General features: G+C 43.3%; 1 protein-coding gene across 1 annotated transcript; it reads right to left on the reverse strand.

The window, feature by feature from the left end:
* Positions 1–34758: 34758 nt before the first annotated feature.
* On the reverse strand, positions 34759–38709 carry LOC123401843 (probable ATP synthase 24 kDa subunit, mitochondrial). The gene is made up of 7 exons (XM_045095698.1): positions 38553–38709; positions 37668–37755; positions 36967–37111; positions 36334–36444; positions 36080–36226; positions 35401–35523; positions 34759–35153 (listed from the first exon to the last, which is right to left on the reverse strand). The coding sequence occupies exons 1-7, from the start codon at positions 38589–38591 to the stop codon at positions 35090–35092; spliced, it is 717 nt and encodes a 238-aa protein (XP_044951633.1). The 5' UTR covers positions 38592–38709; the 3' UTR covers positions 34759–35089.
* Positions 38710–72089: the final 33380 nt, after the last annotated feature.

Raw genomic sequence — 72089 nt, forward strand, 5'->3', positions numbered from 1 at the left:
GCACGAAACTACCCCAGAATTTACCCTGTCATCTCAGTGGAGAAGCAGTGTGGCTTCCATGGAGTTCGTTCAGCCTGACTTCACGGCTCCTAGCGACCCCGTGGATACTATCACAGAGTCTCAACCTTGCGAGCTTTTGACGAAATGCCGGAACCTCACTTTCAAGGCTGCTATTGTTGCACCTCCTCAATCCAACGGAACTTTTCACTGCCTTCCGATTCCACATGGCTTTGTTGTTGTGATGGTGGATGAAGTAAATGAGGGATTTGAGCAGCTCGAGCTTGACCACCCTACTGGTGAAGATGAGAATAAGCTGGTTAATGCTTTGAGGAGTACATGTCTATGGCCGAAGTAGTACATCAAGCTTCCAAACAGGACGCCTCCTCCTCCTCCTCCGGCGAGTGATCAGGGCACTCATCATCCTCCTTCGACGACTGATCAGGGCACTCCTCACCCTCCTCCAGCGAATGATCAGGGCACTCCGGCTCCTCCGATGCGTGAGGGCACTCCGTCTTCTTCTTTAGCTCCTCCTCCTGTGCGTGAGGGCTCTCTACCTCCTTCTTCGACTCCTCCTCCGGCGCGTCGGAGCAGTCCGCCTCCTTCTTCGGCTCCTCCTCCGGCGCGCGAGGGCACTCCGCCTCCTTCTTAGACTCCTCCTCCGGTGGTCGAAGCAGTCTGCCTCCTTCTTTGGCTCGTCCTCCGGCGCGTCGGAGCACTCCGCCTCCTTCTTCGTCTCCTCCTCCAGTGCGTCAGAGCAGTCCTCCTCCTTCGGCTCCTCCTCACGCGCATCATAGCAGTCCTCCTCCTTCGGCTCCTCCTCAGGCGCGTCGGAGCAATCCTCCTCCTTCGGCTCCTCCTTAGGCGCGTCGGAGCAGTCCGCCTCCTCCGCAACGGCGGAAGACAGACGTCATCGCCGCTCCGCCTAAAATTACACAAGTAAGAAAGATGCCACCTACTCCTCCTTCTCTCAAGCGGAAGACAGACTCCGCCGCCGCTCTGGCAGCTAACAGTGATGCAATGTTAGAAAAACGAAGAAGTGGGAAAACAATTCCCCAGCTCGACCAACAGAAGAAGCAATTGTGCCCCCCGCTCAAGGTGTCTAGCGATATCGTCGTCGCTAGTGATTCAGGGTTGCTTCCCGATACCAATCCTGATGATTACGTGAACGATTCAGTAATTTTTGAGCTAGCTGAGGTAATAAATAAAGAAACATATCAATACGTGCTCGGGAAGCCTCTCGTCAAACCTGGTCATCCTCCTCTAACATCGAGGATGCACCAATTGCATGAGTGGTACATGAACATCTTCAGGGAGACTAGGAAAGACTATCTATATGAGAGTGAAAAAAGATCACGATTTTATCGGAGCTTCAATGTTGTTTGTTGAATTTGAGGAGTTATTTCAGTTATACAATCAACTGGCCCTCGACAAACAACTCCTGACTTCCTACTATTTGTAAGTATTACTTCTATAGTTAAGTCTCTAGCTCAGGTCGTTCATTGCATGTATCTATAATTATCCTCACTATATATATTATGCAGATTGAAGATCGTCGAATTAAAAAAGCAGGAATCTTCGACGTTGGGTTCAATAGCCCAAATTCGGTAAATGTATTGTCGGTACAAAATGAAACCAAAGAGATCGAGGTTAAGTTGCTAATGTCGTTGCTTGCAAATCAAAACAAAAGGGAAATACTCTTTCCTTACAAAAGGGAAATACTCTTTCCTTACAACTTTCCTTAATTTCCTGATATCAAGTAATCATTTTCTTTGCCTGGCAGGGTTTGGAAGAAGTTCATCAAGCTTGCTCCCGGTCTAAAGAAAGAGTTGCAATTTACGCACCCCCTAGAAAGTAGTACTAGCTAGTTCCGCGCATCTCTAATTAATTCAAATTTTCATTAATATATCATTACCATGCTTGCTTATCAGTTTGATTGAACTCTATTCTCGTAAAGTGCTTGTACGAGGCAGTTGGGACTGAAAAAATGTGCATACTACGTATGCGAGTTCATTCGCCTCTCGACCTCTGGGCGGGACATCTCTGGTGAACAATTTGAAGCACGTAAATAATATTCACAATTTTATTTTATATATTACAATCAATTGTGTTGAGTTTTATTCATATATATGCATGTATTGACCCCCTTCTTTAAATTAGATCTGGAAGAAGCGGGATGAACCCCTATCAGATGATGGCATACGAGCAATTCAAGAGGAATTGGCGGGATTCTTTCTTGGTCATGTCATACCTAAAGACGGAGAATACCATGTGAGCTATTTGTGATTGGATCTTAGGTAGATGAAGTTAGGCATTGTAAAAGATGTTATATTGTAAAAGATGTTAAGGATTGTAAATGGTTTCCTTCATTTTATTATTAGCTAGCATCATGTTCTCTCTATGTGTATAGTAGCTCGCGTCGACCAAGCACGGAGAAAGAGAGGACACTTCTCTCTATTAGCTAGCTAACACAATATGAAACCACTAAATTAACCCATCAACCCCCCCCCCCCGGTTCAAAAAACAAAAAACCCAGCTCCGGGATGCTGATGCGTGGATGCCATGTTGTCCCGGTTGGTGTGACCAATCGGGACTAAAGGCCCTCCTGCCCGGGTTCCCCGTAGCGGCCATGTGGATACCATTCGTTCCCGGTTTGTAAGCGAACCGGGACTAAAGGTTTTGGGCTTTAGTCCCGGTTCAAGAACCGGGGCTAATGGGCCTCTAGAACCGGGACAAATGGGCCATTTTCTACTAGTGCGTGCAAGTTTATTGCTACTATTTTCTACATGTCAAAGTATGTGTTCCTATGACCATGACATCATGCAACTCTCGGACACCGGAGGAATACCTTATGTGTATCAAACGTCACAATGCAACTGGGTGGCTATAAAGGTGCTCTACAGGTATCTCCGAAGGTGTGTGATGGGTTGGTGTGGATCAAGACTGGGATTTGTTAGTCCGTGTGACGGAGAGGTATCTCGGGGCCGACTTGGCGATACAACATCACAACAAGCCTTGTAGGCAATGTGACTGAGGAGTTAGTTACGGGATCTTGTATTATGGAATGAGTAAAGAGACTTGCCGGTAACGAGATTGAACTAGGTATGGAGATACCGACAATCGAATCTCGAGCAAGTAACATACCGAAGGACAAAGGGAACATCATACGAGATTAACTGAATCCTTGACATAGAGGTTCGACCGATAAAGATATTCGTAGAATATAAAGGAGCCAATATGGGTATCCAGGTCCCGCTATTGGTTATTGACCGGAGGGTGTCTCAGGTCATGTCTACATAGTTCTCGAACCCGCAGGGTCTGCACGCCTAAGGTTCAGTGACGTTTCGGTATAGTTGAGTTATGTATGTTAGTGACTGAAGCTTGTTAGGGTTCCTGGATGAGACCACGAACATCACGGGGAGCTCTGGAATGGTCCGTAGGTAAATATTTATATATAGGAAAGTGGGTTTTGAACTCTGAAAAAGTTTCGGGCATTTCCGGAGTGTACCGGGACTGACGAATGGGTTCCGGGGGTCCAGCAGGTGGGCCCACCCACCCCAAAGGATCTCATGGGCTGTGCGAGGACATGGACCAGCCCTTAGTGGGCTGGCCGAAACCCCCACTAAAGCCTAATGTGGCTAGGAGGTGGGAAGGAAATAAACCAAAGTGGGGAAGGGAGGGATGCTACTAGGAGTAGGATTGGAGGTGGACTCTTCCACCTCCTCCACTTCGGCCGAAACCTTTGGAAAAAAATTGGATGCCTCCTCCCCTCCCTCCCTCCTATATATATACTAGAGGATTTGAGGGCACCCTAACCCTAATAAGCCACGTGATGCCCTCTCTCTCTAGGTCATTTTCTCCTCTAGATTAGTTCAGTAGAGCTTGGTGAAGCCCTGGTGGTTTTGTTCACGACCACCACCACCACGCTGTCGTGTTGAAGAACTCATCTACCTCTCCGCCCCTCGTGCTGGATCAAGAAGGCGTAGATCGTCATCGAGTTGTACGTGTGCTGAACGCAGAGGTGTCGTCCATTCGGCACTAGATCAGGAAGGATCGTGATAAGATCGCGTGACGGATCGTGACACTACTGCTAACCGAGTTATCAATAGCATGCTTGAACTATCAGTAGTGCCGCTACAACCAACTGTTTGCCCAAGGCTACTGCTAAAGTTTAGCAGTAGCGCCCCTTAGACAGCACTACTGCTAACCGAGTTATCAGTAGCATGCTTTTCTAACCCACGCCACTAGTAAACGCACATTTTTATATATATGTTGTATTTACATACGGTTACACATATTAATATACAACATCAATAATTATTGTGCTAGCAACTACATTTAGATTAAAGTGGATGGATGGAAGTGATCATGTTGAATTAGAAGAAATATGATGTTCCCAATATCAACATAATATTTTCCTCTAATTCAACTTGGTCACTTGCATCCATCCACTTTAATCACAACATCATCATCTTACTCATTTAATAACTCATCATCATCTTAATCAGAATTGAACATCATCATCTTACTCAATTAATACCCTCCTGAAATCCATATGCCTTGCAAAGATCTTTCCTATCTGGGCACCCTATTTCTGTGTTAAAAGTTGAATTCATTACTTTGATCAGAAATGTGTGACCATGTATAGTCCTTAGGTTAGCTCTCCTCGTCTCCATACTCTCGTGGTCTTCAAAACTGAGCCTCTCCAACACATATCTTCTTGCATGGGAAGGGAGGAACTAGTCGAATTGTATAAAACATAAATTACACGTTGAAGCAAGGAAACAGAAGTCATGCTTAATTACGAAAAAACACTTGTCATCATTGCGTACCACAGAAACTTCGAAGGTCTCGTCAAGCTTGATGCTGAAGAACCTGTCGTCTCGCAGGTGAGGCCTGTCGCACACACCCCGATAGTCGCCGCAATATTCACACTCCCAATAATCATCGTCAGACAATTCCTATTTGTTGTGGTAATTTAACTTATAATTCGTGGACCATGTTTGTAAATGCGTAACAACAACCGTGACACCGTGTCTAAAGAATTGAACATCTATATACAAACAGAATTTCATAACATCTATAAACAGAATTGAACATCTATGATATTCGCATTCCATAGAAAATATCCAACCAAGTACATATCACAAAATTCATCAATCTCAGTAGCCATCACATCAAACAAGTTCCTCAAATCCATATCACAAAATTGCATCAAACTGCTTGCTAACATATCACATCAAACAAGTTCCTCAAACTACCGAGTCGTTTAGATCGAGGAGGGAAGGAGAGGTCGGTGGAGCTCACCGTGGGATCAAGGAGGGCCGGGGCATAGAGTGGAGAGGAGAGAGTGAGGAGGGGGAAAGTTAGGGAATGAGGGGTGGGGCGATGGCGCAGAGTGTAGAGGGAGAGAGTGACGAGGGGGAGAGGGAGGGAGTGAGAGGCGGGGCGGCGGCGCAGAGTGGAGAGGGAGGAAGTGAGGGGCGGTGGCGGCGGCGCAATGTGTGGAGAGGGAGAGAGTGATAGAGTGAGAGAGAGGGGTGTGTGGGGGCGACGAAGACGATAAGTGCATGCCCCACTTAGCAGTAGCGCGTGTCGAAAACACGCGCTACTACTATTCTGTTAGCAGTAGCGCCAGTATCTGTGGCGCGCTACTACTAAATCTAGCATGTCGGAAACGATGGGGCAATATTAGCAGTAGCATGTTTCTTAAAACAGCGTTACTCCTAAGCATTTAGCACTAGCGACTCTAGTAGACGTGCACTACTGATATGTAGCAGTAGAGCCCTCTTTTATCCAGCGGTACTGCTAATGTTCTATGTATAAGGTTTTCCCTAGTAGTGTGATGAGATCGTGGGATGGATCGTGATTGGATCGCGAAGACGTACGACAACATCAACCGCGTTATATACACTTCCGCTTAGCGAGCTACAAGGGTATGTAGATGCACTCTCCCCTCTCGTAGATGGTAATTGCCATGGATAGATCTTGTGTGTGCGTAGAATTTTTTTTGTTTCCCATGCGACGTTCCCCAACAGTGGCATCGTGAGCTAGGTTCATGCGTAGATGATATCTCGAGTAGAACACAAAAGAACTTGTGGGCGTTGATGTTCGATTTGCTGCCCTCCTTAGTCTTTTCTTCATTCAGCGGTATTGTTGAATTGAAGCGGCCCGAACCAACATTACTCGTATGCTTACGAGAGACCGGTTTCATCGACAGACATGCAACTTGTTGCATAAAGGTGACTGGCGGGTGTCTGTTTCTTCAAGTTTAGTTGAATTGGATTTCATCGAGGCGGTCCTTGGAAAAGGTTAAATAGCAACTTGCATATCACCGTTGTGGTTTTGCGCAAGTAAGATGTGATCATACTAGATAACCATAGCAGCCACGTAGAACATGCAACAACAGATTAGAGGACGTCTAACTTGTTTTTGCAGGGTATGTTGTGATGTGATATGGCCAAAGACATGATATGATATATTTGATGTATGATATGATCATGTTGTAATAGTTAAATATCGACTTGCACGTCGATGCTACGGCAACCTGCAGGAGCCATATGGTTGTCTTGTATTATTTTTGCGCCCGGTGATGCTTTATTTTATCGCTAGTTTAGTAGCTTTCGTAGTAACAGCATAGGTGGCGTGGCAACCTCGATGGCAGCACAATGATGGAGATCGCGGTGTGGCGCCGATGACGATGGAGATCATGTTGGTGCTTTGATGATGGAGATCAAGAAGCACAAGTTCATGGCCATATCATGTCACTTATGATTTGCATGTGATGTTAATCCTTTTATGCACCTTATTTTGCTTAGGATGATGGTAGCATTATAAGGTGATCCTTCACTAAAATTTCAAGATAAACATGTGTTCTCCCCGAGTGTGCACCGCTGCGACAGTTCATGGTTTCAAGACACCACGTGATGATCGGGTGTGATAGACTCTACGTTCACATACAACGGGTGCAAAATAGTTGCACATGCAGAACACTCGGGTTAATTTTAATGAGCCTAGCATGGATAGACATGGCCTCGGAACACAAGATACTGAAAGTTCGAACATGAGTCATATAGTGGATATGATCAACATAACGGTGTTCACCATTGAAGCCAACTTAACTCACGTGATGATCGGACTTGAGTTGGTGAATTTGGATCATGTATCACTCGAATGACTCACTAGTATAAAAAGGCCCATTTGTCCCGGTTCCAGAGGCTCATTAGCCCTGGTTCCGGAACTGGGACTAAAGTGTGGGGACTAAAGCCCAAAACCTTTAGTCCCGGTCCACTTACCAACCGGGACCGAAGGGTCTCCACGTGGCCGTTGCGGGGCCGACGGAGGTGGATACCAAAACCATCGCACTATATAATAACAAACAATAATAGAAGTAATAAAATTACACAAGTATCTATCAAAATCATACAAGTAAGAAATTGTTTCTTTTATAAAGAAGATAAGAAGAAGAGACTAACCACGGTGGTGCCGATGCCGAGATGGGCACGGGCGATCGACGGCGGTGAGTACAGGGACGGGACACGGACGGACCGCAAAAGCTACACAAAACTAGAGGAAAATGGAGCTTGGACAAGGAGCTTCGAGAGGAGAAAGCTTAAGTGTGACTTGAGCATTTCATCGAACACCTCATGTGCATAGGAGGTGAGCTAGAGCACCACAAAGCTCTCCCACGACCGGCCAAAAAATAGAGCAGTGCACTACTGTGCTCGCGGGCAGGGGGTGTATATAGGCCAAGCATTGGTCCCAGTTTGTGGACGGAACCGAGACTAAAGTTCAACATAGGGTCCCAGTTCTAGCCAAAAACCGGGACTAATGGTGGTGGGCCAGGACCAAGGCACATTCGTCCCGTTCGTGTCTGGAACCAGGACCAAAGGGGCCAGACAAACCGGGACCAATGGCCCACGAGGCCCGGCCGGCACCCTGGCCTCACGAGCCGGGACCGATGCCCCCGTGGGTCCTGGTTCGTAAGTGAACTGGGACTAATGGGATTTATGCAAGTGGACCAAAGCCCTCTTTTCTACTAGTGACTGGAGGGATGTCAATTTGAGTGGGAGTTCTTAAGTAATATGATTAATTGAACTTATTATCCTGAACATAGTCAATATGTCTTTTTAAATTATGTTGTAGCTTGCGTTGTAGCTCCACTGTTTTTGATATGTTCCTAGAGAAAACTTAGTTGAAAGATGATAATAGCGATTATGCGGGCTGGATCCGTAAACTAAGGATTTTCCTCATTGCTACACATAAGGCTTATGTCCTTAATGCACCGCTCGGTGTGCTACCCCCGAGCGTCGTTTGTCGATGTTGCGAACATCTAACATACACGTTTTGATGACTGCGTGATAGTTCAGTACGTAATGCTTAACAACTTAGAATTGAGGCGACCAAGACGTTTTTGAACATCACGGAACATATAAGATGTTCCAAGAGCTGAGATTTGGATTTCAGGCTCATGCCCGTTTTGAAAGGTATGAGAGCTCCGACAAGATTATTTGTCTACAAAGTAAGGGAGAAAAGCTCAATCATTGAGAATGTGCTCAGATTGTCTGAGTACTACAATTGCTTGAATTGAGTGGGAGTTGATCTTCCAGATAAGATAGTGATTGACATAGTTCTCCAAAGTCACAGCCACCAAGCTATTGGAGCTTTGTGATGAACTATAGCATATCAGGGATACACAAGATGATCCGTGAGTTATTCGCGATATTTGACACCGTGAAAGTAGAAATCAAGTAGGAGCATCAATTGTTGATGGTTAGTAAAACCACTAGTTTCAAGAAGGGCAAGGGGAAGAAGGGATACTTCATGAATGGCAAACATGTTGCCGTTCTAGTAAAGAAACCCGAGGTTGAACCCAAACCCGAGACTAAGTGCTTCTGTGATGAGGGGAACGGTCACTGAAGCGGAACTACCCAAGCTACTTGGTAGATAAGAAATGCTGGCAAAGTCAACGAAAGTATATTGGATATACATGATATTTATGTGTACCTTGCTAGTACTCCTAGTAGCACCGGGGTATTAGATACCAGTTTAGTTACTAAGCGTTAGTAACTAGAAATTATAGCTACAGAATAAACGGATACTAGCAAAGGTCAGGTGGTGATGTGTGTTGGAAGTAATTCCAAGGTTGATGTGATCAAACTTTGCATGCTCCTTCTACCATCGGGATTAGTGTTGAACCTAAATAACTTTTATTTGGTGTCTGCGTTCAGCATAGACATGATTAGATTGTGTTTATTGCAATACGGTTATTCATTTAAAGAGAATAATGGTTACTGTGTTAACTTGAATAATACCTTCAATGATCTTGCACCTAATATGAATGGTTTATTGAATCTCGACCGTAGTGACACACATGTTCATACCAAAAGATACAAAGTAGTAATGATAGTACCACTTACTTGTGGCACTGCTGCTTAAGTCATATTGGTACAAAACGCATGAAGAACCTCCATGCTGATGGATCTTTGAACTCACTCGTTTTTGAATCGTTTGAGACACGCAGACCATGCCTATTGGTGTAAGTGCATGAAGAAACTCCACAGATCGATTGTTTGGACTCACTTGATTTTGAATCACTTGATACATGCAAATCATGCCACATGGGCAAGATGACTAAAGACCTCGTTTTTCCAGTGAGATGGAACGAGCAAGTGACTTGTTCGAAATAATACATTTTGATGTATGGAGTCCAATGAGTGCTAAGGCACGCGATGGATATCGTTATCTTCTTACTTCATGGATGATTTAAGTAGATTCAAGTGTATTTGCTTGATGAATCACAAGTCTGAAATATTGAAAAAGGTTCAAGCAATTTCAGACTGAAGTTGAAGATCGTCGTGACAAGAGGATAATAGGTCTACAATGTGATCGTGGAGGTAAATATATATCTGAGTTGCGAGTTTGGCATACATTTAAGACAATGTGAAAAATTGTTTCATAACTCATGCCAACTGGAATACCATAGTGTGATGGTATGTCCCAAACGTATCCATAATTTCTGCTTGTTCCATGATCTTTTGGGTGACATTGTTACATGTTTTGCTACACTTTTATATCATTTTACACATATTTGGACTAACCTACTAACTTAGTGCACCCAGTGCCAGTTTTTCTCTGCTGATGTCTTTTTTGCACGGGCTTTTACCCAATTTTCGGAAGCCTGACAAAAGCTAGAAAATATATAAAAAATCAGCAAAACAGAAGCTTCGGGATCACCGAAGGAAGGCCAGAGGGGGTCCAGGGGCCTCCCAAGCGGCCTGCTGGCGCGGCCAGTACCCAGGTCGCGCCCTGGCCGCGCCAGGAGGTCGCCTGGGTGGGCCCCACATCCTACGGTGCCCTCCTTTGGCCTATATTTAGTGTTCCGTGAGGAAACCCTCGCAGACTTTCTAGAATCACGAATTTCTCCATCGTTTTGCCGCCGCAGCATTTCCGAGATCGGGAGCATCACGAGACCTCTTCCCGGCACCTTGCCGGAGGGAGGATTGACCTCCGTGAGCTTATCCACCACCATGGACGCTTCCCGGATGTGTCCTGAGTAGTTTTCCTTGGACCATGAGTCCATGACCAGTAGCTATGTGATGTCTTCTATCCAATCTTGTGCTTCAATGGTTAGTCCTTGTGAGCTGCCCTACATGATCAAGGCATCTATGTAATTCTCTTGCTTTTGCTATGCTCGGTTTGTTGGGATCCGATGGATTATGAGATTATGTTCAGATTGTTATAAGTTATATATTTGATTATCCTTTTATATTATGTTCCTTAGTGATTCATGCATGTTCTCCATTGCTATTTATAGCTTTGGCCAAGTAGTAGATTGTAACTCCAAGAGGGAGCGTTATGCATGATTGTGGGTTCATGCCCCTCGATGTCTAGCTTGAGTGACAGAAACATGAGACTAGGGGATGTGCTTGTTGCCACCAGGGAGAAAACAACAATGCTTTTGACCACGGTTGCAAGGATTGTTTACCTTACACATAGTTCGTTAATGTCGTTGTCCGTTGCTTTGAGTTTACACTTTGGGTGGGGCTCGAACTTAATACCGGCGAGATTTTCTAGATAGATATCTCAAGGTGGATGATTAGTAAGTAGATGCTAATGAATAACCGGTCTACTTGTCTTGGCGTATTGCCCATTATTATTGAACATCATACTATCAAGGAGCGTAATTAGCATTGCGGTGCGATCATAATTCTGTCAATTGCCCAAGTGTGATTTGTTTACCCTAGCATAATTGTTTATCGTCTTTTGGGAGAGAGAAATCACTAGTGAACATCATGTGACTCCGGTCCATACCACCATCATTGCTTACACCTCCACTATTTACCGCTTTATTTACTTTTTCGTTGCAATCACTATTACCTTCCTGCTTGTGTTTTGATCCTTTGCAAACTATAAGGCCGGAGAGATTGACAACCTCTATGTACTCGTTGGGAGCAAAGTTATTTGTTGTGTGTGCAGGTCCACGTCCTCTGCTAGCGCCAGGGTGGAAGAAACCTGCTTCTTGAGCCTAGGAGTCCTCCTGGTTCGATAAACCTTATAGTCTCCGTGTAAGGGAAATTTGCTGCTGACTACATCTCCACCTTCCACTTGGGGTCCAACGAGGGGTGAGAAGTATATACATCAACTCGTCATCAAGCGAATTTCTGGGGCCGTTGCCGAGGACTCCACTCTTCAAGATAGGGGAGTTGCACACTATGTTTTACCTTTGCTTTTTAGTCTTGTTAGTTTTCTTTCTAGTTTTTGCTTTAGAGTCCTATACCAAAAACCACAAAAAAAATTAGTTACTTTGCTTTTAGTTGTCAAGCATGTTAAGGCTTGATGCTTGGAAGGAATATGAGGTTCTAGATTTCCATCAAAGGAATGGAGAAAGTATGAAGGAAGCATGGGATAGAATTTCTGAAGCACACAAAAGAATTATGCCTTGGATACTTATTAAAATTTTGCTTAGAAATTTTTATCATGGTCTCTTTATATGGTGCAAACACTCTCTTGATATCATAGCTAAAGGAGATTTCTTAGAGTGTGATGAGGCTAGAGCTCTTGATATTATACATGGTCTATCTAATAATCTTGTTTATAATCATGGTTATGGCACTATTATAGATAGACTTGCTACTATTGAAGGGAAAATAGATGCTCTAGAGCTAAGAGAAAGAGAGAAACCCATGGTTGATAAGGAGCAGATTTTGAAAATAGACGATGACTAGGAACCTTTTGTTAGAATTAGCATCTCTAACCAAGACTTCCTTGCTTATTGTGATATTGGATCCATGGTTTCTACTATGCCAAAAGTTGTTTATGATTCTCTCTAGTTAAACATGGAAAAAAATTCACCTTATCATGAACACGCTAATGGTGATATTTCTGAAATCCAGGGAAAGGTAAAAGATATCCAGGTTATATTCTCTAAAACGAATGCAACGGTTGATTTCTTCATCATGTAGCCCAACAAAGGAAATATAGTGCTTGGAAGGAACTTCCTCCGAGCCATGAGAGGCTTCATTGATGTAGGTAAAGGGCACATACGCTTACGTGGGAAAGCGAAAGGTATGTACCCGTTCCCTAGGAAAAATAAGGATGAACTTGTTGAGGATCCGTTTGAAGCTCTTTATAATTCCGATAACTTTGAAGAACTTCGATCCTCCTTCTTGCATTATGCCTAGCTCAAAGGCATAAAAGAAAGCGCTTGTTGGGAGGCAACCCAATATGTTTTTTACTTTCTGTTTTAGTGGCCTTGATGTGTGTTACTACTGTAGCAACATCATTGTATCTTTATTTTTAAGCTTTGTGTCAAGTTATAGCCTCCGATTGCAAGAAAGTTCAAAAACGGTGACATGCTGTCCAGAAACAGATCATGTGTGCTTGACGGAAATATTCGCCCAAAATCAAAAGATCATCTTTTTTATCTGAATTTGTTTGACAGCATGCTCTATATAATTGTCTTTCTGGAATCTATTCTGAGTTTTTTGATTTGAGTTGCAGAAGTGCCTCGAATAATTATTTACTACCTGTTGTTCTGTTTTTCACAGATTCTGCCATGTTTTGTGTTTTCATTGTTTTGCGAATCCTAAGCTTGCTTTTTATTTGCAAAAAACCTTTGGCATTCATGAGAAGCAGTAGCTTTTCATGATAATCTTTATTTCCAATAGGTATTGAATTATTTTATTAAGGGAACTAACTACTCTAATCAGCTTATGATGAGTTTTGTCCGAAGGGAGTTTTCAAGTATTGCGATGGGAGAGATGATGAAAGAAGATAAAGGTGTGTCAAACGCTCAAGCTTGGGTATGCCCCCATGAATCCCAAGAAATATCCAAGGAGACTCAAGCGTCTAAGCTTGGGGATGCCCCCGTTCATCCCCTTCTCTATCAACAATCATCAGGTCGTCCATCCCCATACTATATTTTTATCACTTCATATGGTATGTGCTATGCTTCGAGCGTCCCGCTATTTGTTTTTTAGTTTGTTTTAGTTTTTTTTGCTTGTCATAACAAGTCGTAACCTAGCCTACCTTGTTTGGGAGAGAGACACGCTCCATTCCACTGTAGAACACAACATAGCTTTTCATGCTTATCTTTTTTGTGTGTTCTTCATCTTTTCGTAGCTACTATCATGCTTAGATCTTAGTTTTCATGCTTATATTTTTAAGAGCTTTTAATTAGGTTGATTTTGGAAATCTCTTGAGTTATCATTCTTATCTTGTTTAGAGAGTTGGCTTGTTGCACTGAGTTGTGTGTCTTGCATAAATAGGTAACTGAGGTTGCTATTTAAGTATAGTAGTAACTTGCAATAGTTTTTAGGTATTGATTTGAGTAATGTTTGGACTATTGGTGCCAAGAACTTGAGCCTATTAGTGATAAGTGTCGTATTTTGGGAAATCTGTGTGTTTTTCAAAAAACTAAAAATTAGTTGAGAACTCTAGCTACTAAATTGATCGCTAACCTCTCGAGGGGTTGGAATATATAGAGTACCCTCACGTTGCCATGAATCGAGGATGCGCAAGGATAACCAAACCCCCAAACATTCCTCCTTGGGGTACTTGTATTTTTTTGAATTTCCTAACTAGAAAGAGAGTTACTGATAATAAGTGTATGAGTTCTTCGGACTAATCTGAGTATTTGATTGTTGGCACTTCCACCATCCATATTTTGCTAGCCTCTTCGGTACCGTGCATTGCCCTTTCTCAAATTGAGAGTTGGCGCAAACTCCGCCGATGCATCCAAACCCATGGCATGATACGCTTTGTCATACATAAGCCTAATTATATCTTTCCTCAAAACAGCCACCATACCTACCTATTAAGGAATTTCCATAGCCTTTCCGAGATACATTGTCATGTAACATCCATCATCTCATGACTCGATCTTCATGTCATACATGCTTTTGCTTGATCATAGAGCCGCATGCTAGTTGGGGCCCTCATTACTGCTACATGACGCGCTAGTATCATTGCATATCATGTTACACTGGCAGAGGCATACATTTGCATACATCATGGTAGTTTTCACTTGTCTTTATGTTGAGTACTTCTTATAAAGTGTGATGATTTTTCTTTCTATTCATGTAAAACATATAGTGTTGCCCTTAAGTGAGGAAAAGATCCCAAAGAGGACAAAACAAAAGATCCCAAAGAGGACAAATGAGAGATAAAAAGAATGAGCCAAAGAGGCCACACAAAAATAAAAAAGGGACAAAAAGAAAAAGAAAAAGAAATAAAGAAATAAAAAGAGAGAAGGGGGCAACACTACTATTCCTTTTGAAAGATCCACACTCGTACTCCACTACTATATTGGTACTACATAGAGATTATCATTCATGCATAACTATGTGGGGATCCTTACAGTATAGAACTTGGTTTGCATATTCCAATGATGAGCCTCCTCAAATGAGCTCTAGGTCTTCATGAGAAAACAAGTTGGATGCACCCCCACTAGTTCCATTAGAGAGCTTACCTTAGCTCATATGTGCATCCGTTACATGGCAATCCCTACTCCTCACATCATATCTATCATTTGGCTTTCTCTCGCCTATGATTGTCCTCATTGATGTGAGCCTTTCACATCTTTTTGTCTTCCTTACCCATCATTATTCTATTTGCCATCCTAAGTGCCAACATATCTTGCTTACGCTCATTCATTGCATGAGTGCTCAAAATCGAAAGGGAGATGATCATTATGACTTATGCCTGACAAGTGGTCTGGGGATGAGTCAAAATAAGATTCCAATTGATACTAAGTGTAAGGTTTAGTAGATTGAGTTCTCAATTAAAAAAAAATTATCTCTGAACCCATCTCCCAGTTCTTGCACGCAAACACCATTTGGACACATTCGAGTCACGGACAGCGAGAGCTCTTGCACCTTTATGTTCTTACTTTGCTAAATTCAATACTAGATATAGACTCTTGCTTGTTATCATCTTGACTAGAATTGTGTATCTCACTTGCTTTACTTTGAAGTTCTTATATGTGTGTTAGCATGTCACCACAGAAATTATTGTGTTATCATTTATCTACTCGGGGACGAGCAGAAATTAAGCTTGGGGATGTTGATGTTGGAATTATGCCCTAGAGGCAATAATAAATATAGTTATTATTATAATTCCTGTATCAAGATAATCGTTTATTATCCATGCTATAATTGTATTGAATGAAGACTCATTTACATGTGTGGATACATAGACAAAACACCGTCCCTAGCAAGCCTCTAGTTGGCTAGCCAGTTGATCAAAGATAGTCAGTGTCTTCTGATTATGAACAAGATGTTGTTGCTTGATAACTGGATCACGTCATTAGGAGAATCACGTGATGGACTAGACCCAAACTAATAGACGTAGCATGTTGATCGTGTCATTTTGTTGCTACTGTTTTCTGCGTGTCAAGTATTTATTCCTATGACCATGAGATCATATAACTCACTGACACCGGAGGAATACTTTGTGTGTATCAAACGTCACAACGTAACTGGGTGACTATAAAGATGCTCTACAGGTATCTCCGAAGGTGTTAGTTGAGTTAGTATGGATCAAGACTGGGATTTGTCACTCCGTGTGACGGAGAGGTATCTCGGGGCCCACTCGGTATTACAACATCACACACAAGCCTTGCAAGCAATGTAACTTAGTGTAAGTTGCGGGATCTTGTATTACGGAACGAGTAAAGAGACTTGCCGGTAAACGAGATTGAAATAGGTATGCGGATACTGACGATCGAATCTCGGGCAAGTAACATACCGAAGGACAAAGGGAATGACATACAGGATTATATGAATCCTTGGCACTGAGGTTCAAACGATAAGATCTTCGTAGAGTATGTAGGATCCAATATGGGCATCCAGGTCCCGCTGTTGGATATTGACCGAGGAGTCTCTCGGGTCATGTCTGCATAGTTCTCGAACCCGCAGGGTCTGCACACTTAAGGTTCGACGTTGTTTTATGCGTATTTGAGTTATATGGTTGGTTAATGAATGTTGTTCGGAGTCCCGGATGAGATCACGGACGTCACGAGGGTTTCCGGAATAGTCCGGAAATGAAGATTGATATATAGGATGACCTCATTTGATTACCGGAAGGTTTTTCGGAGTTACCGGGAATGTACCGGGAATGACGAATGGGTTCCGGGAGTTCACCGGGGGGGTGGCAACCCACCCGGGGGAAGCCCACAGGCCTTGAGGGAGGCACACCAGACCTTAGTGGGCTGGTGGGACAGCCCAAAAGAGCCCTATGCGCCATAGAGATAAAAATCAAATAGAAAGAAAAAAAAGGAGGAGGTGGGAAGGAAGGGGGACTCCCTCCCACCAAACCAAGTCCAACTCGGTTTGGGGGGGGGAGTCCTCGCCCCTTGGACTCGGCCGACCCCCTTGGGGCTCCTTGAGCCCCAAGGCAAGGTCCCCTCCCTCCCACCTATATATACGGAGGTTTTAGGGCTGATTTGAGACGACTTTTCCACGGCAGCCCGACCACATACCTCCACGGTTTTTCCTCTAGATCGCGTTTCTGCGGAGCTCGGGCAGAGCCCTGCTGAGACAAGGTCATCACCAACCTCCGGAGCGCCGTAACGCTGCCGGAGAACTCTTCTACCTCTCCGTCTCTCTTGCTGGATCAAGAAGGCCGAGATCATCGTCGAGCTGTACGTGTGCTGAACGCGGAGGTGCCGTCCGTTCGGTACTAGATCGTGGGACTGATCGCGGGATTGTTCGCGGGGCGGATCGAGGGACGTGAGGACGTTCCACTACATCAACCGCGTTCACTAACGCTTCTGCTGTACGATCTACAAGGGTACGTAGATCACTCATCCCCTCTCGTAGATGGACATCACCATGATAGGTCTTCGTGCGCGTAGGAAATTTTTTGTTTCCCATGCGACGTTCCCAACAGTTGATACGTCCCAAACGTATCTATAATTTCTGCTTGTTCCATGATCTTTTGGGTGACATTATTACATGTTTTGCTACACTTTCATATCATTTTACACATATTTGGACTAACCTACTAACTCAGTGCACCTAGTGCCAGTTTCTGTCTGTTGGTGTATTTTTTGCAGGGGCTTTAACCCAATTTTCAGAAGCCCAAAAAAATCCAGAAAAATATTAAGAAAATCAGCGAAAAAAAAGCTTCGGGATCATCGAAGGAGGGCTAGAGGGGGGCCAGGGGCTTCCTAGGCGGCCTGCTGGCGCTACCATGGCCCAGGCCGCACCAGGAGCTCGCCTGGGTAGGCCCCACCTCCTCCGGTGCCCTCCTTTGGCCTATATTTAGTGTTTCATGAGGAAACCCTTGCAGACTTTCTGGAATCGTGAATTTCTCCATCGTTCCGCCGCCGCAGCGCTTCCGAGATCGGGAGCGTCAGGAGACCTCTTCCCGGCACCCTGCCGGAGGGAGGATTGACCTGTGGGAGCTTCTCCACCGCCATGGACGCTTCCCGGATGTGTCGTGAGTAGTTTTCCTTGGACCATAAGTCCATGACCAGTAGCTATGTGATGTCTTCTATCCATTCTTGGGCTTCAATGGTTAGTCCTTGTGAGTTGCCCTTCATGATCAAGGCATCAATGTAATTCTCTTGCTTTTGCTATGCTCGATTTGTTGGGATCCGATGGATTATGAGATTATGTTCAGATTGTTATGAGTTATATATTTGATTATCCTTTTGTATTATGTTCCTTAGTGATTCATGCATGTTCTCCATTGCTATTTATTTCTTTGGCCAAGTAGTAGATTGTAACTCCAAGAGGGAGCGTTATGCATGATTGTGGGTTCATGCCCCTCGATGTCTAGCTTGAGTGACAGAAACATGAGACTAGGGGATGTGCTTGTTGCCACGAGGGAGAAAACAACGGTTCTTGTGACCACGGTTGCAAGGATTATTTACCTTACGCATACTTCTTTAATGCAGTTGTCCGTTGCTTTGAGTTTACACTTTGGGTGGGGCTCGCAACTTAATACCGGCGAGATGTTCTCGATAGATATCTCAAGGTGGATGATTAGTAAGTAGATGCTGATGAATAAATGGTCTACTTGTCTTGGCGTATTGCCCATTACTATTGAACCTCATACTATCAAGGAGCATAATTAGTATTGCGGTGCGATCATAATTCTGTCAATTGCCCAACTGTGATTTGTTTACCCTAGCATAGTTGTTTATCGTCTTTTGGGAGAGAGGCATCACTAGTGAACATCATGTGACTCCGGTCCATACCACCATCATTGCTTACACCTCCACTATTTACCGCTTTATTTTACTTTTCCGTTGCAATCACTATTACCTTCCCTCTTGTGTTTTGATCCTTTGCAAACTACAAGGCCGGAGAGATTGACAACCTCTCTATACTTGTTGGAGCAAAGTTATTTGTTGTGTGTGCAGGTCCACGTCCTCTGCTAGCGCCAGGGTGGAAGACACCTACATGTTGAGCCTAGGAGCCCTCCTGGTTCGATAAACCTTACAGTCTCCATGTAAGGGAAATTTGCTGCTAACTACATCTCCACCTTCCACTTGGGGTCCAACGAGGGGTGAGAAGCATAGACATCAACTCATCATCAAGCGAATTTATGGCGCCGTTGCCGGGGACTCCACTCTTCAAGATAGGGGAGTTGCACACTATCTTTTACCTTTGCTTTTTAGTCTTGTTAGTTTGCTTTCTAGTTTTTGCTTTAGAGTCCTATACCAAAAACCACAAAAAGTAATAGTTACTTTGCTTTTAGTTGTCAAGCATGTTAAGGCTTGATGCTTGGAAGGAATCTGAGGTTCTAGATTTCCATCAAAGGAATGGAGAAAATATGAAGGAAGCATGGGATAGAATTTCTGAAGCACACAAAAGAATTATGCCTTGGATACCTATTAAAATTGTGCTAAGAAATTTTATCATGGTCTCTTTATATGGTGCAAACAACCTCTTGATATTATAGCTAAGGCTGCGCTTGGATTGGGTGTATAATAATACGGAGGTATTTTTTCTACACGTGTAACTTACCGGCCAATGTGCAATTTGCGGCTGGAAATGAAACGATAGATCGAGGTGTGTATATTTTACGGAGGTATGTCAAGCTGAAACGTTGATCCAAACAAGTCATAAAGGAGATTTCTTAGAGTGTGATGAGGCTGGAGCTCTTGATGTTATACATGGTCTATCTAATAATCTTGTTTATAATCATGGTTATGACACTATTATAGATAGACTTGCTACTATTGAAGGGAAAATAGATGCTCTAGACCTAAGAGAAAGAGAGAAACCCATGGTTGATAAGGAGCAGATTTTGAAAATAGACGATGACTGGGAACCTTTTGTTAGAATTAGCATCTCTAACCAAGACTTCCTTGCTTACTGTGATATTGGATCCATGGTTTATACTATGCCAAAAGTTGTTTATGATTATCTCTGGTTAGATAGATATCCAGGTGAACACTTGCTATATCTTTCACAACTATGCTCCTTATTTAAGCTTGCAGGTATATCGATGGATTTTGTTATGAGAAAGCTATTCTCTCTATCATTAAAAGATAAGGCTTTGGATTGGTATAGGCTTCTTGATAACTCTCATTTGCTAAATTGGCAAGATCTTATGCCTCTCTTTTAAGCAAAGTTTTATCCTCTTCATGAAATACATCGAGACACGAACTATATTTATAACTTTTGGTCTCGTGATGGAGAAAGCATCGCTCAAGCTTGGGGGAGATTGAAGTCCCTAATTCTCAAATGTCCCAATTATGAGCTCCCCAAGGAAATTATTCTTACAAATTTTTATGCAAGGCTTTCTCGTCAAGATAAAGAGATGCTTGATGCATCCTCTAGTGGGGCATTCTCCAACAAAAGCACTGAAGCTAGGTGGAATCTTATTGAAAGGATCCAGAGGAACACTGAAGATTGGGAGATTGATAACAGTATTGAACCCGTTGTAAATTATGAGCATGGTTACATTGAGAGCTATGTGAAAACTAATTATTTCAATACCTTTTGTGCTAAGATTGGTCTTGATTCCTAGCTTCTAATTGATTTTTGCAAAGACTTTGCCTCTCATATTGATTCCTCTAAGAAGAAGGAGGATCATCACCATAATTTTTTTAAGGAATTACCTCTTGATATCAATGCTACTGACCCTATCCCACAAGGATGAGGGAGCATTCTTTTGTCATAGGCATACTGAATAAAAGTGAAAGAACGACTGATGAGCATGAGGACCTGATTAAGGTCAATCCTCAAGTTGCATTAGTCAAGGATCTTGTTACTAGTAATATTGAGGAATCTGATATAAATTTTTGTGTTGTTTCTACTAACCTTGTTACAACCAAGAATAAAGGCCCAATTTTAGGTACTCCAGTTGTATCTGTTAAAATAGGAGATCATAATTATTACGGGCTATGTGATTTGAGATCCAGTGCTAGTGCTATTCCTTTTTCACTTTATCAAGAGATCATGAATGAGATTCTACCATGTGAAATTGAAGACGTTGATGTTACTATTCATCTTACAAACAAAAACACTATCTCTCTTATTGGAAATGTGCGAGATGTTGAAGTCCTATGTGGAAAGGTAAATATCCTATCGATTTTCTAGTACTCGGTTCAGTGCAAGATAGTTTTTCCCTATTATCTTTGGTAGGCCTTTTCTCAAAACTTGTGGAGCTATTATAGATTGTAGGAAAGGAAAAGTATCTGTTGAATTTAATGTGAGCCAGATGAATTTAACTTTTCTAAATTTTCGAAGCAAACTCGTGGTACTTATTTGCCTATTAATGATAAAATTATTGAAGAAATTTCTTCTATTGCTATTCCTCCTAACGATCCTTTGCAACAAATTATGGAGGACCAAGAGAATGATATGTATATGCAGGAAAGGAATGAGTTAGACGACATATTCTTGAGACAACCTGCTATCCTAAAGCACAACCTTCCGGTTGAGCCTTTGGGAATTCTATCGAAACCAAAAGAAAACCCGGTGTTTGATCTTAAACCCCTTCCCAATGTAGTCAAGTATGCTTATTTAGACGAAAAGAAAGTATATCATGTTATTATCAATGCTAACCTTTCAGGATATGAAGAAGAGCGATTATTGGAAGTCCTTCGTAAACACTGAGGCGCTATTGGCTATACCCTTGATGATCTTAAGGGGACTAGTCCATCTATTTGTTAGCATACTATCAATCTTGAGCCTGATGCTAAACGGTTGTTGATCATCAACGACGGTTGAACCCAAATATGAAGGATGTTGTGAGGACCGAAATCCTCAAGCTTCTAGCCGCAGGTATTATCTACCTTGTAGCTGATAGTAAGTGGGTAAGTCCGGTACATTGTGTTCCCAAGAAAGGAGGTACGACTGTGGTTCCTAATGATAAGAATGAACTAATACCTCAAATAATAATTATTCGATATAGAATGTGTATTGATTACAGGAAGCTGAACAAAGCAACCAAGAAGGACCACTACCCGCTGCCGTTCGTCGACCAAATGCTTGAAATGTTATCCAAAAACACTCACTTTTGCTATCTTGATGGGTATTCTGGCTTCTCTCAAATTCATGTTAACACTGCCGATCAAGAGAAGACCACTTTTACTTGTCCTTTTGGTACTTAAGCTTATAGACGTATGCCCTTTGGTTTATGCAATGCTCCTGCTACTTTTCAAAGGTGTATGTCTGCTATCTTTCATGGTTTTTGTGAGGAAATTGTGGAGGTCTTTATGGACGATTTCTCCGTCTATGGAACCTCTTTTGACCATTTTCTCCACAACATTAATAAAGTTTTGCAGAGATGTGAGGAAACGAACTTGGTACTCAACTGGGAGAAGTGACACTTCATGGTCAATGAGGGGATTGTTCTTGGCCACAATATTTCTGAAAGGGGAATCGAGGTGGACAGGGCAAAGGTCGAAGCAATCAAGAGGATGCCTTATCCAAAGGACATCAAAGGTATTCATAGTTTCCTCGATCATGCTGATTTCTATAGAAGATTTATTAAAGACTTTTCTAAGACTTCAAAACCACTTACTAATATTCTCCAGAAGGATATTCCTTTTGTGTTTGATGAAGATTGTAAGGAAGCCTTCGAAGTTCTTAAGAAAGCTTTGATAACCGCCCCTATAGTCCAACCACCTGATTGGAATTTGCCTTTTGAAATCATGTGTGATGCTAGTGATTTTGCTATTGGAGCTGTGTTAGGACAACGGGTTGATAAGAAATTGAATGTTATACATTATGCTAGCAAAACCCTTGATAGTGCTCAAAAGAATTACGCTACTACTGAGAAAGAGTTTTTAGCGGTAGTGTTTGCTTGTGATAAGTTTAGACCTTACATTGTTGATTCTAAAGTTATCATTCATACTGATCATGCTGCTATTAAGTATCTTACGGAAAAGAAGGATGCCAAACCAAGGCTTATCAGATGGGTGCTTCTTCTTCAAGAATTTGATTTGTAGATTGTTGATAGGAAGGGAGCAGGCAACCTTTCCAGGATGGAGGACATACCACATGATCCTATTCCGGTCAACGATAGTTGAACAATTAGCTGTTTTGAGGGTAAAATCTAATTCTGATCCATGGTATGCAGATTGTGCTAACTTTATTGTTGCAAAGTTGTTGCCTCCAGGTTTAACATTCCAGCAGAGGAAGAAATTCTTCCACGACTTGAGGTATTACTTTTGGGATGACCCACATATTTTTAGTGAAGGTGTGGATGGGATCGTGAGGAGACGCATACCGGAGCATGAGCAGAAGGATATCTTGAGACAATGTCATAGCAGTCCTTATGGAGGACATCATGCCGGTGAGAGGACCGCACACAAGGTTCTCCAGTCATGTTTTTATTGGCCTACTCTCTTTAAAGACGCTAGGAATTATGTTTTATCTTGTGATAAGTGCCAGTGAGTTGGTAATATTAGTAGGAGAAATGAGATGCCTATGAATTATTCTCTAGTCATTGAGCCTTTTGATTGCTGGGGTTTTGATTTTATGGGTCCTTTTCCTCCTTCACACAAGTACACTCACATCTTTGTGGCTGTTGATTATGTGACCAACTTGGTTGAAGCAATCCCCACTGAAAGTGATGATCACAAGACATCTTTGAAAATGCTCAAGGATGTAATCTTCCATAGGTTTGGTGTACCTAGGTACCTCATGACCGACGGAGGATCACATTTTACACATGGTGCTTTTAGAAAAGCTCTAGCCAAATATGATGTCAATCATAGAATTGCTTCACCTTACCACCCTCAAACAAGTGGGCAAGTTGAGCTCACAAATAGAGAGATCAAGTTGATCTTGCACAAGACAGTGAACAGTTCTAGAAAGGACTGGTCCAAAAAGTTAGGAGATGCCTTGTGGGCATATAGAACTGCTTACAAAAATCCCATGGGAATGTCTCCGTATAAGATGGTCTATGGCAAGGCATGCCATCTACCTTTAGAGTTAGAGCACAAAGCTTTTTGGGCTGTTAGAGAGCTTAATGTTGACCCAAAGCTTGCTGGGGAAAAGCGCCTCATGAACTTGACTTCTCTAGATGAGTGGATAAGTGAAGCTTACGAGAGTGCAAAAATGTTCAAAGAAAAGGTAAAGGAGTGGCATCACAAGAGAATTTTGAAACGTGAATTTAATATTGGTGATAAAGTTTTGTTGTATAGATCACGTTTCAGGTTTTATCCAAGTAAATTACTTTCCAAGTGGGAAGGACCGTACCATATCGAAGAAGTCTACCGCTCCAGTGCAATCAAGATTAACAATTTTGAAGGCACCAAACCACATGTTGTGAATGGGCAAAGACTCAAGCATTATATGGCTGGAGACCCCATCAATGTAGAGGTGGATGCGATAGAGGTAGCTACTCATGGAGAACATATTGCAATACTGTGTCAGACACCAGCAGAAGCAGAACAAGAATAGGTATTAAATACGTTAAGGAAACTTCACGAACATCAATAAAAGTTCCATATTATGTGTTTTTGCAAAATTAGAAAAATTCCAAGCCGAAGTGGAGCTGGAGAGGAGCTCCAGGGGCTCCAGGCGCCCTGGTGGCGTGGGCTACCTCCTGGCCACGCCACGAGGCCGTCTGGACCACCCGGAGTCCATCTTCGACCCCACTTTGGCTTGTTACCTTCCTTTCAGTGCATAAATTTTTGTTGTATATTCTCCCGGATCGTCCCGGTTTTGTATATTGCGATTCCGTGTGTTTTCTATTTTGGTCTTTTTCTGCCAGGCTAAGAAGCTATTGTTCGAGATGTCTTCTTGCGACTCAAGCGGGGAAGACTACACGGGTCATCGTCTCCGTCGTGTCCAGCAAGATATCAACCAAGGGAAGTTCACTGGATGGGCTACTAATGAAGAAATTGCCGCAAGACCAGCAGAGATGGAGCGCTCCGTGAGAGAGTAAGTCAAGATGGTCACCATCCAGCAAAAAGGAGATCCTTCAGTACGAGGATCCAGCTCCAACAACCCCATCCTCGTGGTGTTTATTAACCCCGAACATGATCTTTCTCTAAACCTTTCAGGAACTGTCCCTCCAATGGAAGTTCCACATGTGTCATCTGCTATATCCGAAGCTCACATAATCACTGACCAATTGTGTGAAGACTTCTGTGTGCTTAAAGTACAGGTGGCCATACGGGAAGCTGAAAATCAAACCCTTCAGCGCATAATAGCGGACTTGAAGAACAACAAGTAGGATGAAGAGTGAATCTTCATGGGTAATGGCATTCCCTTAGCTTGTTCCAAGCTTGGGGAGTGCCCGGTATTTTTATCTTTATCCTTTATCTTTTATGGTCAAGTCTAGTGTCGTATCATGTTTAGGGAAGTTATCTTATGAAATAGGTGTTTGCATTGAGGTCTATCACTCCTTTGTGGAGAGTCTTCTATCTGTGAGTGTGAAGTTATCTATGATGGAATTTAATGAGAAGTCTATTGGTTTCTTCGCTGCACCTGGTATTCTCTTCATGCAATCGACCTTACATGTTGATTCTTATGGGAGTATTGATCTTATATATCAGGTATGGCTTTAAAAACTTCATTTAATCTTGGAAAACATAGCATTGGTCATAACAACAAGCATGAGTTTTTCTAGTAGCGACATAGCCAAAACCTTTATGTTCTTATGCTTGAAGTGTTATGCTGACTAGGAAGACAACTTGATGTTTCATGCCAATTCTTTATGTTAAACTTTACATTGTTTTGCATCCAAGTCAACATCATTTGTCTGCTCTCAAAAGCCTTTGCTAGCCAACCCTTGTACTAAGCGGGAATACTGGTTCTGCATCCATACCTTGAAACCTCAACCTTCCCAAGAGTCCACCATACCTTCCCTATATGTGGTATTTCACCGCCACTCCTAAAGTATATTACTCATGTGCTATCTTTAAACCTTCAAAATATTATTCCCTGTTTTGTGCCTCTGTTTTAGCTCATGAGGAAGTAGTATATAATCCATGATCTTCTCATATTGGACAAGTTGTATCCTGGGTTTGCATGTCTAATCTGCGAACCCCTAATACAAGGAGGGGCTAGCATGAGTGCGCCAAGCTCGTAAAAGATAATAAGAACAAACAAAACCTCCTTCACGCTTTGTTCATGAGAAATCAGAAAACTTTGGTAGTGATAAACAAAGGAGACTAAGGGGATGTGATCGTCCCCACTTTGGGAGCCGTTCCTCAAAACTTGTCCAGCATGAGAAGTATTGGACTATCTGCTAGCATTCGTTGACGAATTATGCACCTCCCAAAAGCTTGTTTTACAATCTTATTGATTTCAAAATCTCTAAAATCTCTAGCACATGAGTTTTCCCTACTTCCCTCTGCGAAGGGCTAATCTTTTACTTTTATGTTGAGTCAGTAAACCTTCTTCTTTCTATCCTATAAAGAGTAGACACCTTATGTTGACAAAGATGCATGCATTTATATTGCTTCATTCAGAATTGTCGTATCACAACTTTGTTGACATTATCATTAAGATGAGTAAGTTGTTTGTTAAGCCTAGCTAAAGCAAACATCTTCCTTTGTGTTAGGATTTTCACTTCTTGACTAATAACATGTTCTTTCAAAAGCTTCAATTGATCTCATCAAAATATAAGAGGAAGAGCATAAGTTAAAAGTTATTAGTTGTTCTTTGACCAACTACATGTTTGCCATGGTTTGATGAGTTTCCTTGGCCCTACTTTTGATTGTAATTGATACTACTCTTTCATATGGGCCTTATGAGTTGAGGTTGCTGTTGAGGATGGTTGAGTTTAGTAGATAAATTATGATGCTTCTTGTCCGTATTCTTATTTATCGACACTTCACTCTCTAAACTCGTGGACAGGTTTACCGAGCTCAGTATTCGCTTGGGGACAAGCAGGTCTAAGCTTGGGGGAGTTGATACGTCCGAAATGCATCACTATTTTGTATCATAATTTGTTTCTATTCATTGATATATTTCACAATATGATGCTATTCTTATAGTGTTTTGGCTTATTTTATACAGTTTACAACTTTCCGGTGCCAAAACAGCAGACGCAGGATTCATCGGAGAAAATAGCATGAAGAGTTGCCAAATCAGAACATCTCGTATTGAGCTAAAATTTACGGGGAAGGAGTTTCCGAACAAATCATGAAGACAGGCCGAAGAAGGGTCGGAGGGGGGCCACCAGGCACCCAGGCGACCTGGTGACGCGGCCTACCTCCTGGCCGCGCATGGAGGCCGCCTGGGTGGTGGGTCCCGCCTTCGGTGCTCTCCTTTGTCCTATATGACCCTTGTGACCTAAAAATTCAAAGGAGAGAAGAGTTTTCGCAGTTCAGCCGCCGCTCCGCGGCGGAAACCTACACAGAAGAAAATACCTTTACGGTGGGCAGATTCCGCCATGAAACTTCTCCCGGAAGGGTAGATCGTCCTCATCGTCATCACCATCATCACGGGCGTCATCGAGATCATCATCACCATCACCCTCAACACCAGCACCATCTCCATCTTCACCCATCTCACTTTACCATTGCAATCGGAGTTGTACCTTGCACTATTCATCCCCTTTACTATACCGGTGTTGATTCCTCTTTTGTGGTAAATGCTATTGAGTATTGTTGGAGAATTATTGTTATGACCAGATTGTTCATCATATTTTAATACCCTCTAATCATGATCTCTTTTATGTCTAGTGAATAGTTCCTTTAGTTCTTGAGGACATGGGAGAAGTCTAGTTGCTAGTAGTCATATGATGTTGAAGTAATATGTCTTGATTGATATTTAAGTTATGGTGTTATTCTTCTAGTGGTGTTATGTGAACGTCGACTACATAACACTTCGCCTTTTTAAGGACCTAGGGGAATGCATCGTGTATAAAGAATGCTTATGGTGGGTTGCCGGAGTGACAGAAATCTGAACCCCAGTTCGCATGCTTTTGCACGAGGGAGTGTTGGATCCTAAAGTTTATTGCTATAGTTAGGCTTTGCCTTAATTTCTCTCTTGTATTTGCGGATGCTTGCAAGGGGTTTAACCATAAGAGTGTACTTGTCTTATCCTAGATGGTTCACTAACAAAGATCCACCCACATAACACTTATCAATACAAAACATAGTACTAGACGGAATATGGCGAAAGCACTTGACTATCTTTCCCGTATGTCCTCAGGAACGCCTTAGTATTTATAAGTTTAGTCTCCTGGCTTATCCTTTGTGATCAAAAGGATTGGGCCACTTGCTGCACCTCAGCACCATTTACTTTCCTTGCATTTATTTCCTTGTTGCTTAAACTAGAAAACTAATAAAAAGTTACCTTTTGGTGCTTGTTGTTATTCCTTGCTCAAGATCGCTCGTCAGTACCTTCTGCTCCTCGTTGGGTTTGACACTCTTACTTATCTAAAAGTATACGATAGATCCCCTACACTTTTGGGTCATCGGATGGTGGGCCCAAATTTCGACGAATGGCTGAAGGCCATGAAATCCGAGACAGGATCCATGTATGAAAACAAAGTGTAGACTTTGGAAGAACTACTTGATGGTCGTAAGGCTATTAAGTAGAAGTGGATTTTTAAAAGGAAGACAGACGATGATGGTGAATGTCATCGTTAAGAAAGCTTGACTTGTCGCAAAGATGTTTCCAACAAGTTCAAGGAGTTGACTACGATGAGACATTCTCACCCGTATCGATGCTAAAGTCTGTTGGAATTATGTTAGCAGTTGCAACATTTTTCAATTATGAAATCTTGCACATGGATGTAAAAAACATTGTTTCCTCAACGGTTTCCATGAGGAAAGGTTGTATGTGATACAACCAAAAGGTTTTGTCGATCCTAAGGATGCTAACAAGTATGCAAGCTCCATCGTTCCTTCTATGGACTAGAGAAAGCAACTCGGAGTTGGAATATACGCTTAGCTAAGATGATCAAAGTTTTTGGGTTTATACAAAGTTTATAAGAAACTTGTATTTCTAACAAAGTGAGTGGGAGCACTATAGAATTTCTGATGAGTATATGTGGTTGACATATTGTTGATCGGAAATGATGTAGAATTTCTGGAAAGCATATAAGGTTGTTTGAAAAGTGTTTTTCAAAGGAGAACCAGGATTGAACTACTTGGACATTGAGCATTAAGATCTATAGAGATAGATCAAAACGCCTGATATAACTTTGAATGAATACATATCGTGGCAAGATTTTGAAGGAGTTCAAAATAGATCAGCCAAAGAAGGAGTTCTTGGCTGTGTTTTTAGGTGTGAAATTTTGAGTAAGACTCAAAGCTCGACCATGAGAGAAGAAAGAGAAAGGACGAAGGTCGTCCCCTATGCTTTAGCCGTAGGCTCTAGAGTATGCCATGGACGAAAGAGAAAGGACGAATGTCGTCCCCTACCTAATGTGTGTCTTTCCATGAGTCTGTCAAGGGGTATAAGGAGTGATCCAAGATTGAATCACTGAACAACGGTCAAAGTTATCCTTAGTAACTAATTGACTAAGGATTTTTTCTCGATTATGGAGGTGACAAAAGAGTTCGTCGTAAAGGGTTACGTCGATGCAAGCTTTAACACTAATCCGGATAACTCTGACTAGTAAACCGGATTTGTATAGTGCAGAAGTGGTTTGGAATAGTTCCAAATGGCGCGTGGTAGCAGCATCTACATGATGACATAGAGATTCGTAAAGCACACACGGATCTGAAAGGTTCAGACCCGTTGACTAAAAACCTCTCTCACAAGCAAGACATGATCAAACCCCAGGAATGTATGGGTGTTAGATTCATTACAATCGCATAGTGATGTGAACTAGATTATTGACTCTAGTGCAAGTGGGAGACTGTTGGAAATATGCCCTAGAGGAAATAATAAATTGGTTATTATTATATTTCCTTGTTCATGATAAGTGTTTATTAGCCATGTTATAATTGTATTGATTGGAAACTCAACTACATGTGTGGATACATAGACAACAAACTATCCCTAGTGAGCCTCTGAAGGACTACCTCGTTGATCAAAGATGGTAAAGGTGTCCTGGCCATAGACATGAGATTCCGTTTGATAAGGGGATCATATCATTAGGAGAATGATGTGATGGACAAGACCCTAACTATGAAGGTGGCATATGATCGTGTCGGTTTATTGCTACTGTTTTCTGCATGTCAAAGTATTTGTTCCTATGACCATGAGATCATGCAACTCCCCGACACCGGAGGAATACCTTGTGTGTATCAAACGTCGCAACATAACTGGGTGACTATGAAGGTGCTCTACAGGTATCTCCGAAGGTGTCTGTTGGATTGATGTGGATCAAGACTGGGATTTGTCACTCCGTATGACGGAGAGGTATCTCGGGGCCCACTCGGTAATACAACATCACAACAAGCCTTGCAAGCAATGTGGCTAAGGAGTTAGTTATGTGATCTTGTATTACGGAATGAGTAAAGAGACTTTTCAGTAACGAGATTGAACTAGGTATGGAGATGCCGACGATCGCATCTCGGGCAAGTAACATACCGAAGGACAAAGGGAACAACATACGGGATTAACTGAATCCTTGAGATAGAGGTTCGACCGATAAAGATCTTCGTAGAATATGTAGGAGCCAATATGGGCATCCAGGTCCCGCTATTGGTTATTGAGCATAGAGTGTCTCAGGTCATGTCTACATAGTTCTCGAACTCGCAGGTTCTACACACTTATGGTTCGGTGACGTTTCGGTGTAGTTGAGTTATGTATGTTAATAACCGAAGGTTGTTTGGAGTCTCGGATTAGATCACAGACGTCATGAGGAGCTCCGAAATGGTCCGGTGGTAAAGATTGATATATAGGAAAGTGGGTTTCGAACTCTAGAAAAGTTTCGGGCATTTCCGGTAGTGTACCGGGAGTGATGAATGGGTTCTGGGGGTCCACCAGGTGGGCCCACCCACCCTAAAGTGTCTCATGGGATGTGGGAGGAAGTGGACCAGCCCCTAGTGGGCTGGCCGAAACCCCCACTAAATCCCAATGCGGCTAGGAGGTGGGAAGGAAAGAAACCCAAGTGGGGAAGGGAGGAATCCTACTAGGAGTAGGATTGGAGGTGGACTCTTCCACCTCCTCCACTTCGGCCGAACCCTTTGAGGGTTTTGTGGCTGCCTCCTCCCCTCCCTCCCTCCTATATATACTAGAGAATTTGAGGGCATCCCTAACCCTAATAAGCCACGTGCTGCCCACTTTCTCTCTCTAGGTCGTTTTCTCCTCTAGATTAGTTCAGTAGAGCTTGGTGAAGCCGTGCTGGATTAGTTCACCACCACCACCACCATGCCATTGTGCTAAAGAACTCATCTACCTTTCCACCCCTCTTGCCGGATCAAGAAGGCCTAAATCGTCATCGAGTTGTACGTGTGCTGAACGCAGAGGTGTCGTCCGTTCGACACTAGATCGGGAAGGATCGTGATGAGATCGCGGGACGGATTGTGATGAGATCGTGGGACGGATCGTGATTGGATCGCGAAGACGTACGACTACATCAACCTCGTTATATACGCTTCCGCTTAGTGATCTACAAGGGTATGTAGATGCACTCTCCCCTCTTGTAGATGGTAATCACCACGGATAGATCTTGTGTGTGTGTAGGAAATATTTTGTTTCCCATGCGACGTTCCCCAACACCCCAACGTACCCTGGCGAAAGCCTTTTTGGGGGTTGCACCGATGCTATTTTTGTCTTGGAGGCGAGCAAGTTTTCAGTCGTGCCCCCAGGTTTCGGCCCCAAGACGCCAACCTTTTCAAAATCTTCTTTCCCGCTGCCAAAAAGATGCCACAAGTTCGGCGATCATCATCCCACAAGTACGCTGGCGAGGCTCCTGACAAGTACGCCGGCGGTGAGTAGTTGTATTGGGTGTTGAGGCCGGCGCTGAACGCGGGTGAGGGAGTACGCGGGTCATGGCCGAAGCCGATGGGGAGGAACGTTGCGGCGCGCCATGCGGGAAGGTAGTGTTGGGATTAAAGGCGTCATGCGCGTCACCGTCGTAGTAGCCAAGCGAGGGCACGTACCCCTAGGGCGGCATCAGTGGCGAGAGGTTTGTCGGCGACGCAACGCCATGGTGACCCCTCCATGCGGCCGGCGGGTTGCGGTCAGGCAGATTCATCATCTCCGCGCGGGACGCCTCTTCCTTATCATCCGCCGCCGTCGCGTCCCTGATCTTCTTGGCGTCGAGCCTCCTTCGTTGGTCTATTGTGACGGCCTCCCGGCGCTGGACATCCGTCCTCTACTCGGCGTTCGAAACGCCTGTTGGCCTAGTCATCAGCTTCCTCGGCTTCCTCTCCTTTGGCTGGCTGGAGTCGGTGACGGTGGCAGGGCGAGGGAAGGTGTAGTTCTTCTTCGGTGGCATGGCGGCCGTATGGCAGGAGCGGGAGAAGAATGGCGGGAGGAGGCGGGGAAATGGAGGGAAAGGGAGGAGGAAGGGGGAGAAAACGACGGGAATAGGCCCGAGTGCCGCCGATAGAGCGGGCCCGCTTGGCTTTTCGCTTCGACCGGCGCTCCCACGCGCCCCTGGGGTTGGGTTCGGCTCGGGTTCGCAGGCTGTTATTTTGGTCCAAACCGGCGCTAAACGAGGAGTTGAGAGCGCGACTGGGCCGGTTTTGCACCGCCTACTCTAAGAAAAGGCGTCCTAGGGGCTGTTGGGAGGGTGGCGAGTGGAGATGCTCTAAGAGAGCCTTCTCAAACAAATTACTTTTCTCATGACTTCAAATGGCCTTTGAAGCCATCTCAATTCCCTGCAGAAACTAATTTTGGTACACTGTTTAGGTTGTTAATGAATAAAAGTTAGCCCTTTTTTAGGGCTACAGTTTGCCAAAAAACTTCTACAAATGCTAAATAGTTCAAATATAAAAGTTGGTAAGGATTTTTGTGAGTAAATCCGTTCGACTCTGATGCTTAAACAATTATTTCAAAATGATATGTAGGAAAGACCAACCAGACTATTTTTAAGATTTTCAGGTTAGAAAGCAAATCTAGTGTAAATGTGTATTGTGATTTTCCTGATAAAAATGAAGATACTGCATACACACACCAACCAGCTATAACTGCATATAGATCTCAAAAAACTAAGAGCTATAAATGCATATTGTTGGAAATCAACCATGCTATGCTATGCTAAGGTAACCACTAAGAACAAGTATAACAAGGTGATGTAAGCGGGCTATCAGGATTTATATATTATGTTTTTTGGGGTTAAGAGAGAGAAGAGAAGAGAAGCGGGTCATAGATTTACTGTCGGGTTGTACCATGGGCTCTAATAAGCTATGTAAGAGTAAAAGATGAGACATATCCTTAGAGCCAACTACTATAAATGTCGGCTATTACATTAGCCAGCAAACTACAGCATAGCTGAGACAGTTAGAGCATCTTCAATGGATGCGCGAAAAATCACGCGCTCGCTTAAACCCGCTGTTTTGGCACGCGAGCGGCCTCGCGGCGCGTTCCAGCGGACGAGCAAAACGGTGGCACGCTAAAAAAATCGCGCGCGTGGGGAAAAGCGATAGCCTGCGCTCCAATTTTGACACGCGTCGGCCAGCGCATGCTATAAATCCCGCGTCGCGGCCGCGCTCTCCAACCGCCACATTCCCTCTAGAGTTTTCTCCCCGCACTTCACCGCCGTCGTGCTTTCTCCCCGCGCTCGCCATCGCGCCTCCCCCTGCCTCTGCAAGCGCCTTGTCGCCGCCACACCCCGGAGCAACTCCGCAGGCTTGGCATGTTCGAGACCACCCATGAGGCCGCTGGCGCGTACGGCACGGCGGTGTGGCGCCTCACGCGGCCTCAGACGCAGATGAACTTCCATAGCGTGTTCACGTGTCAGCAGGCGCAGTATCTCGCGCTTCCCCCATGTTTGGTCACCGAGGAGGACCGGCGCGTCCAGCGGAATCTGGAGCGCCACCTCGTGATTGTCGACATGGACGAGTCCGTGATGATGGAGTGCTGTTAGCGCTTCTCGGAGGATGTCGCCGCCGAGAACAAGTTCTAGACGGGAAGGAGGGCGGAGCGAGCGGCGCGTCGCCAGGACATGCAGCGTCGCAAGGCACTGGCGATTTTTCATATAGGCAATCCAGACTCAACTTGGGACTCAACCGATTCTCGATGGGAGGACGATGTTCGTCGTCGGACTGCACCACCAAGGAGTAGTCTATGTGTATTTTATTTTATAGCATGTTTTATGAATTTGAATTTGCTTGTTAGTTTGTATTTGAATTTTAATATTTGTCAATGAACTATTTGTATTCGAATTTTAGTATTTGCATTTTTGTATGTTTAGATACGCACTGTATTGTTTTTGTGCATGTTAAAACGTTGCTGCAACGCGTTAATTTTTACAGCGCCGGAAAAAGCTAGAACACGCGTGCGCTAAAACGCTATTTTGATGGAAAAAAATTATTACACGCCGCACATCTGTTGGATTGGAGATGCTCTTAGGGTCCTCGTAATGGAACCAAATCATCACAGTTCCAAGTCCTATTTCAGGCCTTTCGGTAAAATACGTTTAGTCTCTCGAAAAACTCTGTCTCCATCAGTTTAGTAGGTTTTCATAGGGACAAACTCTTTCAAAGGCTTTCAGTCTCGAAGGTTTTCATAGGGACAAACTCTTTAAAAGGCTTTCATAGGGACAAGGTATACATTTGCTTGGATTTTCATTTCATGTTTCTCTTTATGAATAACATTGGCAACCATAATTAATCGTTGGTTCTATTTTTCAGAGTTCCAAGTATCGGTGGTGCCACGCACTAGCTATGAGAATGTCAAACATAGCTATGAGAATGCCAAACATAGCTATAAAAACGGTATTTAAAGTCAAGTTATCACATGTCAATTAAAATCAAAGCTGCAGTTAAAACCATGGCCAAAGCATCATATCATAACCTGGTGAACAAGACACTGGAACATCCCATATAATTATAATGTGTGGCTACTAAATACAACAGCAGCCGCAGGCACATATTCGGCAACGCTCGATGTTCACGTTGCCAGCCTAAGGAAGAAACAAAACTCTCAACGCCAGAAACCCAACTCCACGGTTGTATTTTCGGTGCAGTTTTATTACAAAGAGCAAGAACATCCGTTGGGTGTGGCTTAAAGCACCGGCTGTCACTTGAAAAGAAAAATCACAGATCGATCGGCATTTCAAAACACCATGAGGATTATCATCTTCAATCAGGGACCTAGAGGAAGTTTCTAATGTCCAACTTCCTGACGTCAGGCATCTCCTCATCTTTAAACTCCTCCCTGGAGGCAAATTATGTCAGTGAGTCGCTAACTTGTTAGCAAAGAATAGATGCAGACAGCATATATAAAAGTTCATGAAACTTTATGACTACTTGAGTACTTTACTAGTCGGCTAACTGATAATCGGACAATTTTATATAGAAACTTTGCCTCAGAGATTTCTAGCTTTCCAATTACATGCCTTGAATGATTTGAAGTAGCACTCAAGCAAATAGTGATGTATGACGTATGAGTTGAAGAGGCATACCTCTTTAGTTGACCCTCCATTGCTTCAACAACTTCCTTCTTAAGTTCCGTCAGCTCAGCTTTGGCAATTTGCATTTCAAGTTCTTCCTCAATCTTGGGAAGATCCTCCTTCCGAAAGCCAAGCCTATTCCAAAGACAAGAGAAGAAACATATAAAACACATGCTAGTCAACCTAAAACATATATTAAGCTAAACATGTCTAGCATGCACATAACAGGACTAAACAGCATATATTAAGCTAAGGAGCAAGCAACAGTTAGCCATGGCATAATCTTAACCATTTTGCAGTATGAATACAAAAACTCCTGTAGCAAATCAACAATGGGATGCATTCCTTTTCTCAGGAGAAAAGGAAATCTCAGCGTCTAGGTTAAAAGTAGTTAAAGAAGTGCTGCTAAGGTAACAGCAACCACAGATCCGGATTTTTGGGTCATCAGCATATATGCATGAATTATCAATGCCATCTCCTGATGAAAATCAACAATGGGATGCATTTCTTTTCTCAAGGGAAATATCAACCTCACTCAATGTGTAAGTGCTAGTAAGGTAATATCAACTGCAGATGATCCAGATTTTCCGATCATCAGCACATGTATCTCCATGAAATTATCGATGACTATCTTGCAATGAGACTGAATGGATACTACGATGATAAGTAGAAGATGCACATATTTACATACTTTTTGTTTATCTTGTCAAACTCTGCCAAGAGAAGACCCATGTTCTTCCTGTCATTCCTCATAAGAGGCTTCTTAATCTCCTTCTCAATTTTCTCGAGAGCTTCCATCATCATATCCTCAATACCCATATCATCTATAAGTCCATTCCTGTGTAAAATAAAATAAAAGTTCATTGAGCAAATATTTATGTCAAGCATAAGGATTTCTGAGAGCATAGGGATAAACAGCCAATGCTAACTAGGTAATAGGCATACTTTTTCCTGAGCTGCTGAAGGGTATCCAAGTACGTCCTAGCATCAGGGATGCCCTTCGTGAAAGTCTCAATAGTATATTTAATTCTCTGAGAATCAGAAAGAAGATCTGCCCTGCATTTAGACAATGAATAGTGGCAATCAGGTCACTGACAATGATCTCAAATGAGGTAAAATAAGATAAGACAATTCAAGCATAGAAGGTGAGTGCTTGTTTGATGATTCACATGGAATCCATTGAGCAAATGTTTTATGTCCAATCAGGTTAATTGCAGAAAACAATGCCTTAACGTCAAAGAGGGCATTAAAATGTGCATGTAAATTTTTCTTAATTCCAGAGAAATGCATCTTACACCCAGAAAACTGACCCTTCACATGCTTAACAATTCTACTCAGTAAGCAAGTAATATAAGTGAAATGCTTGTTTCTAAATTCATACTGAAATATTGGACAGTAGGGTCCAGTAAATCCAGGTTCTAGTTGCAGAACATGGACCAGATTATAGAGGAGGCATTCCAGCAAAACACCGGCCATAGAGAACTGTGTGCAATAGAGCACAAAAGTGAAGAAACAGTAGGAAGTAACTAGCTCAATGATCATGAAAACATGCATGCAAAAGCCTTTAGATTTTCTTACTTTTCTCTTACAGTCCTCATGACTTGGGCATAGTTAGCAACTGCTGTTGGGTCATCTGGGTCGATCGTGATCTTCTCCTTCTTAAGGACACCAAGTGCAGTCTCAAACTTTTTCTTCACCTCAAAAAATATGCCCTTCAATAGGTCTGCACAACATGGGAACCATGAAATCAGGAATATTACACAAAGAGTTGAATACATTAAATCCAGCAAAACAGAAGCAGTACTAGGAACATTGCTGCCATAAAACTTCAAAAGAATGCAAAACTAACAAACTCGATGAAAATTCAAAATGAACGAATATGCTGCATGTTCAGGGAATAAGATGATATCCATCATTAAAGGCACAACTAATCATGAGAGAAATATTCAAGGCATAGAAGTTAGCTTCAACATTTAATTAGGTTGAAGTTCCATATCTTGCACACTTTATTTCATAGTCTTGTCACAAAGTAATATTTGATTATGTAGCTGCACTCAGCAGTCACCAATTAAAATTATCACATCAAGCGAGGAAACAGTGCCAATCACAACTAATTCAAGTCTTGATGTGAATTCTTGCATCAAAACTAGATCAGTTATAATTTGGAAGCATTTTTTCAGCACTAACACTATTACGTAAAATGCACAGACAGAATACCTATGCATACAATACCAAGATGTTAATTTCACACAAATGCAGCAAAAGATTAAAATGCATACCATCTCCGCTGACAGGAGCTGCCTCCTTGGCAAATGAGCGGACTTGAGTGACACCTCCATTGGCCAAAGCAGCTTGGACAGAATATAACTGCACGAACATTAACCAACAAACTGATCAGCATACACAGAGTGAGAATTTGACAGAGGCATCATGAACGAAATGTTCTGACATCAAATAGCTCCGCTATAAAACTACACAGACCATGGAATAGCAGTCTTAACCACAACACCGTCCAGATTAAACCAAACCAGTGCCAGTGCACGCTGTTATGGTCTCAAGCTCAATGATAAATCACTATCCACACACACATGAGCCACATACGTGCACAGCTCGGATAGCAGGAAACTAAAGTTCAACGATAAACCCACCGTCCACACACACCACCAGAAGACGTGCACAGCTCGGGAACCAGGCGACTAAGAGGACGAAGCCATGATTACTGGCATTTCTATTTCTCGGGATGAATCATGCAGTCTTGAGGGCTTCCTTCGGCCGGTATGAAGACACATGACTACGGATCGAGGACGGGGCCGAAATGGGGAATTGCATTGGCGCAGAAAGATCTAGAGCTGTTCCCCCGCCGGCCGGGCTCCAATCGCTTGTGCCCCGCGACCTGCAACGGTTCCCCTCCTGACCGAGAGGATCTCACGGCGACGAATCAATCGATTCGACCAAATCGAAGAGCGTCGTGCTCGGAGACCGCCATTCACAACCAACACCCCGATCGACAACCGACGGAAAATCCCAACGGAGAAAGCGAGATCCCGGGCAGACCGAACCTGGACGGGCGACGGCGCACGCGCGCCGGGATCAGATCTAGCGAAAAGCTACTAGGGTTACGGGCGGGGAGCGGGGGGCGGAGGGAGGACGGCGCGCGGACGAACCTGGCGGGAGCGGGATACGAGGCGAGCGGCGAGCGCCATGGCTGCGGGTGCGGGGCGGCGGGAGCTAGGGCGGGGGCCTCCTCCGCTCCTCCTTCTTCTTCTCCGATTCGATCTCTCGGCCGCGAGAGCGAGATGGGGGTGGAGGAGGAGAAATGGGGGCGGCGCCTTGCGCTTTGTGTGGCCTCCAGGACCTCGCCTCGCCGTCCGATCTCGCACGGAACCCGCGCGCACGGATCGCAAAGCGCGGCCAGGTGAGTGGGGTCCACCCACCTTCCTCCTCTCGTGCACAGCGGGCCGAGTCCGTCGCCCGTTCGTGGGCTTGGCACGACGGCTCCTTCCCGGGCCTTGCTCGAGGCGTGACATCTGGCATTTTGACCGGATAGGTATTTCCCTAAAGCTCTAAAAAAAAATCCTTTCCTAAAATATGTTAACCGGATAATTCTCACTACTTACTTCTCATTAGTCTCAAAAAAGAATAAACTTACTCACTGACAGTATCTTCAACAGATGATGTAAAATTTTGTGTCAGAAAATGTTTTAGGCAGGAGAGAGAAGGTTTTAGGGCACTAGAAATTTTTCGGTGGTAACAGGTGATGTAAAATCGGTACCCTAATTTTTTGGCCTTCTTCAACTATGAAAAAGTTCAAAAATAATATCAGACTCATCTCAAATAAATTGAAAACAAACATAACACTAATAGCACTTATTACATAGTCCACAACATCAAATTCAACACAATTAATTCATCAAACACAACACAAAGTTAATCACGCATGACATGCGACTTAGAGATAAAGCTAGAGGTTTTGTTATCCATTCTCTATGGGTATTCAAATTTCGGATGTCATGGTAAACTTTAAGAAAGCGTCAGATGCAATCTCTCCTTCTATGTAGCTGCACAGGCTTTTTCATCAATGCGTAGGAGTAATTCAAATTTTTCCTATGCATATGCGCAATGATCATACTATGCATGATCATGCCGGATGTCATGATGTATGCATGATCATGCCGGATGTCATGATGTACCATATTTGTGTAACATCTAAAAAAGACCACATAACATAGCTATCCAGAAATCACATCCATGCATCATCAAGTAGGAATAAATGGGAATTAAATTAGAAATAGAAGAAACCTTGATCCAGTCTTCCCTGTCCCAAGGTGGGTGCGCCAGAAGAGATAGCATGATATAGCATAGGAGCAACAGTGCATGACAGTCGAAAGATTAGCGCGATGTATGTGTCTCAAAGAGAAAAAAAGAGACTAACACCATCCAACGGCAACGTGACACGCATGAGTAATCAAGTGAGGGAGCTGGATGATGCATGAAAAAGAGGCACAATGCAAACACATTGAGAATCCTAGTGCCTAGACTGCTCGATGTGAGAGAGGCGATTTGAGACATCAACCATAGTTGAGGAAGGAAAGCATGGCTATATTCTAGTGTGGGAGAGGCCAAACGCTTAGGATTGATCAAAGAAAAATTAACCGAACATGTTGTACTAACTTGGAAGATTAATGTGGGAGTTTAGAGGTGCCATCACTTAGTAAATATAATATGTCTTTTTTGTTATTTTTTTGCAATGATTTAGTTCGTATGTATCGTCGAAGTCTCGACAAGCTCTTGAGAACATGATGTTGTGTAAACCGTGCATGTTTTAATTGTATTATGATACATAAATATTGTGTTAATTTATAATAATAAATACCAAATTAGCTATGAAAATAATCCATCTTTTTCCATAAATTTTGATTAAGTTTAGATGTTTGTTATGAAATGATATTTTTTATCTTTTCCTTTTTTTATTCTATCTAAATAGTTATCATCACTACTTCTATCATCTTAACATACACACATGCCACATTATCAAAGGCCCACCACAACATGCATGTGATTATTATTATTATTATTATTATTATTAGTAGTAGTAGTAGTAGTAGTAGTAGTAGTAGTAGATCACATGCAAACATCTCAACTCATCACACATGCCAACTCATCAAAGGTCCACTCAACATGCATTGAAAAGTTTTCCATTATACCATCCCACTTATATTCATTAGTTATTTTGAACTATACAATAATCAAATAATAGATTTTCTTGGTTTAGTTCATATAATATTAATTCGAATATCCATGTTTCATTTTTTTTAGAAGGAGGAAAACCTCCAGCCTCTGCATCAGTGTGATGCATGCAACCGTATTATTTGTTGCGGAACGTCGCATGGGAAACAAAAAAAATTCTACGCGCACAAAGACCTATCATGGTGATGTCCATCTACAAGAGGGGATTTCTGATCTACGTACCCTTGTAGATCGCACAGCAGAAGCGTTAGTGAACGCGGTTGATGTAGTGGAACGTCCTCACGTCCCTCGATCCGCCCCGCGAACCGTCCCACGAACCGTCCCGCGATCCGTCCCACGATCTAGTGCCGAACGGACGGCACCTCCGCGTTCAGCGCACATACAGCTCAACGATGATCTCGGCCTTCTTGATCCAGCAAGAGAGACGGAGAGGTAGATGAGTTCTCCGGCAGCGTGACGGAGCTCCGGAGGTCGGTGGTGATCTAATCTCAGCAGGGCTCCGCCCGAGCTCCGCACAAACGCGATCTAGAGGTAAAACCGTGGATGTATGTGGTCGAGCTGCCTTGGAAAAGTTGTCTCAAATCAGCCCTAATAGCTCCATATATATAGGAGGAGGGAGGGGAGGCTTGCCTTGAGGCTCAAGGAGCCCCAAGGGATGCGCACCAAGGGGAGGAGGAGTCCTCCTCCAATCCTAGTCCAACTAGGATTGGAAGGTGGAGTCCTTCTCTCCCTTTCCACCTCTTTTTTTTTCTTTTCTCTTTGATTTTCTATCTATGGCGCATAGGGTCTTCTTGGGCTGTCCTACCAGCCCACCAAGGGCTGGTGCGCCACTCCCAAGGCCTAAGGGCTTCCCCGGGGTGGGCTCCCCCCCCCCCCCCCGGTGAACACTCGGAACCCATTCGTCATTCCCGGTACATTCCCCGTAACTCCGAAAACCTTTCGGTAATCAAATGAGGTCATCCTATATATCAATCTTCGTCTCCGAACCATTCCGGAAACCCTTGTGACGTCTGTGATCTCATCCGGGACTCCGAACAACATTCGGTAACCAACCATATAACTCAAATACGCATAAAACAATGTCGAACCTTAAGTGTGCAGACCCTGCGGGTTCGAGAACTATGTAGACATGACCCGAGTGACTCCTCGTTCAATATCCAATAGCGGGACCTGGATGCCCATATTGGATCCCACATATTCTACGAAGATATTATAGTTTGAACCTCAGTGCCAAGGATTCATATAATCCTGTATGTCATTCCCTTTGTCCTTCGGTATGTTACTTGCCCGAGATTCGATCGTCACCATCCGCATACCTATTTCAATCTCGTTTACCGGCAAGTCTCTTTACTCGTTCCGTAATACAAGATCCCGCAACTTACACTAAGTTACATTGCTTGCAAGGCTTGTGTGTGATGTTGTATTACCGAGTGGGCCCCAAGATACCTCTCCGTCACACGGAGTGACAAATCCCAGTCTCGATCCATACTAACTCAACGAACACCTTCGGAGATACCTGTAGAGCATCTTTATAGTCACCCAGTTACGTTGCGACATTTGATACACACAAAGCATTCCTGTGGTGTCAGTGAGTTATATGATCTCATGGTCATAGGAACAAATACTTGACACGCAGAAAACAGTAGCAACAAAATGACACGATCAACCTGCTACGTCTATTAGTTTGGCTCTAGTCCATCACGTGATTCTCCTAATGACGTGATCCAGTTATCAAGCAACAACACCTTGTACATAGTCAGAAGACCCTGACTATCTTTGATCAACTGGCTAGCCAACTAGAGGCTTGCTAGGGATAGTGTTTTGTCTATGTATCCACACATGTATATAAGTCTTCATTCAATACAATTATAGCATGGATAATAAACGATTATCTTGATACAGGAATTATAATAATAACTATATTTATTATTGCCTCTAGGGCATAATTCCAACAGTCTCCCACTTGCACTAGTCAATAATCTAGCCCTCACATCACCATGTGAATTACATTGTAATAAATCTAACACCCATACAGTTCTGGTGTTGATCATGATTTGCCCGTGGAAGAGGTTTAGTCAGCGGGTCTGCTACATTCAGTGCACTTTGCATATATTTACGTCCTCCCCTTCGACGTAGTCACGGATGAGGTTGAAGCGTCGTTTGATGTGTCTGGTCTTCTTGTGAAACCATGGTTCCTTTGCTAAGGCAATGGCACCCGTGTTGTCACAAAACAAGGTTATTGGATTCAGTGTGCTTAGCACCACTCCAAGATCCGCCATGAGCTGCTTCATCCAGACACCCTCCTTAGCCGCCTCCGAGGCAGCCATGTACTCCGCTTCACATGTAGAATCAGCTACGACGCTTTGCTTGGAACTGCACCAGCTTACCACACCCCCATTAAGAATAAATACGTATCCAGTCTGCAACTTAGAGTCGTCCGGATCTGTGTCAAAGCTTGCATCGACGTAACCCTTTACGGCGAGCTCTTCGTCACCTCCATACACGAGAAACATCTCCTTAGTCCTTTTTGTTGGAATTATGCCCTAGAGGCAATAATAAATGTATAGTTATTATTATAATTCCTGTATCAAGATAATAGTTTATTATCCATGCTATAATTGTATTGAATGAAGACTTATTTACATGTGTGGATACATAGACAAAACACCGTCCCTAGCATGCCTCTAGTTGGCTAGCCAGTTGATCAATGATAGTCAGTGTCTTCTGATTATGAACAAGGTGTTGTTGCTTGATAACTGGATCACGTCATTGGGAGAATCACGTGATGGACTAGACCCAAACTAATAGACGTAGCATGTTGATCGTGTCATTTTGTTGCTACTGTTTTCTGCGTGTCAAGTATTTATTCCTATGACCATGAGATCATATAACTCACTGACACCGGAGGAATGTTTTGTGTGTATCAAACGTCGCAACGTAACTGGGTGACTATAAAGATGCTCTACAGGTATCTCCGAAGGTGTTAGTTGAGTTAGTATGGATCAAGACTGGGATTTGTCACTCCGTGTGACGGAGAGGTATCTCGGGGCCCACTCGGTAATACAACATCACACACAAGCCTTGCAAGCAATGTAACTTAGTGTAAGTTGCGAGATCTTGTATTACGGAACGAGTAAAGAGACTTGCCGGTAAACGAGATTGAAATAGGTATGCGGATACTGACGATCGAATCTCGGGCAAGTAACATACCGAAGGACAAAGGGAATGACATACGGGATTTTACGAATCCTTGGCACTGAGGTTCAAACGATAAGATCTTCGTAGAATATGTAGGATCCAATATGGGCATCCAGGTCCCGCTATTGGATATTGACCGAGGAGTCTCTCGGGTCATGTCTACATAGTTCTCGAACCCGCAGGGTCTGCACACTTAAGGTTCGACGTTGTTTTATGCGTATTTGAGTTATATGGTTGGTTACCGAATGTTGTTCGGAGTCCCGGATGAGATCACGGACGTCACGAGGGTTTCCGGAATGGTCCGGAAACGAAGATTGATATATAGGATGACCTCATTTGATTACCGGAAGGTTTTCGGAGTTACCGGGAATGTACCGGGAATGACGAATGGGTTCCGGGAGTTCACCGGGGGGGCAACCCACCCCGGGGAAGCCCATAGGCTTTGGGGAGACACACCAGCCCTTAGTGGGCTGGTGGGACAGCCCCAAGGGGGCCTATGCGCCAAGAGAAGGAAATCAAAGGAAAAGAAAAAAAAGGGGGAAGAAGTGGGAAGGGAGGGGGACTCCTCCCAGCAAACCAAGTCCAACTCGGTTTGGGGGGGGAGTCCTCCCCCCCTTGGCTCGGCCGACCCCTTGAGGGTCCCTTGGACCCCAAGGCAAGGTCCCCCTCCCTCCTCCTATATATATGGGGTTTTTAGGGCAGATTTGAGACGACTTTCTCACGGCTGCCCGACCACATACCTCCATAGTTTTTCCTCTAGATCGCGTTTCTGCGGAGCTCGGGCGGAGCTCGGGCGGAGCCCTGCTGAGACAAGGTCATCACCAACCTCCGGAGCGCCGTCACGCTGCCGGAGAACTCTTCTACCTCTCCGTCTCTCTTGCTGGATCAAGAAGGCCGAGATCATCGTCGAGCTGTACGTGTGCTGAACGCGGAGGTGCCGTCCGTTCGGTACTAGATCGTGGGACTGATCGCGGGATTGTTCGCGGGGCGGATCGAGGGACGTGAGGACGTTCCACTACATCAACCGCGTTCTCCAAACGCTTCTGCTGTACGATCTACAAGGGTACGTAGATCACTCATCCCCTCTCGTAGATGGACATCACCATGATAGGTCTTCGTGCGCGTAGGAAATTTTTTGTTTCCCATGCGACGTTCCCCAACACTTTTCAGGTACTTCAGGATATTCTTGACCGCCGTCCAGTGATCCACTCCTTGATTACTCTGGAACCTGCCTGCCATACTTATGGCCAGGCTAACATCCGGTCTAGTGCACAGCATTGCATACATGATAGATCCTATGGCTGAAGCATAGGGGACGATGCTCATATGCTCTCTATCTTTATCAGTTGTTGGGCACTGAGTCTTACTCAATCTCGTACCTTGTAAAACTGGCAAGAACCCTTTCTTGGACTGTTCCATTTTGAACCTCTTCAAAACTTTATCAAGGTATGTGCTTTGTAAAAGTCCTATCAGGCGTTTCGATCTATCCATGTAGATCTTAATGCCTAGAATGTAAGCAACTTCTCCTAGGTCCTTCATAGAGAAACTTTTATTCAAGTAATCCTTTACGCTCTCCAAAAACTCTACGTTGTTTCCAATCAGCAATATGTCATCCACATATAATATTAGAAACGCCACAGAGTTCCCACTCACTTTCTTGTAAATACAAGATTCTCCAACCACTTGTATAAACCCAAATGCTTTGATCACCTCATCAAAGCATTTATTCCAACTCCGAGATGCTTGCACCAGTCCATAAATGGATCGCTGGAGCTTGCATACCTTGTTAGCATTTTAGGATCGCCAAAACCTTCGGGTTGCATCATATACAACTCTTCCTTAAGGAAACCGTTAAGGAACGCCGTTTTGACATCCATCTGCCAGATTTCATAATCGAAAAATGCAGCTATTGCTAACATGATTCTGACGGACTTAAGCATCGCTACGGGTGAGAATGTCTCATCGTAGTCAACTCCTTGAACTTGTGAAAAACCCTTTGCCACAAGTCGAGCTTTATAAACGGTCACATTGCCGTCAGCGTCCGTCTTCTTCTTAAAGATCCATTTGTTCTGAATAGCCTTGCAGCCCTCAAGTAGTACTTCCAAAGTCCACACTTTTGTTTTCATACATGGATCCTATCTCGGACTTCATGGCCTCCATCCATTTGTTGGAATCTGGGCCCACCATTGCTTCTTCATAATTCGCAGGCTCATTGTTGTCCAATAACATGATTGATAAGACGGGATTACCGTACCACTCTGGAGCAGCACGTGGTCTCGTCGACCTGCGTGGTTCGATAGGAACTTGAACCGGAGTTTCATGATCATCATCATTAACTTCCTCCTCAACCGGCGTCGCAACGACAGGGGTTTCCCCTTGCCCTGCGCCACCATCCAGAGGGATGAGAGGTTCGATAACCTCATCAAGTTCTATCTTCCTCCCACTCAATTCTCTCGAGAGACACTCCTTCTCGAGAAAATCTCCGTTTTTAGCAACAAACACTTTGCCCTCGGATTTGAGATAGAAGGTGTACCCAACTATCTCTTTTGCGTAACCTATGAAGATGCACTTTTCCGCTTTGGGTTCCAGCTTTTCAGGCTGAAGCTTTTTGACATAAGCATCACATCCCCAAACTTTAAGAAACGACAACTTTGGCCTTTTGCCATACCACAGTTCGTATGGTGTCGTCTCAACGGATTTTGATGGTGCCCTATTTAAAGTGAATGCAGCTGTGTCTAATGCATAACCCCAAAACGATAACGGCAAATCGGTAAGAGACATCATAGATCGCACCATCTCTAATAAAGTACGATTACGACGTTCGGACACACCATTACGCTGTGGTGTTCCAGGCGGTGTCAACTGTGAAACAATTTCACATTGTCTTAAGTGAGCACCAAACTCGAAACTCAGATATTCACCCCCACGATTAGACTGTAGGAACTTGATCTTCTTGTTACGATGATTTTCAACTTCACTCTGAAATTGCTTGAACTTTTCAAATGTTTCAGACTTGTGCTTCATTAAGTAGACATAACCATATCTACTCAAATCGTCAATGAAGGTGAGAAAATAACGATATCCGCCGCGTGCCTCCACGCTCATCGGACCGCACACATCGGTATGCATGATTTCCAACAAGTCACTTGCACGCTCCATTGTTCCAGAGAATGGAGTTTTAGTCATCTTGCCCATGAGGCCTGGTTCGCACGTGTCAAGTGAATCAAAGTCAAGTGACTCCAAAAGTCCATCGGTATGGAGTTTCTTCATGCGCTTTACACCAATATGACCTAAGCGGCAGTGCCACAAAAACATGGCGCTATCATTGTTAACTCCTACTCTTTTGGTCTCAGTGTTATGTATATGTGTATTATCACTATCAAGATTCAATATGAACAATCCTCTCACATTGGGTGCATGACCATAAAAGATGTTACTCATAGAAATAGAACAACCATTATTCACTGACTTAAAAGAGTAACCGTCTCGCAATAAACAAGATCCAGATATAATGTTCATGCTCAACGCAGGCACTAAATAAAAATTATTCAAGTTCATAACTAATCCTGATGGTAACTGAGGTGAGACTGTGCCGACGGCGATTGTATCAACCTTGGAACCATTTCCTACGCACATCGTCACTTCATCTTTCGCCAGCCTTCGCCTATTCCGCAGTTCCTGTTTCGAGTTGCAAATATGAGCAACAGAACCGGTATCGAATACCCAAGCACTACTACGAGAGTCGGTTAAGTACACATCAATAACATGTATATCAAATATACCTGATTTTTCTTTGGCCGCCTTCTTATCAGCCAGATACTTGGGGCAGTTGCGCTTCAAGTGACCCATACCCTTGCAATAGTAGCACTCTATTTCAGGCTTAGGTCCAGCTTTGGGTTTCTTTGTCGGATTGGCAACAGGCTTGCCGCTCTTCTTTGAATTACCCTTCTTCCCTTTGTCGTTTCTCTTGAAACTAGTGGTCTTATTCACCATCAACACTTGATGCTCTTTACGGAGTTTAGACTTTCGGCATCGCAAACAACTCGCCGGGTGACTTGTTCATCCCTTGCATGTTGTAGTTCAACACAAAGCCCTTATAGCTTGGCAGCAGTGATTGAAGAATTCTGTCAGTGATAGCCTCTTGCGGGAGTTCAATCCCCAGCTCAGCTAGACGGTTTGAGTACCCAGACATTTTGAGCACATGTTCACTGACAGACTAATTCTCCTCCATCTTGCAAGCATAGAATTTATCGGAGGTCTCATACCTCTCGATCCGGGCGTTCTCCTAAAAGATAAACTTCAACTCCTAGAACATCTCATATGCTCCATGACGCTCAAAGCGACGTTGAAGTCCCGGCTCTAAGCCATACAAGACTGCACATTGAACTACTGAGTAGTCCTCCTTACGTGTTAACCAAGCGTTCTTAACATCTTGGCAGCCATAGCGGGTGGTTCATCTCCTAGCGCAGCATTAAGGACATAATCCTTCTTCCCAGCTTGTAGGATCAACTTAAGATTACGAGCCCAGTCTACAAAGTTGCTTCCATCGTCTTTCAACTTAGCTTTCTCTAGGAACGTATTAAAATCAGGGTGACTGTTGTGTGAGCCATGATCTACAACACAAATATATTCAAAGTGGACTTAGACTATGTTCAAGACAATTAGAGTTTAACTTAATCAGATTACTTGCTAAACTCCCACTCAAAAAGTACATCTCTCTAGTCATTTGAGTGGTTCATGACCCACTTACACTAGCTCAAGTCCGATCATCACGTGAGTTGAGTATAGCTTCAGTGGTAAGCATCCCTATGCCAATCATATCAACTATATGATTCATGATCGACCTTTCGGTCTCATGTGTTCCGAGGCCATGTCTGCACATGCTAGGCTCGTCAAGCTTAACCCGAGTGTTCCGCATGTGCAACTGTTTTGCACCCGTTGTATGTGAACGTTGAGTCTATCACACCCGATCATCACGTGGTGTCTCGAAATGACGAACTGTAGCAACGGTGCACAGTCGGGGAGAACACAATTTCGTCTTGAAATTTTAGTGAGAGATCACCTCATAATGCTACCATCGTTCTAAGCAAAATAAGGTGCATAAAAGGATTAACATCACATGCAATTCATAAGTGACATGATATGGCCATCATCACGTGCTCCTTGATCTCCATCACCAAAGCACCGACACGATCTTCTTGTCACCGGCGCCACACCATGATCTCCATCAACGTGTCGTCATCGGGGTTGTCATGCTACTCATGCTATTACTACTAAGGCTACATCCTAGCAAAATAGTAAACGCATCTGCAAGCACAAACGTTAGTTTAAAGACAACCCTATGGCTCCTGCCGGTTGCCGTACCATTGACGTGCAAGTCGATATTATCTATTACAACATCATCATCTCATACATCCAATATATCACATGACATCGTTGGCCATATCACATCACAAGCATACCCTGCAAAAACAAGTTAGACGTCCTCTAATTTGTTGTTGCATGTTTTACGTGGTGACCATGGGTATCTAGTAGGATCGCATCTTACTTACGCAAACACCACAACGGAGATATATGAATTGCCATTTAACCTTATCCAAGGACCTCCTCGGTCAAATCCGATTCAACTAAAGTTGGAGAAACCGACACTTGCTAGTCATCTTTGAGCAACGGAGTTACTTGTAGCGATGAAACCAGTCTCTCGTAAGCGTACGAGTAATGTCGGTCCAAGCCGCTTCAATCCAACAATACCGCGGAATCAAGAAAAGACTAAGGAGGGCAGCAAGACGCACATCACCGCCCACAAAAACCTTTGTGTTCTACTCGAGATTACATCTACACATGAACCTAGCTCATGATGCCAATGTTGCGGAACGTCGCATGGGAAACAAATTTTTTCCTACGCGCACGAAGACCTACCATGGTGATGTCCATCTACGAGAGGTGATTTCCAATCTATGTACCCTTGTAGATCGCACAACAGAAGCGTTAGTGAACGCGGTTGATGTAGTGGAACGTCCTCACGTCCCTCGATCCGCCCCGCGAACCGTCCCACGAACCGTCCCGCGATCCGTCCCACAATCTAGTGCCGAACGGACGGCACCTCCGCGTTCATCACACGTACGGCTCGACGATGATCTCGGCCTTCTTGATCAAGCAAGAGAGGCGGAGAGGTAGATGAGTTCTCCGGCAGCGTGACGGCGCTCCAGAGGTCGGTGGTGATCTAATCTCAGCAGGGCTCCGCCCAAGCTCCGCAGAAACGCGATCTAGAGGTAAAACCGTGGAGGTATGTGGTCGGGCTGCCTTGGAAAAGTTGTCTCAAATCAGCCCTAATAGCTCCATATATATAGGAGGAGGGAGGGGAGGCTTGCCTTGAGGCTCAAGGAGCCCCAAGGGTTGCGCACCAAGGGGAGGAGGAGTCCTCCTCCAATCCTAGTCCAACTAGTATTGGAAGGTGGAGTCCTTCTCTCCCTTCCCACCTCTTTTTTTTTCTTTTCCCTTTGATTTTCTATCTATGTCGCATAGGGCCTTCTTGGGCTCTCCCACCAGCCCACCAAGGGCTGGTGCACCACCCCCAAGGCCTATGGGCTTCCCCGGGGTGGGCCCCCCAGTGAACACTCGGAACCCATTCGTCATTCCCGGTACATTCCCGGTAACTCCGAAAACCTTCCGGTAATCAAATGAGGTCATCCTATATATCAATCTTCGTTTCCGGACCATTCCGGAAACCCTCGTGACGTCCGTGATCTCATCCGGGACTCCGAACAACATTCGGTAACCAACCATATAACTCAAATACGCATAAAACAACGTCGAACCTTAAGTGTGCAGACCCTGCGGGTTCGAGAACTATGTAGACATGACCCGAGTGACTCCTTGGTCAATATCCAATAGCGGGACCTGGATGCCCATATTGGATCCCACATATTCTATGAAGATCTTATCGTTTGAACCTCAGTGCCAAGGATTCATATAATCCCGTATGTCATTCCCTTTGTCCTTCGGTATGTTACTTGCCCGAGATTCGATCGTTAGCATCCGCATACCTATTTCAATCTCGTTTACCGGCAAGTCTCTTTACTCGTTCCGTAATACAAGATCCCGCAACTTACACTAAGTCACATTGCTTGCAAGGCTTGTGTGTGATGTTGTATTACCGAGTGGGCCCCAAGATACCTCTCCGTCACACGGAGTGACAAATCCCAGTCTCGATCCATACTAACTCAACGAACACCTTCGGAGATACTTGTAGAGCATCTTTATAGTCACCCAGTTACGTTGCGACGTTTGATACACACAAAGCATTCCTCCGGTATCAGGGAGTTATATGATCTCATGGTCATTGGAACAAATACTTGACACGCAGAAAACAGTAGCAACAAAATGACACGATCAACATGCTACGTCTATTAGTTTGGGTCTAGTCCATCACGTGATTCTCCCAATGACGTGATCCAGTTATCAAGCAACAACACCTTGTACATAGTCAGAAGACCCTGACTATCTTTGATCAACTGGCTAGCCAACTAGAGGCTTGCTAGGGATAGTGCTTTGTCTATGTATCCACACATGTATATAAGTCTTCATTCAATACAATTATAGCATGGATAATAAACGATTATCTTGATACAGGGATTATAATAATAACTATATTTATTATTGCCTCTAGGGCATAATTCCAACATTATTAAATAACGATCCAACCAAACTATGCAATATCCATGTTTCATACAATCAAATATCTCAAAAAATATTGTAATTTATTCCCGCAACAAGCTCGGGGTTTCATCTACCTAAATAGTTCATCCCCACCACCTCTATTATCTTACCGTGTATGCACACATGTCTCCTCATCAAAGGTCCATCACAACGTGCATGAGAAAAGGTTTCCATGCCACCCAACCACACAAGCCACCCCATCAAAGGTCCACTCAACATGCATGACTTTTTTTCATTATATAATGTCACTTATGGTATGAATACACATTAATAAAATACAATGTATAATATTTAATTTTAATTTTAGCTCGGATGCTATGCATGTTTCATATAATCGAACCAGTGAAATATATTGTGCAATCAGTGACCACAACAACATGTGTGGTATTCTCTAGTTACGTTATGATATTTGAGTTTTTACTTTTAATTTTGGATTGTTTTTGTTTGATTGTTTTATTGCCTTTGCTCAAACTTGTAAAAACTAATCTCTCTCTCTCTCTCTCGCACACACACACACACACATTGATGGCAGAGCTGCTGCATTTTGTTAAAAAAAAGAAATTCTAGAGGGCTCACAACAATAACGTGTGATATAAGGGTAATCTATGTTGTACACACCAACACCCGCTCTTGCTCATCCAGTCATGTTGTAGTGCATCACAATTAACAGCTTAAAATTTGGAATTTCCTTGTTTGGAGTAGTAAAAATTGGTACCATCTCTAGCAACAACAACATGCTGTGTTCCATTCTTGGTTATTACTGCTGTAACATCAGCCATACCACGTAATCCAAACAAACTCATCTGTGCAATTCAGTTGTCCTCTAACGCAGTACGGATCCATTTTGAGCCTGCATCGAGCACACGGAGACTGAGAGAGTACTAGTTGTTGGGGCCCACCAATGACGGGCCTCCTGAGTGGGTGATTGTGGCGCACTTGCCTTGATGACATGTCTCAGTGCGCCTCTCATGTGTCATTTTCACACACATTTGAGAAGCACCCAAGCTATGAGCTAGGATTTCTTTTCTCATCCCCAAATTGACTCAATAAACTACTACCTCCACCCCATAATATAAGAACGTTTTTTATACTAGTGTAGTGCCAAAAACGCTCTTATATTATGAGATGGAGGGAGTAGCAAACAATCAACTAATCATAGGATTGTTCGATGTGGTGCCATGTTTCAGAGTACAGAAGCATGACATGGTGCATAACCAACTCCATGCATTAACAAATAAGTAAGCAGAAGCAAGCCTCGATAAGGCCATGCTTACATAGAACATGACTCCAGAGATGAAGGTGAGAACCACTAGACAATCTTTCTGTGTTGCCTTCTCCCATTTCTTTATCTCCCGACCACCGTATCTGTTGCGACGAAATCCTGAAGCTCCACCACATGTCCTGGAACCTGAATGTGATTACAACCAAAGCTAGTGCAAGATAAAAAAAGAAGTAAAAATGAAAAGGTTAATTGTTGCTTCCAACGGGAAGTCAATGTACATTGATACATATTAGTTCAACATGTAGTACATTATATCTCCTCATATTATCAAAGCGAAAACTTAATTTCGAAACTAAATCATCATTTCATTAAACATTATAACATGTGCTCAAACTTTAGATACATTTCCATGAGAAATATCCAAATAAATATTCAAGCAGCAAATCCATCAAACTGCAAGTAAACTGGACAGAGAAAAGGATCCCATCCTCGCTAAGAAGCAGGTTCGAAGTCTTGATGTTGTGGTCAAGGACAATTATGGCAGTGCTCAATTCCAAAAAGTAGTTGTTCCATATAGCACTTCACATGCAAACCATCAGACTTCACAAAAAGAACACAATCGAATCATGTTCATAATCATTGTGGAGTCACATTTGAAGGGCACATACCTTTTAATTTGAAGTCGCCACCGAACACATGGATAATTATGCATACGGAGCATTGCATCTGTTGTTCTCATGTCGTGCTGAATACTAACTGCGCTTCTTTTCTTTTACATATATCTGTCCCCGTTTCTACATTTGAGGATAATGACGATGTTGAATACTTTCATTTTTCTGTTTCAAGTATGTTGAACTTTTTAATAAATATTTCCTATTTAGAGCACCCTCCTCTTTGGTACTTCTTTATACTAATGAAGTATGATGACCCACAAGTATAGGGGTCAATCATAGTCCTTTCGATAAGTAAGAGTGTTGAACCCAACGAGGAGCGGAAGGAAATTACAAGCTGTTTTCAGCAAGGTAATTTATGCAAGCACTGAAATAGCGGTAACAAATTGTTTGATGGCAAGATAATTGTAACAAGTGACAAGTAGTAACAATAACAATAGGTGCAACAAGGTAGCCCAATCCTTCTGTGGCAAAGGACATGCCAAAACAATTTCTTATAATAGGCAAAGCGTACTTGAGGGCACACGGGGATTTCATCTAGTCGCTTTCGTCATGTTGGGTTAATTCACGTTCGGTATTTTGATAATTTTATATGTGGGTGGACCGGTGCTTGTGTGTTGTTCTTACTTGAACAAACCTCCCACTTATTATTAACCCTCCCACAAGCATCCGCAACTACGAGTAAAGTATTAAGAATAAATTATAACCATAGCATTAAACATAGGGATCCAAATCAGCCCCTTAGGAAGTAGTGCATAGACTGGGGGTTTAAGTTTGTGTCACTCTCGCAAACCCACCCTCTAATTATTACTCCATAATGCATTCCCTTAGGCCCAAAGATGGTGAAGTGTTATGTAATCGACGTTCACATAACACCACTAAGGGAATCACAACATTCATATCATCAAAATATCGAACGAATACCAACTTCACATGACTACTTGCAACATGATTTCTCCCGTGGCCTCAAGAACAAAAGTAACTACTCACAAGTGATAAAAAATGTTCATGACCAGAGAGGTATTAAATAGAATAATGGATCTGAACATATGATATTCCACCAAATAAACCATAAAGCATCAACTACAAGATGTAATCAACACTACTAATCACACCCGAGGTACCAATCCGAGGTTCCCGTACAAGATTGAGTGAAAGATATGAACTAGGGTTTTGAGAGGAGATGGTGCTAATGAAGATGTGGATGAAGATTGGCCTCCCCAAGATGAGAGGGTTGTTGGTTATGATGATGGCCTTGATTCCCCCCTCTGGGAGGGAAGTTTCTCCGGCGGAATCGCTCCCCAGAGGGCAAAAGTGATCCTGGCCAGGTTCTACCTCGAGACGGCGGCACTTCTTCCCGAAAGTCCTTCTCTTATTTTTTTTCAGGGCAAAAGAGAATTTATACTGAAAGATGATCGCCACAGGTGGGCCAGGGGGCGCACTAGACATCAGGTCGCGCTAGGGGGGCCTAGCTCACCTTGGTGTCTAGTGGGTGCCTGGTAGCCCCCCTTCGGTACTTCTTCGCTCCGGTATTTTTTATTTATTATAAAATAAATCTCCGTAAATTTTCAGCCCAATTGGAGATGCGGAGAATAGGTATCTTTGACATAGCTTTTTCAGGTCCAGAATTCCATCTACCGGCATTCTCCCACTTGATGTAAACCTTGCATATTATGAGAAAATAGACATTAGAATTACTCCACCAAGTGGCAAAATGCATAAAAATACTATAAATAACAGTAACAAAACATGATGCAAAATGGACGTATCAACTCCCCCAAGCTTAGACCTCACCGTCCTCAAGCGGAAGCCGTTTACGAAAATCATGACCACATGCTTTGAGAGAGAGGTGTTAATAAAAACAAAATATGGACACACAAACATCATGCTCATTATTATAAAACAAATAAATCTTTATAAAATACTTCATCACAACATTTTCATCACATGACTTCTATCATAAAGGCTTCTTATAAACAAGTAGCAATTCATCACAATATCGAAGTATGAAGCATAAAATCTATTGAAAACTAACAAGCTATGTTTTCAGTCAAATTTGCAACACAATTCATCATACTTTCAGGAAGGGTCACATATCGGAGGTTTTAAGAAAGTCTACATACTCAACCATCATTTAGTCTTCTATGATTGCTAACACTCACCGCATTCATATGAGCAAAAGGTTTCATCCGGACACATATAAAGATAGGGGCTTATAGTATTGCCTCCCAACGTATTCACCTAAAGCGTGATGTCAACAATAATAACTCATGACCACCCACATTCAACCGGATATATATGTTTAGATCTTTCCCCACCACATGATGCTTGCCAAAGAGAAGACAAAGGAAGTAGAGGAAAATACTTGAATCTTGCACAAAAGTAAATACATAAAGGTAAAAGATAGGCCCTTCGCACGGGGAAGTAGAGGTTGTCATGCGCCTTTTGTCGTATGCTAAATCTCTTAGTGCAAAGGAACGTTACATTATATTGCCCCTTGTGATGGCAACCTTTATTATGCAATATGTCACTTTCATTATCGCCATCACAAATTTGTATAACGCTTATTTTTTCTTACACTAAATGATCGAACAATGTTTAGATGCAATTTTTATTGCTTTGTGCACCGATGACAACTTACTTGAAGGATCTTACTCAATCCATAGGTAGGTATGGTGGACTCTTGAAACATGGATTTGGGTTTAAGGTTTTGGATGCACAAGTAGTATCTCTACTTAGTGCGTAATTTTGGCTAGCAAAGGTATTGGGCAAGCACCACATGTTAGAGGATCTATAACAATATAACTTCTATGTGAGTGTGAACAAGCATAAATCATTACATTGTCTTCCTTGTCCAATGTCAACAGTTTTAGCATATTATAATTAATGGGGGCTCACAATCATTAAATATGTCAAGGATAGTGTATTTGCATGTAAATCTTCTCTTCCCTTATTAATTCTTTCATGTGTTGCATCACCGACTAATGCTATATTTGTCAACCTTCAACAAATTTTACCACTTATACTTTTCCTTATGTGATGTCACTACTCACTATAAGATTGGCATATGATATTTTTCATTACTTTTCGTTATTTTGATTGCAACAGCAAGAAAGTAAAGAAGCAAAACTCAAATTAAACTTTACTATATAACTCTCACTCGATTACATAGGTAGATAGATAGATCACGAAACTAGCACTCAAAAGAAAAAGGATCGAAATAAACTTTTATTTGACTAAATCATGAAATAACTAAAGATCAAACTAAGATGGATATAGATAAATGAGAGTGATGGTGATACGATACCAGGGCACCTCCCCAAGCTTGGCACAACCCAAGGGGAGTGCCTATACCCGTGTACTCAAATCTCCTTCTTTGGTGGTGAAGATGGAGGTGGTGGTGTAGATGATGAGGTTGTCAGGAAACGTTGCATGGGAAACAAAAAAATTCCTACGCACACGAAGACCTATCATGGTGATGTTCATCTACGAGAGGGAGATCGGATCCACATACCCTTGTGGATCGCTAAGTAGGGAAGTGTTAAGAAACGTGGTTGATGTAGTGGTACAGCTTCGTGATTCAAATCACCGTCGTCCCACGATCCGTTCCGATCTAGCGCCGAACGGACGACACCTCCGCGTTCATCACACGTACAACTCGATGACAATCTCCGCCTTCTTGATCCAGCAAGAGAGACGGGTAAGTAGATGAGTTCTACGGCAGCGTGACGGCGCGCTGGTGATGGTGGTGATCTATTCTTGCAGGGCTCCGCCCGAGCTCCGTAGTAAACCGATCTAGAGGAAGAACTACGAAGTAGAGGTTCGAGTTGCACGTAGCAAAAGTTGTGTCTCAAAAACCATAAAACCTCTAGTATATATAGGAGGAGGGTTGGGGCTAGCCTTGGGGCTCAAGGGATCCCCTAGGGCGCCAGCCGAGAGAGGAGAGGACTCCAACTCCAATTCAGTTTGGGAAGGAGGAGTCCTCCTCTTCCTTCCCGCCTCCCTCTTTTTTTCTCTCTCCTTGGTTTTTTCTCCTTAGCCGCCATAGCCCACTTGGGCTGACCTCACCAGCCCACTTAGGGCTGGTTCGCCACCCTTGGGCTATTAGGCTCTCTCCCGGGTGGGTGGGCCCCTCTCGATGAAAACCCGGAACCCATTCATCACTCCCGGTACACCGTCGGTAATGCCCGGAATCTTTCCGGAGACCAAATGAAACCATCCTATATATCAATATTTGTTTCCGGACCATTCCGGAAACCCTCGTGACGTCCGTGATATCATCCGGGACTCCGAACAACCTTCGGTCACCAACACCTATAACTCAACTATACCGAAACGTCACCGAACCTTAAGTGTGCAGACCCTGCGAGTTCGAGAACTATGTAGACATGACCTAAGACACTCCCCGGTCAATATCCAATAGCGGGACCTGGATTTCCATATTGGATCCTACATATTTACGAAGATCTTATCGGTTGAACCTCTATGCCAAGGATTCATATAATCCCGTATAACATTCCCTTTGTCCTTCCGTATGTTACTTGTCCGAGATTTGATCGTCGGTATCCCTATACCTATTTCAATATCGTTATCGCCAAGTCTCTTTACTCATTCTCTAATACAAGATCCTGTGACTAACACTTTAGTCACATTGCTTGCAAGGCTTATATGTGATGTTGTATTACCGAGTGGGCCCCAAGATACCTCTCCGTCACACGGAGTGACAAATCCCAGTCTTGATCCATGCTAACTCAACGGACACCTTCGGAGATACCTGTAGAACACCTTTATAGTCACCCAGTAACGTTGCGATGTTCGATGCACACAAGGTATTCCTCCGGTGTTAGTGAGTTACATGATCTCATGGTCATAGGAATGAATACTTGACACGTAGAAAACAATTGCAACAAAATGACATGATCACATGCTACGTTTATAATTTAGGTCTCGTCCATCATATCATTCTCCTAATGATGTGATCGAGTCATCAAGTGACAACACTTACATATGGTCAGAAAACCTTAACCATCATTGATCATCTGGCTAGTCAACTAGAGGCTTACTAGGGACATTGTTTTGTCTATATGTCCACACATGTATCTATGTTTTTATTCAACACAATTATAGCATGGATAATAAACGATTATCTTGAAACAGGAAATATAATAATAACTATTTTATTATTGCCTCTAGGGCATATTTCCAATAGTCTCCCACTTGCACTAGAGTCAATATTCTAGTATCACATCGCTATGCGATTTACACTGGAATGAATCTAACACCCATACAGTTCTGGTGTTGATCATGCTTCGCTCGTGGAAGAGGTTTAGTCAGCGGATCTGCAACATTCAGATCCGTGTGCACTTTGCATATATTTATGTCCTCTCCTTCGACATAGTCGCGGATGAGGTTGAAGCGTCGTTTGATGTGTCTGGTCTTCTTGTGAAACCTTGGTTCCTTTGCTAGAGCAATGGCACCAGTGTTGTCACATAACAAGGTTATTGGATTTAGTGCGGTCGACACTTTGCTTGGAACCTGTACTGCTTCATCTAGACACCCTCCTTAGCTGCCTCCGAGGCAACCATGTACTCCGCTTCACATGTAGAATCTGCTACGACGCTTTGCTTGGAACTGCACCAGCTTACCGCACCCCCATTAAGAATAAATACGTATCCGGTTTGAGACTTAGAGTCATCCGGATTAGTGTCAAAGCATGCATCGACGTAACCCTTTACGACGAGCTCTTCGTCACCTCCATAAACGAGAAACATTTCCTTAGTCCTTTTCAGGTACTTCAGAATATTCTTGACCGCCGTCCAATGATCCACTCCTGGATTACTTTGAAACCTGTCTGCCATACTTATGGCCAGGCTGACGTCTGGTCTTGTGCACAGCATTGCATACATGATAGACCCTATGGCTAAAGCATAGGGGACGGTACTCATCTTTTCTCTATCTTCCATAGTTACTCAACTTTATACCTTGTAACACTCGCAAGAAACCCTTCTTGGACCGCTCCATTTTGAACTTCTTCAAAACTTTATCAAGGTATGTGCTTTGCGGAAGTCCTATTAGGCGCTTCGATTTATCCCTATAGATCTTATTGCCCAATATGTAAGAAGCTTCTCCTAGGTCTTTCATTGAAAAACATTTGTTCAAGTAATCCTTTACGCTCTTTAAAAACTCCACATTGTTTCCAATCAGCAATATGGCATCCACATATAATATTGGAAATGCTACAGAGCTCCCGCTCACTTTCTTGTAAATACAAGATTCTCCAACAACTTGTATAAACCCAAATGCTTCGATCACCTCATCAAAGCGCTTGTTCCAACTCCGAAATGCTTGCACCAGTCCATAAATGGATCGCTGGAGCTTGCATACTTTGTTAGCATTCTTCGGATTGCATCATATACAACTCTTCCTTAAGAAAACCATTAAGGAACGCCGTTTTGACATCCATCTGCCAGATTTCATAATCGAAAAATGCAGCTATTGCTAACATGATTCGGACGGGTTTAAGCATCGCTACCGGTGAGAATGTCTCACCGTAGCCAACTCCTTGAACTTGTGAAAAACCCTTTGCCACAAGACGAGCTTTATAAACGGTCACATTACCGTCTGCGTCTATCTTCTTCTTGAAGATCCATTTGTTCTGAATAGCCTTGCGACCTTCAGGTAATACTTCCAAAGTCCACACTTTGATTTCATACATAGATCCTATCTCGGACTTCATGGCCTCTAACCATTTGTTAGAATCCGGGTCCACCATTGCTTCTTCATAATTCGCAGGTTCATTGTTGTCTAACAACATGATAGATAAGACAGGATTCCCGTACCACTCGGGAGCAGTACGTGATCTTGTCGACCTGCTAGGTCCGACAGTAACTTGATCCAAAGCTTCGTGATCATCATGATTAGCTTCCTCCTCAACCGGTGTTGCCTCGACACGGGTTTCCCCTGCTCTGCGCCACTGATACGTCTCCGTCGTATCTACTTTTCCGAACTCTTTTGCCCTTGTTTTGGACTCTCATTTGCATGATTTGAATGGAACTAACCCGGACTAACGCTGTTTTCAGCAGAATTGCCATGGTGTTGTTTTTGCGCAGAAATAAAAGTTTTCGGAATGACGTGAAAATTTACAGAGAATTTTTCTCGAATTTATGAAAAATACTGGCGCAAGAATCAGCGGAGGAAGTGGGGCCGTGAGCCCACAAGCCCACCAGGCACGGGCCCCCTCCTGGCCACGCCTGGCAGGCTTGTGGGGCCCACAAAGCTCCACCGCCTCTCAATCCAGCTCTATATAGTCCGTTTTTGTCCGGAAAAAAAATCAAGGAGAAGAGTTCATCGCGTTTTACGATACGAAGGTGCCGCCACCTCCTGTTCTTCATCTGGAGGGCAGATCTGGAGTCCGTTCTGGGCTCCGGAGAGGGGAAATCGTCGCCACCGTCATCATCAACCTTCCTTTCATCGCAAATTCCATGATGCTCTACATCATTCGTGAGTAATCTCATCGTAGGTTGCTGGACGGTCATGGGTTGGATGAGATCTATCATGTAATCAAGTTAGTTTTGACGGGGATTGATTCCTAATATCCACTATGTTCTGAGATTGATGTTGCTACTACTTTGCCATGCTTAATGCTTGTCACTAGGGCCCGAGTGCCATGATTTCAGATCTGAACCTATTATGTTGCCGCCAATATATGTGAGTTTTAGATCCTATCTTGCAAGTTGTAGTCACCTACTATTTGTTATGACCCGGCAACCCCGGAGTGATAATAGCCGGAACCACTCCCGGAGATGACCATAGTATGAGGAGTTCATGTATTCACCAAGTGTTAATGCATTGGTCTGGTTCTTTATTAAAAGGAGAACCTTAATATACTGTAGTTTCCATTAGGACCCCGCTGCCACGGGTGGGATGGATGATACGTCTCCGTCGTATCTACTTTTTCGAACTCTTTTGCCCTTGTTTTGGACTCTAATTTGCATGATTTGAATGGAACTAACCCGGACTAACGCTGTTTTTAGCAGAATTGCCATGGTGTTGTTTTTGTGCAGAAATAAAAGTTCTCGGAATGTCCTGAAAATTTACGAAGAATTTTTATGGAATAAATGAAAAATACTTGCGCAAAGATCCACCGGAGGAGGTGTGCCAATGGGCCACAAGCCCACATGCCGCGACCACCCCCCTGGCCGCGTCGTGAGGGCTTGTAGGGCCCACGTGGCACCACCGCCTCCAACCTCAGCTCTACATCTTCCGTCTCGCCCGGAAAAAAATCAGAGAGAAGGATTCATCGCGTTTTACGATACGGAGGCGTCACCACCTCCTGTTCTTCATCTAGAGGGCAGATCTGGAGTCCGTTCTGGGCTCCAGAGAGGGGAAATCGTCGCCATCGTCATCATCAACCTTCCTCCATCGACAATTCCATGATGCTCTTCACCGTTCATGAGTAATCTCATCGTAGGCTTGCTGGACGGTGATGAGTTGGATGAGATCTATCATGTAATCGAGTTAGTATTGACGGGGATTGATCCCTAGTATCCACTATGTTCTGAGATTGATGTTGCTACTACTTTGCCATGCTTAATGCTTGTCACTAGGGCCCGAGTGCCATGATTTTAGATCTGAACCTATTATGTTGTCGCCAATATATGTGTGTTTTAGATCCTATCTTGCAAATTGTAGTCACCTACTATGTGTTATGACCCGACAACCCCGGAGTGACAATAGCCGGAACCACTCCCGGCGATGACCATAGTATGAGGAGTTCATGTATTCACCAAGTGTTAATGCGTTGGTCCGGTTCTTTATTAAAAGGAGAACCTTAATATCCCGTAGTTTCCATTAGGACCCCGCTGCCACGGGAGGGGTGGACAATAGATGTCATGCAAGTTCTTTTCCCTAAGCACGTATGACTACATACGGAATACATGCCTACATTAGATTGACGAACGGGAGCTAGTTACTTATCTCTCTGTGTTATAGCTGTTACATGATGAATTACATCCGTCATACTCATCCATCACTGATCCACTGCCTACGAGTCTTCTACTACTGTTGCTACTGCTGTTTTTCTGGTGCTGCTGTCACTACTGCTGTTCCTTGCTACTGCTGTCACTACTGCTGTTACTTGCTACTTTGTTGTTACTTATTGCAAGAATTTTCTGGAGTCGTTGCCAGGGAAGAATAGTTCCCCGTCCACGTGCTAATTACCGGCGCCATTGATACAATAGTTAGGAATAGTCTGCCGTCAACAGATCTTTTTCTGACACCGTTGCTATCATACCACTTTGCTACTGATACTTTGCTTGCAGACACTAATCTTTCAGGTGTGGTTGGACAAACTAAGCTGCTAATACTTGAGAATATTCTTTCGCTTACCTTTGTGTCGAATCAATAAATTTGGGTTGAATACTCTACCCTCGAAAACTGTTGCGATCCCCTACACTTGTGGGTTATCAAGACTATTTTCTGGCGCTGTTGTCGGGGAAGCACAACTATATTCTCTGAGTCACTTGGGATTTACGTCTGCTGGTCACTATGAGGAATCTGAAAGATCCAAGAACTGAAATCTTGCCCTCAACTACGAGGACAGGTAAGGAACTGCCATCTAGCTCTGCACTTGATTCACCTTCAGTTATGAGTAAGTTTGCGACATCACCTCCTGCTAGAAATCTTGATATGTCTCCTGTGCTTGATGATGCTACTTCTGCTACCCATGATGCTTATAATGATGCTATGCTTGATACTATGCCTAATGATACTATGCTTGATACTATGCCTGATGATGCTATGCTTGATACTATGCCTGATGATGCTATGCTTGATACTATGCCTGATGATGCTATGCTTGATACTGCTTTGCCACTAGGTGCATTTCTTGATGCACAAATTGCTAGAGTTGCTGCTAGACGTGATGATACTTCTGAAACTGCTGATACTATTGAAGTAGAACCTGCTATTTTGCTTGCTAGAACTAGCTCTCCTAGACCTGATATGCCTGATATGCCTGATACGCGTTATGTTATGAAGGGAGAGATACCTGAGGACTTTCTTGCGTGTAAGGATAGCTATGATGTTGAGAAACTACTGCGCAAGTGGAAAGAAAAATCTCTCAACACTAGGATGAAATACGACCCGAAGTTTGCTACTTCGCCTATCTTTGTGACCGATAAGGATTATGAATTCTCTATCGACCCTGAGTTAATCACTCTGGTCGAATCTGATCCTTTTCACGGTTATGATTCTGAAACGGTTGTAGCCCATCTTACCAAACTGCATGATATAGCCACCCTATTCACTAGTGAGGAAAAGATCCGCCACTACTAGATCCTCAAGCTGTTTCCTTTCTCGCTAAAGGATGATGCTTGATATGTCTCAAACATATCTATAATTTTTGATGGTTTCACGCTGTTATCTTGTCTTCTTTGGTTGTTTTATGTACCTTTTATATCTTTTTAGGACTAACTTATTAATTCAGTGCCAAGTGCCAGTTCCTATTTTTTTCGTGTTTTTGACTCTTTTCAGATCTGATTTTGGAACAGAGTCCAAACGGAAGAAAAACCCCGAAATGATTTTTTCCCGAACGAAAGAAGATCAGGGGGTCTTTGGGCCAAGCCAGGTGGGCTCCAGGGAGCCCACAAGCCCCCACTCCGCCAGCAGGGGGAGGCGGCGGTGGCAGGGCTTGTGGCTTCCCTGGCCGCCCCCTCACCTAGATCCTTGGCCTATATATTCCCAAATATTTAGCAAAAAATCAGGGGAGCCTCGAAAATACTTTTCCGCTGCCGCAAGCTTCCGTTTCCGCGAGATCTCATCTGGAGACCCTTCCCGGCGCCCTGCCCGAGGGGACTTTGGAATTGGAGGGCTTCTTCTTCATCATCATCGTCCCTCCAATGACTCGTGATTAGTTCACTTCAGACCTACGGGTCCGTAGTTAGTAGCTAGATGGCTTCTTCTCTCTCTTGGATCTTCAATACAAAGTTCTCCATGATCTTCATGGAGATCTATCCGATGTAATCTTCTTTGGCGGTGTGTTTGTCGAGATCCGATGAATTGTGGATTTGTGATCAGATTATCTATGATATATATTTGAGTCTTTGCTGATTTCTTATATGCATGATTTGATATCCTTGTAAGTCTCTCTGAGTCTTGGGTTTTGTTTGGCCAACTAGATCTATGATTCTTGCAATGGGAGAAGTGCTTGGTTTTGGGTTCTACCATGTGGTGACCTTTCCCAGTGACAGTAGGGGCAGCAAGGCACACATCAAGTAGTTGCCATCAAGGGTAAAAAGATGGGTTTTTTATCATTGGTTTGAGATTATCCCTCTACATCATGTCATCTTGCTTAAGGCGTTACTCTATTCTTATGGACTTAATACACTAGATGCATGCTGGATAGCGGTCGACGTGTGGAGTAATAGTAGTAGATGCAGAAAGTATCGGTCTACTTGTTTTGGATGTGATGCCTATAGATATAATCATTGCATAGATATCGTCACGACTTTGCACGGTTCTATCAATTGCTCGACAGTAATTTGTTAACCCACCGTCTACTTGCTTTTATGAGAGAAGCCACTAGTAAACACTACGGCCCCCGGGTCTATTCACATCCATCGTTTACACCTCCGCCTTTTACTTTGCTTTGTTACTTTGTTGCTTTCAGTTCTCACTTGGCAAACAATCTATAAGGGATTGACAACCCCTTCATAGCGTTGGGAGCAAGTTTTTGTGTTTGTGCTGGATCTTGAGATACTCCTCCATCGGATTGATACCTTGGTTCTCAAACTGAGGGAAATACTTACCACCGCTACGCTACATCACCCTTTCCGCTTCGAGGGAACACCAACGCAAGGCTCCAAGGCCACGGGGGAAATCCTTTGCATACTTGCCTAGGAAGTCCCTTAAGGCGTAGCCGCAGCTGAAGGATTCCTGGCGCCGTTGCCGGGGAGGAGCACGTCAAGATAATATCCCGACAACGTGCCTATTTCTGGCGTCATTGGAAGGTCTTTTGTTGGAGTAGCAGAAGTATTTCTGGCGCCGTTGCCGGGGAGGAGAAATCAAGATCTATCCAAGTAGGTCTCACAAACTCTTCTCTTGCATTTACTTTTGTTGCCAGTTGCCTCTCGTTTTCCTCTCCCCGACTTCACATTTGCCATTTCCATTTGCCTTTCTCCTTCGCCGTTTTCTTTTGCCTTTTTTCGTTCGCCCTTTTCTCTCGCTTGCTTTCTGTTCGCTTGTGTGACATGTGCCTTCAATATGCTTGCATCTTCGTTTGTTAATCTCTTTAAGAGACCCACTTATGTGGAACGAATTGCTAGTGAGTTGAGGACACTTGACTATCTTTATGGAGTTTTGCTTGAGATGCGTGAATCTGAAGTGATTCACGATGGCTCCTTGGATGAAAAGCATGATTGCAATGATTTCACTATAAATTCTATTAGTGACAATCATGCTAAAAATATGCAAAACCCTAAGCTTGGGGATGCTAGTTTTGCTTTGTCCACTACTTGTTGCAATAATCATGATTGGGGTGATGATCTTTCTTATGATCTTGAAAATTTGTTCAAATCTCATGATGAATATGATATTTGCAACAATATTGAAAGTGGGATTGGAGAAGTCATGACTTTAGTTGATGATAATCCCACTATTTTTGAAGAGCGTCAACTTTGCATGCATGTGGATCGTGAAAAGAATATTCTATGGGATAGCTATATTGTTGAATTTGAATATGATCCCACATGTAATTGCTATGAGAGAGGAAAATATTGTGGTATAAACCTTCATGTTACCAAATCACCTCTCATGATGTTGAGATTGCTCTTGTCTTTTTCTTCTTTCTTGCATATGGCAGCTATTGGTTGTCTTGACAATTTGTTTTCCTATAAAATGCCTATGCATAGGAAGTATGTTAGACTTAGATGTGATTTTTACATGCTTTAGGATGCTCTCATTGTGCTTCAATTCTTGTCTTTTGTGAGAGCATCATTGAATGCCTAGCTAAGAGCGTTAAACAAAAGCGCTTGTTGGGAGGCAACCCGACGAATCTATCCTTTTTCTTTATGTTATGTGTTTTCCACACTTTCATAATTCTGTTATGATTGTGTTTTTTGTGTTTCTTTTTGCGTTTGTGCCAAGCAAAACCGTTATGATTAGTCTTGGGGATGATCGTTTGGTCATGCTGGAAAAGACAGAAACTTTGTGCTCACGAAAAGAATTTTTGTTTTTTTTGTAAGAGATTTTGAGTTGATTCCTTTTGCTGCTGATCGCTACACAAATTCTTAGGACTATCGTAATTGTTCAGAAGTTTTGGAGTACCAGAGTTATACGAAATATACAGATTGCTATAGACTGGTCTGCTGTTAACATATTCTGTTTTTTGTTGTGTTGGTTGCTTATTTTGATGAAACTATGGATAGTATCGGGGGGTATTAGCCATGGAAGATTGAAAGTACAGTAACCCAACATCAACACAAGTATAATTTAAGGTTGCTACAATACCTAAGGAAGTGGTGGTTTGCTTTCTTGTACTAATGTTATCACGAGTTTCTGTTTAAGTTTCGTGTTGTGAAGTTTTCAAGTTTTGGGTGAAGTTCTTATGGACAAAGAGATAAAGAGTGGCAAGAGATCAAGCTTGGGGATGCCCAAGGCACCCCAAGATATTAAAGGATGCCATAAAAACCTAAGCTTGGGGATGCCCCGGGAAGGCATCCCCTCTCTCGTCTTCAATCCATCGGTAACGTTACTTGGGGCTATATTTTTATTCACCACATGTTATGTGTTTTTGCTTGGAGCGTATTGTATCGTAGGAGTCTTTTATTTTTTGTGTCACAATCATCCTTGCTGCACACCTAGAGAGAGAGATATGCACACACTGTGATTTTGTCGAGCTTCACTTATATCTTTTGGCAGACAATTCAGCTCACATGTGTTTCACTTATATCTTTTGAGCTAGATACTTTTGCTCTATGTGCTTCACATATATGTTTTAGAGCGCAGCGGTGCGTGGCTTGGTAGTTGATCTATGCTTTTAAAGTAGTCTCAAAAGTGGTAGTTATCCAAAGGGATACGAAAACTTCCACCTTCATGTGCATTGAATAGTTAGAGAAGTTTGATTCATCTCAATTAGTTTTGCGTTGTGGTTATGGTAATATTGAAGTCATGCTAGTAAGGTGTTGTGGATCTAGAAATACTTGTGTTGAAGTTAGTGATTCCCGTAGCATGCACGTATGGTGAACCGCTATGTGATGAAATCTAAGCATGATTAGTATATTGATTGTCATCCTTTGCGTGGCGGTCGGGATCGCGCGATGGTTTATACCTACCAACCCTTCCCCTAGGAGTATGCGTTGAATGCTTTGTTTCGATTACTAATAAAACTTTTGCAACAAGTATATGAGTTCTTCATGAGTAATGTTGAGTCCATGGTTTGGATGCACTTTCACCTTCCACCATCACTATCTTCTTAGTGCCGTGCAACTTTCGGCGGTACACAAAACCCACCATTAGCCTCCCTCAAAACAGCCACCATACCTACCTACTATGGCTTTTTCAAAGTCATTCCGAGATATATTGCCATGCAACTACCACCATGACATGTGCCACCACGTCTACTTTGCCTTTGCACGATCGTAACATAGCTAGCATGATGTTTCCATTGATGTCTATGCCATGCTAGATCATTGCTACGGTACACTACCGAAGGCATTCCATATAGAGTCATAGTTGCTCTAAGTTTTGAGTTGAAAGTGTGATGATCATCATTAATGGAGCATTGTCCCATATGAGGAAATAAAAGAGGCCAAATAAGCCCACCAAAATAAAAAAAGAGGCCAAAGAGCCCACCAAAAAAATGAGAGAAAAAGAGAGAAGGGACAATGCTACCACTTTTTCCACACTTGTGCATATTAAGCACCATGATCTTCATGATTGAGAGTCTCTCGTTTTGTCACCACCATATAGCTAGTGGGAAATTTTCATTATATAACTTGGCTTGTATATTCCAATGATAGGCTTCCTCAAAATTGCCTTAGGTCTTCGTGAGCAAACAAGTTGGATGCACACCCACTAGTTTTCTTTAAGAGCTTTCACATACTCTTAGCTCTAGTGCATCATTTGTGTGGCAATCCCTACTCATTCACATTGATATCTATTGATGAGCATCTCCACAGCTCATTGATATGCCTAGTTAATGTGACTATCTTCTCCTTTTTGTCTTGCAACCTCCACCACATTCCACACCATCTATAGTGCTATAACCATGGCTCACGCTCATGTATTGCGTGAGAGTTGAAAAGGTTTGAGAAAGTAAAGGTGTGAAACAATTACTTGGCCAATACCGGGGTTGTGCATGATTTAAATTCGTTGTGCAATGATGATAGAGCATAGCCAGACTATATTCTTTTGTAGGGATAATTTTCTTTTGGCCTTGTTATTTTGAAAGTTCATGATTACCTTGCTAGTTTGCTTGAATTATTATTGTTTCCACATCAATAGCAAACTATTGTTTTGAATCTAATGGATCTGAACATTCACGTCACATAAGAGGAATTACAAAGGACACCTATGCTAGGTAGCACGAAAGCATCAAAAATTCATTCTTTATCACTTCCCTACTCGAGGACGAGAAGGAGTTAAGCTTGGGGATGCTTGATACGTCTCAAAGTATCTATAATTTTTGATGGTTTCACGCTGTTATCTTGTCTTCTTTGGTTGTTTTATGTACCTTTTATATCTTTTTTGGGACTAACATATTAATTCAGTGCCAAGTGCCAGTTCCTGTTTTTTTCGTGTTTTTGACTCTTTTCAGATCTGATTTTGGAACGGAGTCCAAACGGAAGAAAAACCCCGAAATGATTTTTTCCCAAACGGAAGAAGATTAGGGGGTCTTTGGGCCAAGCCAGGTGGGCTCCAGGGAGCCCACAAGCCCCCACTCCGCCACCAGGTGAAAGTGCAGTCATGCCCTTAATCGAGTTTTGGTGTTAATCACAACACATACAAAGGAAACTAATCTTATTTGTTGAGTGTATCTCAGGATGGCAAGTACTTTTAGTAGATTGAGAATTATGTGCCAAGGTGGTCTGAGAAGATCGGGACTTATATGTCAAGAAGGCTCCGGATTGAGAAAAGATGATGTAGCCTATCCTTTAAATTTACTATTCTTGAGTATAGGGATCCCGCACTATTAAGAGGGGATCACACGTTTTGCGATGAACTTGCTCATACTACATCTCTACTTTTCTGCTCATACCACATCTCTACTACTCTGCTCTTATCTCAAAACAGAACCAATGTCTCGGACATCTGACCTCCTCCGGACATCCGAGGGCCGGACGTCCGACCAACTTCGAAAATCCGGAACTTTGCACCAGAGAAACTTGAGCCATATAACTCGGACTTCCGGCTCCTTCCGGACGTCCGAGAGCCGGATGTCCGACATCCTTCGGAAATCCGGAATCTGGCACCACAGAAGTTTGAGTCGAATAAATCGGACTTCCGGCTTCCTCCGGACGTCCGGTCCCAGTTCAACTACACAGTGATTCCAGATATATATGCATCTCTCGGACGACCGAACCCTATTGGACGTCCGACACCTTGTGGGCGTCCGCACATCCGAGAAACTGCCGGATGTCCGACCACTGGCAGACTTAAGTGACCCCAACGGCTGTTTTTCTCCCCCACTATAAATACCCCCCTCCCACTTCATGAGAGGGTGTTCAACACAGCTAGAACACTCATAAGAACACCTTTATCCTCACTCACTCTTTCCTACACCCAATCTTAGATCCCAAGAGCATTTGTGAGCCCCTTTGAGTGTTGTTCCAATCAAAAGATAGATCGTCTCCTTCTCCTCCTCTCCACAAAAGTGATTTGTGATTTGAGCAAGTTTTGAGCAATCCCCGTGATCTTGTTACTCTTGGAGGTTGGAGACTCCTAGGCGGTAGGAGTCTTCGGAGAGGAATCAAACCATTGTGATTACCCCCGGAAAGTTTGGGAAGGTTTGGAAGCCACCTCAAGGCTTACCACTAGTGGTTGAGAAACGCCTTCGTGGAGTTATCTCAAAGGGTGAATAGGGTGAGCCTTCGTGGCGTTGGTGTGCCTTCGTGGTAACATCCGCCCCTCTAACGGTGACGTAGCTTCCCTCCAAGGAAGTGAACATCGGGATACATCCTTGTCTCTCTTGGAGTTTCGGTTATCCCTAACCCTAACTCTCTACTTGTGTTAATCCTTATTACGTACTTGCATTTGATTATTGTTTACCGGTTGCCTTACTTCACTCTAAATAGCTTACTCCTTGTCATTGCAATTATTAGGCTCACGCTCATATTCCGCACCTTTGCCTAAAATTGCTAAGTAATTATTAAAATTTGGAACTGTACCTATTCACCCCCTCTAGGTCCATCTCGATCCTTTTCAATTGGTATCAGATCCTCGTGCTCTATTCTTGTGGCTTAACCGCCCTAGAGCGAGATGGACGGGATTCCCACTATTGTAGCTCCAGTGGAGAGGGACGGGACTTCCACGGAAGTCAGGTCCTTCACCTCTGAGGACCTGGAATGGGCCCTTGCCAAGCAAAAAGAGGAGCATGATGCTTCTCTTGAGGCCTTGGTCCAACTAAGACTGGCATCATTAACCACGGGGACAGCCACGTCCCCGAGGGCCTCAGGGACAAATGTGCACGGTTCTTCATTTGGCCAACAACCTCCGGAGAGGAACCAAACCAGTGTTCCATGGCTTTATGCTAGATCTCAAGTTGAGAAACCTAAGTACAATCCTGGAGGAAAACCTCCTTTGCTTGATGACAATTCCGATTTTGCTTTGTGGAGAGTTGGTATGCAGGATCATCTTAGGTACGCCAATGATGAGATGTTGGACATCCTCGAGCATGGCTACAATCCTGTAGATCCAAGGTGCCTCACACCCAGAGAAACTTATGACAAGCATCTCAATGACACTGCGATCATGTGCATAAGAAAAGGAATGAATGACAAGCAACGGAGACCTTACATTCACATCACAAGTGCCAAGGAACTGTGGGATAGCATTATAAGGACCAAGACCGGTACCTCCACTCTTCGGCTTGCTCAATATGAAATTGCCAAGGGGCAATTACAAAATTTCTGTATGGAAAAGGGTGATTCTCCCAAGCAATTGCTAGAACGGCTCATGACTCTCGCCGCAGACATTGAGTCCTGTGACTGTGACAAGACGCAAGATGGTTTCAATCTGACCAAGAGATTTCTCGTGGACAAGTTACTTCATGCTCTTGCTCCGTACCACCATCAAATGGTATGGGACATGAGGCAGCACCATGGGTTCAAAGAAATGACTCCAGATGACATCATATCCACTTTCCAATTATTTGAAGAGTCAAAGGCAAATGCAACAAAGCACCTTGCCATGCATGGCACTTCAACATCAAAGATCAATCTTGCTTTGAAAGCCAAGCATGAATGTGACGAAGAAGAAAGTGAAGAAGAAGAGGGTGATGATGACTGCGAAGATGGTGATGATGTTGACTCTGATGAAATCCCATCTTATGAGGACATTGCTCTCTTTGTAAAGAAGTTCAGTGCAGGAGAATTCAAGGGAAGATTCCCAAAGAAGAAAGTAAGGAAATGCTATAACTGTGAGGAAAC

Source organism: Hordeum vulgare, chromosome 6H, assembly GCF_904849725.1.
Source record: "Hordeum vulgare subsp. vulgare chromosome 6H, MorexV3_pseudomolecules_assembly, whole genome shotgun sequence".
Taxonomy (NCBI): domain Eukaryota; kingdom Viridiplantae; phylum Streptophyta; class Magnoliopsida; order Poales; family Poaceae; genus Hordeum; species Hordeum vulgare.

Bases quoted from the DNA above. Each gene is read 5' to 3' on its own strand.
- LOC123401843 (XM_045095698.1), bottom strand. From the start codon at position 38,591: ATGGCGCTCGCCGCTCGCCTCGTATCCCGCTCCCGCCAG. The intron at 36,445-36,966 runs GTAAGAAAATCT...GTCTAAATGCAG, and splicing joins ATGAGGACTGTAAGAGAAAA to GGCAGATCTTCTTTCTGATT. The intron at 35,524-36,079 runs GTATGTAAATAT...TCTTTGGAATAG, and splicing joins TTTGACAAGATAAACAAAAA to GCTTGGCTTTCGGAAGGAGG.